This window comes from Hypomesus nipponensis, chromosome 9, assembly GCF_054491055.1.
Source record: "Hypomesus nipponensis isolate SF chromosome 9, ASM5449105v1, whole genome shotgun sequence".
Lineage (NCBI taxonomy): Eukaryota > Metazoa > Chordata > Actinopteri > Osmeriformes > Osmeridae > Hypomesus > Hypomesus nipponensis.
Window position 1 is genome coordinate 15,275,947 of NC_140369.1, and position 65,064 is coordinate 15,341,010.

Genomic DNA, 65,064 nt, shown 5'->3' on the forward strand with positions numbered 1-65,064 from the left:
ATGACGATGATGAAGTATGTTTGCCATCTTCTCCAGTTCCAGTATCCTTTGAAGGTCCTCATGTTAGTTTTAGTGTACTTTCAAACTGTTTTGATATTGAATATCTACCTTGCCACTTCAGAGGACAATGTCAGTGTGTTCTTGCGCCAAGTTTAAATTCAAGGTCAAAAAAGGTCCCAAAGTACAGCTGTGTCTTTTTTCTCTATTTATGACAATGGCTTCCATATGTTTCCACAACTGTCACTTTGCTGTTATCCTCTGGGAATGTGCACAGTGTTTTGTTTGACCTATTTGGAGACCAGCATTGTGTTATTATTCCATGTTTCATAAGTGATAAAATGAAGGGGGAAGAAGGATTGGCAATGATAGCACACCCTTGGTAAACTTTTGTACTGGGTTGGTGCTGTACTCCTGTTTACTGGAATTTCTAATCTCCTCACACCCTTCTCGTATTTTTCTTTACTGAAGATCAGAACAAACTGACGTCAGAGTCAAAGAGACCGATTTCTAAACCAGTTGGACAAATACAGTATATGTCATGTCTGTTACACATTTTACGTAATAATTTTCGGTCAATGAGTAAAGGAAAGATTTGTAAGTAATAAAAATAAAAATACATTTTTACTTTGAATATCCATTCAATTGAATGGGAAAATGGGTCCAAACTTTTGACTGGTACTGTACATTATGTGGAACTTGTAAATCTATCAATTTTATTTCTGATTTAGCTTAAGCATTCCCTCAGGGAAATTGTATTTATTAAAACAAAAATGAAATTTCTTATGAATCTTGGTTCACATATCCAATATTTAATACCCAATATCAAATATATTTAACTTAATGCCGATCTTGTATTGTTATACAATCAAGCATGGCACTTAATCTAATTATTTTAGAATTCACAGAAAACATTGAAAAATGTTTAAATAATAGGCTGTTGATTGTAACAAAAAACACCAAGTCTAAATATAAGTTGAATAGGCACACCAAAACAGTAACTCTGATAGTGTTCTGTTTTTGTGATGTTTTGTTAATGTAACATCATCACCTCTGCAGGTGAAAATGTTAGAAGTGGCATTTGTCAAGTTATGGATTGCCCTAACATGTTGACCATGTTCTACATCCAGATTTAATCAGTTTGCTTGGACAGCTATACATCTTATCTTATTTGATCAAGGATTAGCATATGCAATACAGCAACTGAGGCAAGTTCATGATCTGGCATTCAGTATACACTGTGATTCTTGTATTCAATATTTACTCAGTGTAATGACCAACTGACTTGAGTCAAATAGATTAAGGGACGTTAATTTATCAATGATATTGATGTGTTATAGAATCAAGACCAACACACAAACAGTATCTGCATACACCCTGGTGTTTAATTACAAGATATATACAGTGTAAATATAGGGAGGATTTATGTGTGTCAAGAATATTGACACAAATCGCTGCCTGATTTAATCCAGCTCACAATTTACGTCAAAAGCTTGTTGAACATGATTGTTACTTTGCTGTTACAATCATGTAGCATACAACTTATGGTACAGCATTAGCACAAAAACACAAACAATCTCTCAATAGTCAAATAACATTCTATTTTGGTAGTATCAAAATACTTACAGTACATACTAATAATTCAACATGAAGGTGCATAGTGAGTAACTAATTACGTTGAGTAAGAGTGCTATTGTGAGTGTACTCAAGGAGGAGAACACACCATAATTTTAAAGTAACTTACTCTGAACTGATAACCAATCAACAGTAGTTAAAGGAAGTAAGATGAGGAAAAATGAAATAAAAAACTGTGTTCATTACACAGAACTCCCCACCTATGTTTGCTTTAACAAAAGTTTGAAAAAGGGAAAATTAATTCTCTCTTAAACCTTTTTCTTCTCCTTGGTACTCTTTTTCGTGTTGGGCCGTGATTTATATTGTGATGAATTTAAGGATCAAACATGGATTGACTTTTTGTATTCACAAACTTTGGACTTGAACTTTGTTTGTACTTGTGCTTGTTTAAAAGCGAGACCACACATGTAAAAGCAGCAACCCATATGTTGAAGGTGAATATGTTAATCATATAAGCCTACATTGATTATGAACAACACAAATTTTAATTCCTGTCCATGGGACCCATAAAGATTTAAATATGACCTTTTTTCTGTGATTCCTTCAATATAATCCTCCCCTCCCCCCCAACACACACACACACATTCCTCTTGTTGGTCTCCTCCTAAGCAACTGTTATTAGGTGTATTGTTTCACCATACCTACTGATTTGAAACATAGGTCTCAACTTCTAACACATGTACATGCCACAATAAACACAACGCCCTCAGTAACTGTATATATTTTGGAACACAAGGCTTGTCTTTTAATGATGATATATGACAAAGGTCCAGAAGAGCTAATACATGATGAAAAAAGAAGCAAAGGACTGGTACAACAGTCAATGCTTGAGTGTTGTCAGAAAAGCATTATTTTCTGAAGAGCATTGCTCATGAACCAGTAGACCACTAATACCTTGTTTTATATATATACATATTGGTTGATTTGTTAACATTTTATTATGTTCACAATGTTCAAAGTCTAAGTTTATAAATAGGCATTTCAACATGTGGTGAAATGAAGGAAAATGACTCAACAAGGGAATATTCCTGTCAAACCACCCTCTTAAAATTCCTTTCTCCCTCATAATTCAACAGTGTTTGAGGAACATGGCTTACTCAAAAGGTTTAATAATTTCTCTGTGATTACCTTTTATGTTATGTCAATACAAACAAACCTTTCCAAATGTTCCGCCTTTGCATGTCAGGTGTAGCCAACAGATAGCCTAACAATATATTTTTTCTCAACTTTATATCCTGTTTTGAGCAGCTCGTACAAGATAATTTCCTTAATTTCTGCAGTAAAGCAAACTACTACTTCAGAAACCTGGCATTTAGGAGACTGAACTGCAAGTTATCAGATTTGAATTTGAAGTGTTCATTGTGACCAGGATTCTCTTCAGAAACTGATTGGGAGATTTGTTAAGCTTCATTTGTTGATCTAATAAGGAAATTACAATGTTAATAAATAAATCAACTTAAACATTTTTTTCCATTTTGCAGATGCCTTTATCCCAATGAAACATTGCTGAAATTAACATACTGTAAAATTACATGTTTTCACTTTGCTTGTTTAATAAAACCAAATAAGAGTACATTACACAAATATTTGCCAATGGTTATTCACACAACCAATTCTGATGCAATATAACATATCTTGTTTTCCGTGTTGCTGATATAAGAAGCCAGTCAGTCTAAGTTTGCAGGGGAGGCTAAATCATCAATATCTTAATGTTCCTGATCCCCTTCTGTTCTGATGACTGACTGTTGGTCAGTCAGTCACACATCCTCCACATGACTCTCAGAGCTCCAGCTGCTTCTCTGCTCCCTCAGCTGCATCTCTGGTCTCTGTGAGCTGGGCCTGGGCCAGGCGGCGCTCTGCCTCAGTCACAGTCATGGGGTGCAGAGGGAAAAACCCTGCCAGCCCTGTAGATAGAAAGGAAAAGGTAAAAGACCCCCAACATGATCCATCCACATACTGAGGTAATTACTTTATATATTTTTGGTATTAACCTAAGTAAAATTACAGGTTTTTACCCAGGTCAAATTAGAAGAGAATTAAAGGCCACTGAAATTACTGTATCCTTCAACCTTTTATGAGTCTTGTCAAATAGACCTTTAATCCTATAGAATTTACCAAAGCTTAGAATGCATATAGGAATTGAGTTTTATTATTATGTATACTGTTAATACACAGGCCTATCACATTTATGGGAAAGGCATGGGGACATTCTGAAAAAACTCACCTAGTAGTTTCGCCACAGGCTTTGATGGATGTGCACCACACCCAATCCAGTACTTGATTCTGTCAAAGTTGAAACTGACCAGTTTCTCGTTGTATATGTTCGGAAGGGGGTCGTAAGTGCCCAACTGTTCTATGTACTTGCTGTCACGTGCCCGCTTGTTGTAAGCAGCCACGATGCGGTAAAACGGTCGGTTGACTTGTTTGTGCCCAGCCAGTGCCAGCCTAATTGCGACATGTCCACCATGGTACTTTTTCAGTAAAAGAGATGCTGTTTAGAGAAAATACACATAATCAGGATACGGTCTATAAAAATAGATACGCATACTATGTATCTGACTGGTAGGATCAAACAAACACCCATTCGCCTAATTCTAGTCAAAATTGTGAAAATACTCACATAGATGAACCATGTTGAAATTTATTCCTGCAATAAAAAAGCAAGTTCGTAGAATATCACAATTACTGCGCACTTTAAATACACAAACACTCGAATTAGCTATCGTTAGAGTTAACCTTCTCTCAATAGCTGGCTAGCTTGTCATAGTACATAGCTTGCAATTGACATTCAACAAGATCTGTTAAGACACCGTTCATTGCCAAATCAGATCTCAATGCTACAATAATCTAAGATATCAAAATACCTGTACGCTCAAAAAATGACTTCAGTTAGAAAACGTTTACATTAATGCTTTGCACTTGCTTAGCCCAAGTCACATTTACCAGGGCGCAGCCATTTTTAAACAGGATGTGTCGTGAAGTGTTTAGCTGGAGTTTTTTTTCGCGTTATTCTGACGAATGGCACGGATGGCTCTGGTTGGACCGAGCTCTGGTAGCGTAAGCAGAGCCTGACTATATTAGACATTCTCTGGCTTGGTTGAAGGGATTTGTGTGGTATTACAATATCGCTGGAAAATATGTTTGCCTTTTACATTGTAAATTAAACCGTTGGGTTAAACCCCCCTGTTAATAGCCTATGAAAAATAGGTCATTTTATAAATCATCTATTGGAGAAAGATATGCATACTGCAATGAAAGTACATTAGGTGTACTTGACTTCATGCAGCAACGTCGGCGCCGACAGACGGATGCAGCCGTCTGCCTTGAAGCTGAGAATGCCATTGGCTACTTCAAGTCAGCCGGGCTGCAGGCGATGCTGGCGCTGCATGAAGTCGAACGCACCTAATGATTTTGGCGCGCAGCCTACGTTTCGCTAACCCAACGGAATAACATCCGAGTCACAATGTTAGCTACGCTGTTTATTTCAGTTTTTTTTTTATGGCACGCCACGAATTGTAACATGTTTAGTAATTTTTTAGTAGACTATTAATCCTATAAACAAAATAATTTTGAAGTAGAGTGTAGATGATCGCAAAGGGTGTTGCTCTGATGAGGTCGTTTCCACAAGGGAAGGTATCCGGGTCATATTTTCAACCTGCTCTGTATAGTCTCTCACGCTGCAGCTTCTGCGGAGTTGTAGGCTACAATAGCCCTTTAATTTGTGGGTTTTATCTCCGGAATCAATCGAAAATATGTCTGGTAGAGAAGGTGAGCAGTGGACAACTTGAGTTATTCTATTTGAATAGGTTAATAGTTATTGTATTCCCGCGTTGAGGTGGAAATATCTGCGAGGTAGCTAGCCTAGTGCTAAACCGAGACTTGTCAAGCCACACTGCTAACTCACTAGCTCAAGCTAGTTTTACTCAGTGACTAAGCTGACTAAACCAGCTGCCACTGACAACAGGCTCGCTCTACTTTTCTGTATAAAGCATGACAATCTATCTAGTTAGATAGCTATTATTAAGTGTCTGCTGACTTAAGAGACAAACAATAAATTATGAAGACATTATGGCTAGTTAATCGGGTTTCCCACTGCGAATTGGTATTTTATTGAATAGCGAGAACATTTGCCCTAGGTTAGCTAACTCGCTAGTTATCAAACAAAGTAGCCCAGCTGTCTTGCAGTGCAAGACTATAATTGTTCATAATTATTGTTTGGCAGGAGGTAAAAAGAAGCCCCTCAAGGCGCCCAAGAAACAGAACAAGGACTTGGATGACGTACGTATCCCCCATACCACACAGCACTGAAACCAGTGTTCATATCAGTACCCTGCACAGGGATGTCAGGAATGAGGTCCTGTCATTGTAAGATGGGTAACATGAAACACGTTTGATTTAAATTAATTGGCTATTAGCTCATTGGGTAAGCATAGCAGGCAAAGGATGTCATAAGAATGTCATATCATTGGTTTTTCCAGTAGCTTCACAGGTCATTTAAAATAAGGATTGTCATTTAGGGTAAATACTTGAAGAATATCCTGTTAATTTTTACACTGTTGAACATGTCAACAGTGACATGTCAGTATCATAGTGTTTAATAGCCAAGTAAGTGGTCACAAACAAGGAATTTACTATGGTGGGCAGGTGCATACAGTAAACATAATAAACAAGATAAAATGTACAACAAAATACTGGCAAAGCTATACAATATAATATAGAATACAAAAATAACACTGAATGTGGTAGAGTGACACGGTGTCAGTGTCATATTCGGGCCTTGTTAATAAGGCTAGTTGCCGAAGGAAATGAACTGTTCTTATGGCGTGAAGTTTTGGTCCTGATGGACCGTAGCCTTCTGCGGGGGGGAATGGCTGAATGGCAGTGTGTCACGGGTGGGAGTCGGCGGCCAGAATCTTCCTCGCCCGCTTCAGGGTCCTCGAGGTGTGCAGGTCCTCGAGGGTAGGCAGATTGCAGCAGATACCTTCTCAGCGGTGCGAATGATACGCTGCAGTCTGCTCTTGTCCTTGGCAGTGGTGAGCATGTCAATCTCCCAAGGCATACCAATGTAACCTTTCCTACCTGTTCCTCATGTCTGTAGGATGACGCAGCTTTCAAGCAGAAGCAGAAGGAGGATCAGAAAGCCATGGATGCCCTGAAGGCCAAAGCTGCAGGAAAAGGACCACTAAGTAAGAGACAGAGACAGTTCATTTTGTATTTCTTTTTTTTTTGTAATGAGGATTGTTTAATTCCTGGGGCCTGTACTACAGGCCGGTAACAAGCGAGGTAACTTCAAGTTCAACCCATGGTTTTCTGGACCACAAGGTGGGTCACTTGTTACCGGGGTAGATCGCCATGGTAACACAATCTGAACGCCTAACCTGGTTGGGTGCAGGTTAAGTTGGAGATCAACTGGTATAAAAGCCCCGCCCACTAACTCAGTGTTGAGGATAATGGCGTCGCCGTTCATAGAAGATCCTGTGCAGCTTGGTGCATGGATAGTGAGAAGTGCGTCCAGAAGAGCCAGAACATTTAGAGACAGACAAAACCCTTTCGCATTCCCTCATGAGTATCTTTATAAAAGATATATATTCTCAGCAGAGGGAAATACGTATCTTTGCCAGCTTCTTGGGCCGTATGTTGCCAATGCGACACATCGAAGTCCCACAGACTGTATGCATAACGTTTAGTGTGGGTGATGCGGAGAACCTGAGCAAGAACACGGTCTGCTGCGCAGTATTCATACAGATTTTCTTTAATGGCTGTTGCCACCATATTCTGATAAAGGAGTGATGAAAGAGAGATATCCAAAGTGCCCTTTGTAAAAACTTCGGACTCTAATATGTTGATATTGAACAAGGACTCTAAGATGTCTAAGATTGATCAAGGATTTTCATTCTGTCTTCATTCAATGTTCTGATTTCCGTTCAGTAAATGTATGCAAATGATATCATATTTTACAACTTAATGCATCATTTGCTCATTTAAACATACATTTACAGGAAACTAGTAATGAAACCAATATTTGACCTAATATTAGTTATCAACTGGGGAGGTTTCATGTTATCCCTATTCACTGGGGTGTCTCCCCTTAACCCATTCTGTTGTCCTTTGGTTGCTTTGAGCCATTTTCTATTCATTTCCATATCTGAAATTTGGGTTTCTTTCAACCAAAACATTTAAAACCAAAAAGGACAACGTGCATGGTACCGTACAATGCTCTTCACAAGTTAAATAAATGATCATTTCACTACTTTCATTGATTTGTTTTATTCACTTATATAGCATTTTTCCAAATCAATAAATATGACATAAAAAAAAAATGAAAACCCCCACAAAAGACTCAAAGGCACAACAAAAAAATCTTTGGGACAAAAAGCCACAAAAAAGTATAAAAATACCAAAATGTAGAAAAACGTTTAACAAATACATCCTCATGTGTTCTCCCTTTCCTAGGAACACAGAAAAAGAATGTCAGTGTAAATAAGTTTAGCGTCATTTATTCATACATTCAGTCATGTACTACCTTCTTCTCATATTCCAGTTTTTCTATCTCCAGCCTTGTTTTTTCAATTAAAAGCCTCTTGTACTCTATATCGAGCTCCAGGGTTTTTTTATACAGGGCCGTAACATTGTCTGCTCCAACCTGAAACAAATAAAGAACATTGTCCCTTAGCAAGGCACACAAAGGAGAAAGTTGAAGGTGTCCATTTGACTACTGTGTTTCAAGGTTCATTGATTATATCTTGTGTCTTTTTCCTGGCCTTGAAGTGGAGGCCCTAGGCTCAGGGGGAGGAAGAAGTTCCTCTTCCTGCTGAGTTTAACTAGCATACATACTGGTGTATGACTATTAGTTTCACTGTTACCTCTGTATGGCACAGTGGGACGACAGTGGGGGGTGGCAGCAACACCACTGTATTTCCTGTCACTGCAGAGAACAGTAACACATTTCACTCCTACAATATTCGTAGATAATTGTTGAATGAACATGGTCACATAGATGACTGGAAACACACCCTGTTCACATGCCTGGGTGTCCAAGCTGCTGCCACCAGGGTCTGAAGAAATGCCCTCTTTCACTCCTTCCATCAGGCGACGACCCTGATTGCTGGAGAGTGCCAGTACAGCAACAAAAGTTTAACATTATAGAATGCACAAGTGTAATTATGGTCACATCTCTTGCTTGGGGCAGTGATATCAATATGATATCCTGGGGCAGTGATATCAGTATTTTATGCATTTACAGTGTCTACTATTTTCTGCCAGCTTTCTGTCCTTGATTTGGCAGCATCGACTGTGTTGCTTATGGCCTGTATTACATGTCTGTAGTCCTGATATGTTTGTATTACAATACGCAGGATGAGCAGACAGTTTGTCAGATGATAGTCTGCTCTTCCTGCGTGAAATATGCGGCTGTTGTTTTGTCCATGTTTGCGATTGGACATAGTGGTGCAAGCACCGCCCCTTTGTGAACGCGCACGTCTCTAGATTGGAAAGATCTGTGTTGAGTCAATGAGTTGATAACTGCCGTGATTTGTGATTGCGATTGTTAGGCTTCGTGTAGCTGGGTAACTGAAAGTAATCCAGAGCATGTTGATCTTGATTCGTAGTACAGGCCCCTGCCATACCAAAAATAAAGGTGGCCAGCCTTTTTATGCGTCCTTTTTATATGATGCCGATGAAAGCCACTGTTGTGTTTGTGCCAAGTCATGTGATCCATGTAATCAAATATTTGATTACATCACTACTTTCTCTACTTTTACGTCACTACTTTCTCAACCGTTTTGAAAGACAGTACTGCTGGTTACAGATGCCTCCTATGTAGTGTTTACAGCCTAAGTGTCTGGTTCATCTTACTAATGTGTATGGCTTTTGTTTTACAGCTGGTGGAGGAATCAAGAAGTCTGGGAAGAAGTGAGGTGAACGACTCCCTTGGCTGGCTACGTAGTGCCAGAGCAGTCTCTACCCAGATGATCACAGCCCCACTCCTGTCAGCTGCCCCTGGGTCCAGGCACACTTATCAAATGAAATAACCCTTAATCTTTCCCCTTGAAAAGCAAGTGTTCTGAAATAAAGTTTTGTAACCGCATTTTCATTATCAGTTTTTAATCTTACTTGTTTTTCATAAGTCTTCTAATCTACAAGGGTATATGAGCTAATTAATTCCTATACTGTTCAAACATGCATTGCAGGGTTTGTTTGTTTGTTTTTTTCAGCCCATCTAGGCTGTCTTCATCCTCTTGTCTGCCCCATGATCTCTAGTGTCTCTCATTTCCGGTCTTCAGGTTTCTGACACCCTCCCTTAGTACCTCTAGGTTGGGCCACATGTTAATAGTGGTTAGGCATTCATTTAGGTTAGGCATTCATTAAAAGGTTAATTTCAGGCTAAATTATTTTGCCTAACAGTGAGAGTGTGTGTGAATGGAGAATTCAGTGTAATTTTTTCCTTTTTGTACAGTTTTATCTTTTCTTTTCCTGATCAAAGTGTGGGAGATTGACAAATAAAAATAGAATTGCTGCTTCTCACCACTTTGACTTTTTGCTTTTCTTCAGCTCAACCTCTACAGGGTAGTGGTCACTCACATCTAGGGTCTGAAAAAAACAGGTTAGTGAGTCTATAGACCCTATTGATGAATCAAACAGTGTGCTCTTATGACATGACATTGTTATGGAGGCTTTCAGGAACACTTCAACTATTGAGCGTCACCTCTTAAGCATAGGATTTTTTTATTTAAAACACTAAGATTGAGAACATTGTCAAGCATTTGTTGATTGTACAGGTTTGTGGTATTTCCGTACCTGCTCATAAGTCAGTCCATATTCCTGCTGGAAGTTGAAAGGTTTGGCTGAGTTTGGAACAACGGCAGCCAGCATGTCTTCTCCATAGACCACTATCCTGCAAGATGTCAAAAGAGGATGGCCTTTAGAGCAGCTTAGGAGTGAAATACACATCTTCACATGTTGCAGAGAACAGCTGTTGATCTATCTATAGTTAACAAATCTTAGAGGTATGGTTTTATTTACAGCAGAGTTGGTACCTTCTGTATTCAGTTTTGTTGTACCTTGGTATATTAATCCCCAGGTGAGGCTGTTAAGGACTTTCCTAGTACACTTCAAGTATCTGGCAGTATTTGAAAATATCATTTGGGATGGGTGTGTCTCACCTGTCGTAAGTGTGGTCGTTTTTATGACTCGCTGTGGTGTCAACATCATCACTGATTAGCCAATGAAAGTTCTTGTCGCTGCGGATACGGATCACCTTCATTTCGTTCTTGGAGACATAGGAGCCATCTGCATTGAAGTCCCCGAGGATCATAATGTTCTGGAACACACACACCCCATACAATACCTTGAAACATTTTTCACTGTGGACAGAGAGAAAACATGACAAGCAAGGTGTCCTTCTCCAAAAGAAAGGACTTTACACCAGTTCCATGTATAGTACTGTATTTTAATGAGGCTCCGGTGACACCTACGTCAGTCCTCCACTTTTGCTTCACGTCTAGGAAGACGTCGTACAGCTCGTCCAGCTCCTTTTCTGCTTCAACAGGCTTTGTGTGCACTGGCATCAGCACAAGGTCATCCATCACTGAGAAACACATGCACACATTTGTTTGTATAAAATACATCCCATATACTTTTCTATTTATTTATTCACAATACCACTAAAAAATTGCAATAATACAGTTGGGATACAAGACCAATTGGGTAGAGTGAATGGGTCCCCCAAAGAAGCTAGGAAAGCTTATAGGTGGGGTGAGTGAGACTACTGTGTAGTGAGTGATGCCTGTGTTGTTGCTGCTTACCAGTGTTGTGGCATTTGAAGCGGAGGACGTATGGTTCCCTGGCAAACGTGTCTTCCTGACCTGCTTGTTTGTCTGCAAACTGGTAGGTGTCCATCAGATCCACCACATCATCCCTTCAAATGGAGAGGCACGTTGGCAAGGAAGGCATGAAACTGGTTTCATATACAGGTCATAGAATAACTGTTATTTTGTGCTTGAAACTAATGCCTGACTTCCATAGAAGTGGCTCCCATGTACTGTCAACAATCCATTATGTTACACATTTGATCTGACTTAAATGTCATTTCTTAATTGTTTGGGGTAAACAAAAAATAATTGTTCAAATGTTAAACAAAGGAAAGTATCCTTCCATCTACTGGTAGGCCAACTAGTGTGAATCTCAACTGGCTGTCCTGGATTCCTTGTGTTTTTTGACATCCATCCCAAAATACACTGACAAAAAAGAAAGGGGTTGGATCTGGTGCTCCATTAGGGCCGATAGATCCAGAGTTCAGCGTTCACCTGTAGAGAAACAGGTACTGTTCCTTGTATCTAGTCCTGCCCAGACGAGTGCTGATCTCCATGGTGTAGTGATGCTTCTTGTTGACTCTGCAGGAACAGGTTGACCATGACAAATAAACACATGGAATACAGTATGTCTGCATTTACTGATGTTAAAGAATGCCCACACAATCTGGAGGTCCTAAACAATAACAACCACAACAACTCACTTGTTAAGTTCCTGCAAGAAGGTTTTGACTGATTTCCCCTTGGCATCCACAACCTCCAAGATGACTATGATGTCATAGCGAGACACTATCTGTAGGGGGCAGCAGAGTCTCCATGTCACTGGTCTGTTCTCTCTGTGAAACCATGATGCTTGTGTACTAAATGATGCAGGCAGCCATGCTATATTACATTTAACACTAACAATCATGCTATTTAAAATGACCAAACACAACCCAACTGTAAACTGTAAACACAACTGAAAGACAACATATCACAAGACAATGACCAAGAATGTGTACCTTGATAAGTATGGAAAGGATTTTGGGGTCTGAGACCTTATTGGTCCCAAACCTCTGGATGTTGAAAGCTGCCACCTTCATGATTGCTGCAAGATGATAGAGATAGAGAGATAGAGAGAGAGAGAGAGAGAGAGGCAGAGAGAGAGAGAGAGAGAAATGGAGAGAAAGAGACTGTGTGTGAGACAAGAGACATTCATTCATTTAGCAGACGCTTTTATCCAAAGCGACTTCCAAGAGAGAGCTTTACAAAGTGCATAGGTCACTGATAATAACAACAAGACAGCCCCAAAGCATTGCGGGTAGCCAAAAACGAAGTTTTACACATTGTGAACAACCAAAAAAGAGACAGAGTTACTGTAACGGTGAGGACAGAGTTAATGGTGAGGACAAAGAGAGTGTAACTATCATGTTGCAGCCATGTGGAGACAGCATGTTATCCTGTCATCAGGAAAATGTTTACGAGACCCTCTACATTTACAGGAAACTTGTTAAAAATCCTTTCCTGACCACACAGAAAAACTCTACAAATAGTCTCCTCAAGCTGTGAGGATCTTGTTAATGGGTCTCCAGAGGAGGTTTAACTTGGTACCCCTCCACAATTACTCAAATATGTCTGATGCACGCCTGTACATGTATCTGTCCCCTTCACACACAAACTCTCACACACAAACAACACACACATGTACATACAAGCAGGATCCTCAACCTGTTGCTCAGGATGGCATCTCAATAGTGATGGGTGATTGTATGAAGACTAACCCCCTCCCCTCCGCCCACACACACTCACGCACTCTAAAAACACCTTCAACTCTACCCCTGTCTCTGTCTCTGTACATCTATCATGATCTATCATTTACCAAACCAGAAGGTTTTACCATCAGTCAAACTCAGATCATGCTGAGACATGTTCACTGTCCACTTTGTTTCCTCCACACCACACACACATTCTTACATCATGGAACATTCTTTCCTTTTCCAAGTTACAAATGTAAGAGACCACTCCCTCTCTACCTGTCTAACTGCCCCTTAAATTGTGTCACTACCTAATCCAACCACTCTCCTTTCAGTTCACAAACAGGTTCTTCTTTCAGTATCTATTACCAGAAAATATCTCCAACACAAACTTCTAACAGCCTGGGCATAGTTCAAACAAAACATTGTCTCCATGTGTTTTCATTGGATAACCATGTCATCTGAGTAATGTTACAAATGTTACATCAACTGTCTGCTGTAAAATAAGCACACAGAAAAATCACAGAGTTCACTTACCTTGAGGAATAGAACAAAGGGATGAACACAAAGTAAAAGGTTAACCCAGGTGTTCAACTGAAGTTACGTGTGTGTGTGCGTGCGGTGTGTGTGTCTGTGGTGTTTTTGTGACTTGACAGGAGTCTGGCTTTCTTGTATGGCGTACCTGCAATCTGATTGGCTGAAACGTGAGTGAAGCCCAGCCCAACATACAGGACATCATAACATCAACAACCCCATGAAGATCAAATGCACGCTGTAAGACACCCAGTCCCCCACACTGAAACTCATACACACACACACACTCACACGCACACACACACACACACACACACGCACACACACACACACACTGACAGACAGGCTTAAACTTTTTCAGGTATTGTGTGGGCTGTGAATCCATGGTTGTGTGTTAGAGTGTCTGTATGTGTTCCCACCCATCCGTCTATTTGCTAGTTGACTGCCGCCGCAGTCGCAACGCTAACCCAAAACAAACAAACACAACCATTTGCCCCCATTATTTCAGCATTATTCCCTCCCCAAAACTGACTGTTAGTTTTATAGTCATATGTTCCTCCCAACTCCCGAGCAACAATACTAACATCCCCCAAAGGCTTGTTTTATAGTTGTACAGCCTGAGATATCTTGTGCATTACAGTATTTCTTATCTATGTGAGACCTGGATGAGTGAAAAGGATAAAACCATCGGGAACGGTGATAATTGTTATTAATTGAGTTCAGTTACAGTGAATCTTGGATGTGAACACATGAGTTCTGTGTTTTTGTTGTATGTTGTCTATTTTTAGGAACAGAGGGGTGGAGTTAAGCCTTATGTTTGCACAGAAGCCACAGGTAACTCCCCCCATGCTGCTACTGGGATCATTATCACATGGTGCTTCAGGTTCAACTTGGGCATGACTTACCAAGTTTCTATGTTGGCCTTCACTAGTACAATTAAATGTTAACTACTTTGAACCATTGATTCTATCAGAGTACAGTGAAGGTGAATGCTGCATGGCTGCTCAATGACTTGTGAATCAACCCTGGCTCTTTGACAGATTCTGTAACAACACAGTTCTATGTATTATCAAACTGAAGCTGCTCTGTCAGAGCATCTGCCAACAGTGTCACACATGCAGTGTTTGAGGGTTTTTATATAAAACCTTTACATTCGCAAAGTACATACCCTACCGTTACTAGTTATTAGAAAGTCATGTTCACTGTGGAGCGAGGTAGGGATGTCAATCCATCCCTACCTCTCAGAGCAGGCTGCCCTGCTGCTTCAGTAAGTCAGGACCGACACGGTCACAGTGAGCCTTTGTACCATCAACCCTGTGATATAACTGTCACAACCACCAGCTGTTCATCCAAAAGAGGAAGTCTGTACGTTCCCACCCCTCAGCTCCATCTGAGCTGAGTGCCTGTAGGGTAGATGGAGATAGTTATTCCTGTTGGCTGGAGGTTGGCAGGAGTTGTTGAGGTCTGTCAGGTGTCGAACACCAACCCTCAGATGATCGCTTGGTGTAGGTAAGGTCCCGCAATCAATAAATACATACTGTATGTTAATGAACCATCTTGTGTGTTTGTGTGCATTTGGAGATAAAGGAAGTGACATGACCACAGCACAACAGACGAGAGTGTGTGTTATGTATATTTATGTACGTGCTTGTGTGTATGTGTGCGACAAACCTTTTTATGCTTTCATTTCCTTTGAGGTCAGACAGAAACAACAGTTTTCTCAACTCTTGAGAACACGGTTCCTCTTGTCAACTCCGCTTCTGAAATAGAAAACATAACCGTGGCTCCCTGGACACAGTGCAGGCATCATGAAGATAGCTTCCTTCAACATCCAGAAGTTGGGCTTGAATAAAGTGGCCAATAAGGATGTCCTGTCCTACATCGTCAAGGTAAATTGCTTTCTCATCCCCAGAGTTTTCACATCTTCCTGTTCCTGTATTTGTCAGAGGTACAGTGAGTGAGAAAAGCGTGTCAGACATGGAAAGGGCGTGTGAGGTGTAAAGAGTGGGAAGTGTAGGAGCAGTGGGTCATCTGTGTCCTGGTGTCCCTGCAGATTGTGTCTCGTTACAGTGTCATCCTAATCTTGGAGGTTGTGGACAGGTCTGGCAAGGCCATGAGGACCTTCCTGCAGGAACTCAACAACACACAGTGAGCTAGCACAGTAACCACACGCCCAAATAGAAAACCAAAATAAATGTGTGTTTTTACCATGTTGTGCTATTTTAGGCTAGGCTGTGCTGAATCATGTGTTGACACCCCGTGTCACGTCATGTGTCAGGGATAACAGGAAGCACCCCTACACCATGGCACAGAGCAGCAGGTTAGGCAGAGACTCCTACAAAGAGCAGTTTGTGTTCCTCTACAGGTAGAGCAACAAAGAAACCTTCTGTCTCACAACACAGCAGCTATCTGCACACGCAACCTCTCCGTTTAAACACCTGATGGTCATGAATCCAAACATGAACCCCAGTAGTGACGTTATCATGTTTGTGCCAGAGAGGACCAGGTGAGGCTGACTGACACCTATCAGTATGAAGACGACCAGGCTGGGGACGAGGATGCGTTTGCGAGGGAACCCTACATCTTGCGCTTCACCTGTCTCAGCACAGGTAGCTCTCATTCTGGAAGAAAAGCTCTAACTCACATTTCACATATCGTATGGCTTGATGCTCGAGTGTATTTGTGTATGGCTGTGGGTGCGTGCATACATGTGTTTGTGTACATGCGTCTCCACATATGAGTGTGTGTGTGTGTGTGTGTTTCTCAGTTCTCAGCGACCTGGTGCTTATCCCAGTGCATACCCAGCCTACCGACTCTCGGAAGGAGTTGGATGAGCTGTACGATGTGGTCGAGGTGGTCAGGGAGAAGTGGGAGACTGATGTAAGCGCAACACCCTGTGTAAACATTCTCAGTTGTGGTTCAGACATTTTTTATTTCATTGCACCATTTCATACTGTCCCCTTGTCTTTGTGGGGATTCATTTGTTGTTGATTTTGTGACGTGTCAGTGTGTGTTTGTTTGTGTGTTTGTGTGTCTAGAACATCTTGATACTGGGAGATTTCAACGCAGACGGTCGCTATGTCTCCAGGTCGGGCATGAGGGACATCAGGATCCGCTCTGACGCCAATTATCATTGGCTGATAGCAGATGATGTGGACACAACAGCCAGCACAGCCAATGATCACACCTACGACAGGTAAACTGGTTAGACAACAAGCAGGAAACAGACATCACCCCCACATCATTTCATTTCAACAGTCAACTGACCAGTTTCAGAAATCCACAGTAATCTGATACTGGCTGTAACAGAGAGGTGTATAGAGTAAACTAATAGAGTAAACTAAGCTAGTTGTTGTTGAAACTGACTGTATTGTATCTACAGGATTGTGGTGTATGGAGACAATATGATGGCGGCCATTGTTCCTAACTCGGCTAAGCCCTTCAACTACCAGCAAGAATTCCATCTTTCTACAGATATTGTGGGTCTCCTCCACCACTTAACCACCACTCTCTGCCTCACTCTCTCTCCATCCATGTCTTGTCTCTAATGCAATCATTCTCTCTCTTTCCTTCCCCTTTGTTCTGAACATTCTAATGGCATATTAACACCTCTCTTCTCTAACGCGGCATTTGTGTGTGTGTGTGGGCCTCTGTTTTTGTATGTGTGTGTAGGCTCTCAGTATCAGTGACCACTACCCTGTTGAGGTTGAGCTGAAGAAGAAACAAATGAGTGGCCAAGAAGCTAAGAAGAAGAGAGCCCGGACACCTCAGAGAAAGAAGACAGTTCCAAAAGCACGGAAGAAGAATATTGTTACAGGACCAGAGAAGAAGGAGGAAGTCCAGAAACCACAGAAGAAGACAGTTCCAAAAGCACGGAAGAAGAAGATTGTTGCAGGACCAGAGAAGAAGGAGTAAGTCCAGGAACCACAAAAGAAGAGAGTGGGTGCCTGTAGTCTGAACCAGAGAGCAGCAAAAAAGAAAAAGTAACAGTTGAAAATGTTCCAGAACATAATACTCACCTAAAATGAACATAGCCAAAATCTTAACCAATCAGCTGTTAAAAGGTATCATGGTTGTTTCTCTGATTAAAGCTGACAAACCCTCTCTGCCTGACTTGGTGTCATCTTGGTGTCAGTTTGCTGTCTGTCCACAAGAGAGAGCTCTCCCTCTTGTTCCAGTTCTTGGAGCAGAGGGGATGTGCGGACATATGAGGAGACTAAGGATGGGAAGGAGGGGAAAGTTAGTGGGAGGAGATTAAGAGGATCTATTGCCCCTCCCCTGTTTGGCGGGGTATAAGTGTTCATGTATGTCCTAGGTTCCAGCTGTATCCCACCTGACACCCACAGCCGTCACTCTCTCTCACACTCCAGTCTTGCAGACTCTGACCCTCCGCCCTCTCCTCCGCTCCATCCGTCTTGTCGTCTTGCCCATTGCTCCATCAGTCCTCTGCGAGCGGCAGCACCATGAGCCTGAGGACCAAGCGGATCAGCTCCAGCAGTTCAGTGCGGAGCAGCAACGGGAGGCTGGGGAGCCCCGGGGCTCTAGGGGGCTTCAGCGGGATGTCACTGAGCAGCAGCCCTCTGTACGGGGGCTCCAGCAGTCACCTGGGCCCTGCCCTTATAAGGAGCTGTCGGGACGTGTATGTATGCAAATTCAGAAGCACGAGGACGCGCTTTCAACTTAAGAAAACTCTTCCCGGGGAGCACAACTCAGAAAACCTCTGCTAGGAACACATTTTCAAGCGTTCATGAATTTGGCGGATGTCTTTTTCTTACATTGTTTTTCCGAATCCCGTAAGAAACAATTCAGAAGAAACTTTTAAGAAAATGTTTGAGAATGAGGCCCAATGTCTGCTCCTCCTGCGTGAAATATGCGGCTGTTGTTTTGTCCATGTTTGCAATTGGACATAGTGGTGCAAACACCGCCCCTTTATGTGAACGCGCACGTGTCTAGATTGGAAAGATCTGTGTTGAGTTAGAGAGTTGATAACCGCTGTCGTGATACAACTTATCGTGATTGCGATTGTTAGGCTTTGTTTAGCCGGTTAACTGAAAGTAATCCAGAGCATGTTGATCTTGATTCATGGTACAGGCCCCTGCCATACCAAAAATAAAGTTGGCCAGCCTTTTTATACCTTCCTATATCCTTTTAATAAGATGCCGATGAAAGCCTCTGTTGTGTTTGTGCCAAGTCATGTGATCCATCTAATCAAATATTTGTCACTCAACTGTTTTGAGAGGCATCTGTAACCGGTAGCGCTGTCTTTCAAAACGGTTGAGAAAGTAGTGACAAATATTTGATTACATACTATCTAGTGTTTACAGGCTAAGTGTCTGTTTCACTTTACTAATTGTGTATGGGTTTTGTTTTACAGGGTGTGGCGGTTCTAGACTAATTTTACTGGGGGGCCCAAGGGGGGGCCAGTGTTTAATCAGAGGGGCACATTAAAAACGGAAACAAATTATATTTAAACATTAAATACTTTAATTTTGCTTTACATTAAAATCATACAAAATGCTCTGGCTCTCCCTCTTCCAGCTCCTCAACTCTCTCAATACCTTTACATGTTTCTCTAACTTTTTATGATATGTTACTCTAACTTTTTTTATTAAAAAGGCTGCATTGTCCCTTCCGCGGTTCATGATGACTACTAGAAGAAGAAGAACGTGTAAAAAAAAAAAGTAAAAAAAAAAAAATATATATTTTTTTTTTGTCAGCTCAGGGGGGCCACAGGGGGGGTCAGGGACATTTTTACAGGGGCACTGGCCCCTGTAGGCCCACGTGTAGAAACGCCCCTGTTTACAGCTGGTGGAGGAATCAAGAAGTCTGGGAAGAAGTGAGGTGAACGACTCCCTTGGCTGGCTACGTAGTGCCAGAGCAGTCTCTACCCAGATGATCACAGCCCCACTCCTGTCAGCTGCCCCTGGGTCCAGGCACACTTATCAAATGAAATAACCCTTAATCTTTCCCTATGAAAAGCAGGTCTTCTGAAATAAAGTTTTCTAACCACATTTTCATTATCAGTTTTTAATCTTACTTGTTTTTCATAAGTCTTCTAATCTACAAGGGTATATGAGCTAATTAATTCCTATACTGTTCAAACATGCATCGCAGGGTTTCTTTGTTCGTTTTTTTCAGCCCATCTAGGCTGTCTTCATCCTCTTGTCTGCCCCATGATCTTTAGTGTCTCTCCATTTCCGGTCTTCAGGTTTCTGACACCCTCCCTTAGTACCTCTAGGTTGGGCCACATGTTAATAGTGGTTAGGCATTCATTTAGGTTAGGCATTCATTAAAAGGTTAATTTCAGGCTTAATTATTTTGCCTAACAGTGAGAGTGTGTGTGAATGGAGAATTCAGTGTTATTTTTTCCTTTTTGTACAGTTTTATTTTTTCTTGTGTGGGAGATAAAAATAGAATTGCTGCTTCTCACCACTTTGACTTTTTGCTTTTCTTCAGCTCAACCTCTACAGGGTAGTGGTCACTCACATCTAGGGTCTGAAAAAAAACAGGTTAGTGAGTTTATAGACCGTATTGATGAATCAAACAGTGCTCTTATGACATCATATTATTAGGGAGGCTTTCAGGGACACTTCAACCTTAGCATAGGAATACAAACAACATTGAGAACATTGTCAAGCATTTGTTGATTGTACAGGTGTGTGGTATTTCCCTACCTGTTTATCAGTCAGAACATATTCCCGCTGGAAGTTGAAAGGTTTGGCTGAGTTTGGAACAATGGCATCCAGCATGTCATCTCCATAGACCACTATCCTGCAAGATGTCAAAAGAGGATGGGAGAGTCTGGGAGTGAAATACACATTTTCACATGTTGCAGAGAAGAGTTGTTGATCTATCTATAGTTAACAAATCTTAGAGGTATGGTTTTATTTACATTAGAGTTTGTACCTTCTGTATTCATTTTTGTTGTACATAGGTATATTTATCCCCAGACGAGGCTGTTACGCTTCAAGTATCTGGCAGTATTTGAAAATAATATTTGGGATAGGTGTGTCTCACCTGTCATAAGTGTGGTCATTTTTGTTATTCGCAGTGGTGTCAACATCATCACTGATCAGCCAATGAAAGTTCTTGTCGCTGCGGATACGGATCACCTTCATTTCTTTCTTGGAGACATAGGAACCACCTGCATTGAAGTCCCCGAGGATCATAATGTTCTGGAACACACACACCCCATACAATACCTTGAAACATTTTTCACTGTGGACAGAGAGAAAACATGACAAGCAAGGTGTTCTTCTCCAAAAGAAAGGACTTTACACCAGTTCCATGTATAGTACTGTATTTTAATGAGGCTCCGGTGACACCTACGTCAGTCCTCCACTTTTGCTTCACGTCTAGGAAGACGTCGTACAGCTCGTCCAGCTCCTTTTCTGCTCCAACAGGCTTTGTGTGCACTGGCATCAGCACAAGGTCATCCATCACTGAGAAACACATGCACACATTTGTTTGTATAAAATACATCCCATATACTTTTTCTATTTATTTATTTATGTATTCACAATACCATTTCAAATACTACAATAATACAGTTGGGGTACAAGACCATTTGGGTAGAGTGAATGGGTCCCCCAAAGAAGCTAGGAAAGCTTATAGGAGGGGTGAGAGAGACTACTGTGTAGTGAGTGATGCCTGTGTTGTTGCTGCTTACCAGTGTTGTGGCATTTGAAGCGGAGGATGTATGGTTCCCTGGCAAACACGTCTTCCTGACCTGCTTGTTTGTCTTCAAACTGGTAGGTGTCTATCAGATCCACCACATCATCCCTTAAAATGGAGAGGCACGTTGGCAAGGAAGGCACGAAACAACGGTTTCAGATACAGGTCATAGAATAACTGCCATTTTGTGCTTGAAACTAATGCCTGACTTCCATAGAAGTGGCTCCCATGTACTGTCAACAGTCCATTATGTTACACATTTGATCTGACTTCAATGTCATTTCTTAATTGTTTGGGGTAAACAAAAAATAATTGTTCAAATGTTAAACAAAGGAAAGTATCCTTCCATCTACTGGTAGGCCAACTAGTGTGAATCTCAACTGGCTGTCCTGGATTCCTTGTGTTTTTTGACATCCATCCCAAAATACACTGACAAAAAAGAAAGGGGTTGGATCTGGTGCTCCATTAGGGCCGATAGATCCAGAGTTCAGCGTTCACCTGTAGAGAAACAGGTACTGTTCCTTGTATCTAGCTCTGCCCAGACGAGTGCTGATCTCCATGGTGTAGTGATGCTTCTTGTTGACTCTGCAGGAACAGGTTGACCATGACAAATAAACACATGGAATACAGTATGTCTGCATTTACTGATGTTAAAGAATCTCACACAATCTGGAGGTCCTAAACGTTAACAACCACAATATCTCACTTGTTAAGTTCCTGCAAGAAGGTTTGGATTGCTTCCCCCTTGGCATCCACAACCTCCAAGATGACTATGATGTCATAGCGAGACACTATCTGTAGGGGACAGCAGAGTCTCCATGTCACTGGTCTGTTCTCTCTGTGAAACCATGATGCTTGTGTACTAAATGATGCGAGCAGCCATGCTATATTACATTTAACACTAACAATCATGCTATTTAAAATGACCAAACACAACCCAACTGTAAACTGTAAACACAACTGAAAGACAACATATCACAAGACAATGACCAATAATGTGTACCTTGATAAGTATGGAAAGGATTTTGGGGTCTGAGACCTTATTGGTCCCAAACCTCTGGATGTTGAAAGCTGCCACCTTCATGATTGCTGCAAGATGATAGAGATAGAGAGATAGAGAGAGAGAGAGAGAGAGGCAGAGAGAGAGAGAGAGAGAGGCAGAGAGGAATGGAGAGAAAGAGAATGTGTGTGAGACAAGAGACAGAGTTCATGGTGAGGACAAAGAGAGTGAAACTATCATGTTGCAGCCATGTGGAGACAGCATGTTATCCTGTCATCAGGAAAATGTTCATGAGACCCTTTACATTTACAGGAAACTTGTTAAAAATCCTTTCCTGACCACACAGAAAAACTCTACAAATAGTCTCCTCAAGCTGAGAGGATCTTGTTAATGGGTCTCCAGAGGAGGTTTAACTTGGTACCCCTCGACGATTACTCAAATATGTCTGGTACACGCCTGTACTTGTACCTGCCCCCTTCACACACAAACTCTCACACACACTCATGTGCATACATGCAGGATCCACAACTGCTTGCTCAGGATGGCATCTCAATAGTGATGGGTGATTGTATGAAGAATAACCCCATCCCATCCCCTCCGCCCACACACACACACAGGCACTCTAAAAACATCCTAAACTCTACCACTGTCTCTGTACGGCTATCATGAATTACAATGCAAAAAGGTTTTACCATCAGTCAAACTCAGATCATGCTGAGACATGTTCACTGTCCACTTTGTTTCCTCCACACCACACACACATTCTTATATCATGGAACAATCTTTCCTTTTCCAAGTTACAAATGTAAGAGACCACTCCCTCTCTACCTGTCTAACTGCCCCTTAAATTGTCTCACTACCTAATCCAACCACTCTCCTTTCAGTTCACAAACAGGTTCTTCTTTCAGTATCTATTACCTGAAAATATCTCCAACACAAACTTCTAACAGCCTGGGCATAGTTCAAACAAAACATTGTCTCCATGTGTTTTCATTGGATAACCATGTCATCTGAGTAATGTTACAAATGTTACATCAACTGTCTGCTGTAAAATAAGCACACAGAAAAATCACAGAGTTCACTTACCTTGAGGAATAGAACAAAGGGACGAACACAAAGTAAAAGGTTAACCCAGGTGTTCAACTGAAGTTACGTGTGTGTGTGTGCGCGGTCTGTGTGTCTGTGGTGTTTTTGTGACTTGACAGGAGTCTGGCTTTCTTATATGGTGCACTTGCAATCTGATTGGCTGAAACGTGAGTGAAGCATAGCCCAACATACAGGACATAATAACATCAACAACCCCATGATAAGATCAAATGCACGCTGTAACACACCCAGTTCCCCACACCGAAACTCACACACACACACACACACACACACACTGACAGACAGACAGACTTAAACATTTTCAGGTATTGTGTGGGCTGTGAATCCATGGTTGTGTGTTAGAGTGTCTGTGTGTGTTCCCACCCATCAGTCTATTAGCTACAGTTGACTGCCGCCGCAGTCGCATCGTTAACCCAAAACAAACAAACAAACATTTGCCCCCATTATTTCAGCATTATTCTCTCCTCAAAACTGACTGTCAGCTTAATACTCATATGTTCCTCCCAGCTCCTGAGCAACAATACTAACATCCCCCAAAGGCTTGTTTTATAGTCTAGTTTACAGCCTGAGATATCTTGTGCATTACAGTATTTCTTATCTATGTGAGACCTGGATGAGTGAAAAGGATAAAACCATCGGGAACGGTGATAATTGTTATTAATTGAGTTCAGTTACAGTGAATCTTGGATGTGAACACATGAGTTCTGTGTTTTTGTTGCCTGTTGTCTCTTTCTAGGAATAGAGGGGTGGAGTTAAGCCTGATGTTCCAGGTCGGGCATGAGGGACATCAGGATCCGCTCTGACGCCAATTATCATTGGCTGATAGCAGATGATGTGGACACAACAGCCAGCACAGCCAATGATCACACCTACGACAGGTAAACTGGTTAGACAACAAGCAGGAAATATGTTATGTATATTTATGTACGTGCTTGTGTGTATGTGTGCGACAAACCTTTTTATGCTTTCATTTCCTTTGAGGTCAGACAGAAACAACAGTTTTCTCAACTCTTGAGAACACGGTTCCTCTTGTCAACTCCGCTTCTGAAATAGAAAACATAACCGTGGCTCCCTGGACACAGTGCAGGCATCATGAAGATAGCCTCCTTCAACATCCAGAAGTTGGGCTTGAATAAAGTGGCCAATAAGGATGTCCTGTCCTACATCGTCAAGGTAAATTGCTTTCTCATCCCCAGAGTTTTCACATCTTCCTGTTCCTGTATTTGTCAGAGGTACAGTGAGTGAGAAAAGCGTGTCAGACATGGAAAGGGCGTGTGAGGTGTAAAGAGTGGGAAGTGTGGGAGCAGTGGGTCATCTGTGTCCTGGTGTCCCTGCAGATTGTGTCTCGTTACAGTGTCATCCTAATCTTGGAGGTTGTGGACAGGTCTGGCAAGGCCATGAGGACCTTCCTGCAAGAACTCAACAACACACAGTGAGCTAGCACAGTAACCACACGCCCAAATTGAAAACCAAAATAAATGTGTGTTTTTACCATGTTGTGCTATTTTAGGCTAGGCTGTGCTGAATCATGTGTTGACACCCCGTGTCACGTCATGTGTCAGGGATAACAGGAAGCACCCCTACACCATGGCACAGAGCAGCAGGTTAGGCCGAGACTCCTACAAAGAGCAGTTTGTGTTCCTCTACAGGTAGAGCAACAAAGAAACCTTCTGTCTCACAACACAGCAGCTATCTGCACACGCAACCTCTCCGTTTAAACACCTGATGGTCATGAATCTAAACATGAACCCCAGTAGTGACGTTATCATGTTTGTGCCAGAGAGGACCAGGTGAGGCTGACTGACACCTATCAGTATGAAGACGACCAGGCTGGGGACGAGGATGCGTTTGCGAGGGAACCCTACATCTTGCGCTTCACCTGTCTCAGCACAGGTAGCTCTCATTCTGGAAGAAAAGCTCTAACTCACATTTCACATATCGTATGGCTTGATGCTCGAGTGTATTTGTGTATGGCTGTGGGTGCGTGCATACATGTGTTTGTGTACATGCGTCTCCACATATGAGTGTGTGTGTGTGTGTGTGTTTCTCAGTTCTCAGCGACCTGGTGCTTATCCCAGTGCATACCCAGCCTACCGACTCTCGGAAGGAGTTGGATGAGCTGTACGATGTGGTCGAGGTGGTCAGGGAGAAGTGGGAGACTGATGTAAGCGCAACACCCTGTGTAAACATTCTCAGTTGTGGTTCAGACATTTTTTATTTCATTGCACCATTTCATACTGTCCCCTTGTCTTTGTGGGGATTCATTTGTTGTTGATTTTGTGACGTGTCAGTGTGTGTTTGTTTGTGTGTTTGTGTGTCTAGAACATCTTGATACTGGGAGATTTCAACGCAGACGGTCGCTATGTCTCCAGGTCGGGCATGAGGGACATCAGGATCTGCTCTGACGCCAATTATCATTGGCTGATAGCAGATGATGTGGACACAACAGCCAGCACAGCCAATGATCACACCTACGACAGGTAAACTGGTTAGACAACAAGCAGGAAACAGACATCACCCCCACATCATTTCATTTCAACAGTCAACTGACCAGTTTCAGAAATCCACAGTAATCTGATACTGGCTGTAACAGAGAGGTGTATAGAGTAAACTAATAGAGTAAACTAAGCTAGTTGTTGTTGAAACTGACTGTATTGTATCTACAGGATTGTGGTGTATGGAGACAATATGATGGCGGCCATTGTTCCTAACTCGGCTAAGCCCTTCAACTACCAGCAAGAATTCCATCTTTCTACAGATATTGTGGGTCTCCTCCACCACTTAACCACCACTCTCTGCCTCACTCTCTCTCCATCCATGTCTTGTCTCTAATGCAATCATTCTCTCTCTTTCCTTCCCCTTTGTTCTGAACATTCTAATGGCATATTAACACCTCTCTTCTCTAACGCGGCATTTGTGTGTGTGTGTGGGCCTCTGTTTTTGTATGTGTGTGTAGGCTCTCAGTATCAGTGACCACTACCCTGTTGAGGTTGAGCTGAAGAAGAAACAAATGAGTGGCCAAGAAGCTAAGAAGAAGAGAGCCCGGACACCTCAGAGAAAGAAGACAGTTCCAAAAGCACGGAAGAAGAAAATTGTTGCAGGACGAGAGAAGAAGGAGGAAGTCCAGAAACCACAGAAGAAGACAGTTCCAAAAGCACGGAAGAAGAAGATTGTTGCAGGACCAGAGAAGAAGGAGTAAGTCCAGGAACCACAAAAGAAGAGAGTGGGTGCCTGTAGTCTGAACCAGAGAGCAGCAAAAAAGAAAAAGTAACAGTTGAAAATTTTCCAGAACATAATACTCACCTAAAATGAACATAGCCAAAATCTTAACCAATCAGCTGTTAAAAGGTATCATGGTTGTTTCTCTGATTAAAGCTGACAAACCCTCTCTGCCTGACTTGGTGTCATCTTGGTGTCAGTTTGCTGTCTGTCCACAAGAGAGAGCTCTCCCTCTTGTTCCAGTTCTTGGAGCAGAGGGGATGTGCGGACATATGAGGAGACTAAGGATGGGAAGGAGGGGAAAGTTAGTGGGAGGAGATTAAGAGGATCTATTGCCCCTCCCCTGTTTGGCGGGGTATAAGTGTTCATGTATGTCCTAGGTTCCAGCTGTATCCCACCTGACACCCACAGCCGTCACTCTCTCTCACACTCCAGTCTTGCAGACTCTGACCCTCCGCCCTCTCCTCCGCTCCATCCGTCTGGTCGTCTTGCCCATTGCTCCATTAGTCCTCTGCGAGCGGCAGCACCATGAGCCTGAGGACCAAGCGGATCAGCTCCAGCAGTTCAGTGCGGAGCAGCAACGGGAGGCTGGGGAGCCCCGGGGCTCTAGGGGGCTTCAGCGGGATGTCACTGAGCAGCAGCCCTCTGTACGGGGGCTCCAGCAGTCACCTGGGCCCTGCCCTTATAAGGAGCTGTCGGGACGTGTATGTATGCAAATTCAGAAGCACGAGGACGCGCTTTCAACTTAAGAAAACTCTTCCCGGGGAGCACAACTCAGAAAACTTCTGCTAGGAACACATTTTCAAGCGTTCATGAATTTGGCGGATGTCTTTTTCTTACATTAATTTTCCGAATCGCGTAAGAAACAATTCAGAAGAAACTTTTAAGAAAATGTTTGAGAATGAGGCCCAATGTCTGCTCCTCCTGCGTGAAATATGCGGCTGTTGTTTTGTCCATGTTTGCAATTGGACATAGTGGTGCAAACACCGCCCCTTTATGTGAACGTGCACGTGTCTAGATTGGAAAGATCTGTGTTGAGTTAGAGAGTTGATAACCGCCGTCGTGATACAACTTATCGTGATTGCGATTGTTAGGCTTTGTTTAGCCGGTTAACTGAAAGTAATCCAGAGCATGTTGATCTTGATTCATGGTACAGGCCCCTGCCATACCAAAAATAAAGTTGGCCAGCCTTTTTATACCTTCCTATATCCTTTTAATAAGATGCCGATGAAAGCCTCTGTTGTGTTTGTGCCAAGTCATGTGATCCATCTAATCAAATATTTGTCACTCAACTGTTTTGAGAGGCATCTGTAACCGGCAGCGCTGTCTTTCAAAACGGTTAAGAAAGTAGTGACAAATATTTGATTACATACTATCTAGTGTTTACAGGCTAAGTGTCTGTTTCACTTTACTAATTGTGTATGGGTTTTGTTTTACAGGGTGTGGCGGTTCTAGACTAATTTTACTGGGGGGCCCAAGGGGGGGCCAGTGTTTAATCAGAGGGGCACATTAAAAACGGAAACAAATTATATTTAAACATTAAATACTTTAATTTTGCTTTACATTAAAATCATACAAAATGCTCTGGCTCTCCCTCTTCCAGCTCCTCAACTCTCTCAATACCTTTACATGTTTCTCTAACTTTTTATGATATGTTACTCTAACTTTTTTTATTAAAAAGGCTGCATTGTCCCTTCCGCGGTTCATGATGACTACTAGAAGAAGAAGAACGTGTAAAAAAAAAAAAGTAAAAAAAAAAAATATATATATTTTTTTTTTGTCAGCTCAGGGGGGCCACAGGGGGGGTCAGGGACATTTTTACAGGGGCACTGGCCCCTGTAGGCCCACGTGTAGAAACGCCCCTGTTTACAGCTGGTGGAGGAATCAAGAAGTCTGGGAAGAAGTGAGGTGAACGACTCCCTTGGCTGGCTACGTAGTGCCAGAGCAGTCTCTACCCAGATGATCACAGCCCCACTCCTGTCAGCTGCCCCTGGGTCCAGGCACACTTATCAAATGAAATAACCCTTAATCTTTCCCTATGAAAAGCAGGTCTTCTGAAATAAAGTTTTCTAACCACATTTTCATTATCAGTTTTTAATCTTACTTGTTTTTCATAAGTCTTCTAATCTACAAGGGTATATGAGCTAATTAATTCCTATACTGTTCAAACATGCATCGCAGGGTTTCTTTGTTCGTTTTTTTCAGCCCATCTAGGCTGTCTTCATCCTCTTGTCTGCCCCATGATCTTTAGTGTCTCTCCATTTCCGGTCTTCAGGTTTCTGACACCCTCCCTTAGTACCTCTAGGTTGGGCCACATGTTAATAGTGGTTAGGCATTCATTTAGGTTAGGCATTCATTAAAAGGTTAATTTCAGGCTTAATTATTTTGCCTAACAGTGAGAGTGTGTGTGAATGGAGAATTCAGTGTTAATTTTTCCTTTTTGTACAGTTTTATTTTTTCTTGTGTGGGAGATAAAAATAGAATTGCTGCTTCTCACCACTTTGACTTTTTGCTTTTCTTCAGCTCAACCTCTACAGGGTAGTGGTCACTCACATCTAGGGTCTGAAAAAAAACAGGTTAGTGAGTTTATAGACCGTATTGATGAATCAAACAGTGCTCTTATGACATCATATTATTAGGGAGGCTTTCAGGGACACTTCAACCTTGAGAACATTGTCAAGCATTTGTTGATTGTACAGGTGTGTGGTATTTCCCTACCTGTTTATCAGTCAGAACATATTCCCGCTGGAAGTTGAAAGGTTTGGCTGAGTTTGGAACAATGGCATCCAGCATGTCATCTCCATAGACCACTATCCTGCAAGATGTCAAAAGAGGATGGGAGAGTCTGGGAGTGAAATACACATTTTCACATGTTGCAGAGAAGAGTTGTTGATCTATCTATAGATAACAAATCTTAGAGGTATGGTTTTATTTACAGCAGAGTTTGTACCTTCTGTATTCATTTTTGTTGTACATAGGTATATTTATCCCCAGACGAGGCTGTTACGCTTCAAGTATCTGGCAGTATTTGAAAATAATATTTGGGATAGGTGTGTCTCACCTGTCATAAGTGTGGTCATTTTTGTTATTCGCAGTGGTGTCAACATCATCACTGATCAGCCAATGAAAGTTCTTGTCGCTGCGGATACGGATCACCTTCATTTCTTTCTTGGAGACATAGGAACCACCTGCATTGAAGTCCCCGAGGATCATAATGTTCTGGAACACACACACCCAATACAATACCTTGAAACATTTTTCACTGTGGACAGAGAGAAAACATGACAAGCAAGGTGTTCTTCTCCAAAAGAAAGGACTTTACACCAGTTCCATGTATAGTACTGTATTTTAATGAGGCTCCGGTGACACCTACGTCAGTCCTCCACTTTTGCTTCACGTCTAGGAAGACGTCGTACAGCTCGTCCAGCTCCTTTTCTGCTCCAACAGGCTTTGTGTGCACTGGCATCAGCACAAGGTCATCCATCACTGAGAAACACATGCACACATTTGTTTGTATAAAATACATCCCATATACTTTTTCTATTTATTTATTTATGTATTCACAATACCATTTCAAATATTACAATAATACAGTTGGGGTACAAGACCATTTGGGTAGAGTGAATGGGTCCCCCAAAGAAGCTAGGAAAGCTTATAGGAGGGGTGAGTGAGACTACTGTGTAGTGAGTGATGCCTGTGTTGTTGCTGCTTACCAGTGTTGTGGCATTTGAAGCGGAGGACGTATGGTTCCCTGGCAAACATGTCTTCCTGACCTGCTTGTTTGTCTTCAAACTGGTAGGTGTCTATCAGATCCACCACATCATCCCTTCAAATGGAGAGGCACGTTGGCAAGGAAGGCACGAAACAACGGTTTCAGATACAGGTCATAGAATAACTGCCATTTTGTGCTTGAAACTAATGCCTGACTTCCATAGAAGTGGCTCCCATGTACTGTCAACAGTCCATTATGTTACACATTTGATCTGACTTCAATGTCATTTCTTAATTGTTTGGGGTAAACAAAAAATAATTGTTCAAATGTTAAACAAAGGAAAGTATCCTTCCATCTACTGGTAGGCCAACTAGTGTGAATCTCAACTGGCTGTCCTGGATTCCTTGTGTTTTTTGACATCCATCCCAAAATACACTGACAAAAAAGAAAGGGGTTGGATCTGGTGCTCCATTAGGGCCGATAGATCCAGAGTTCAGGGTTCACCTGTAGAGAAACAGGTACTGTTCCTTGTATCTAGCTCTGCCCAGACGAGTGCTGATCTCCATGGTGTAGTGATGCTTCTTGTTGACTCTGCAGGAACAGGTTGACCATGACAAATAAACACATGGAATACAGTATGTCTGCATTTACTGATGTTAAAGAATCTCACACAATCTGGAGGTCCTAAACGTTAACAACCACAATATCTCACTTGTTAAGTTCCTGCAAGAAGGTTTGGATTGCTTCCCCCTTGGCATCCACAACCTCCAAGATGACTATGATGTCATAGCGAGACACTATCTGTAGGGGACAGCAGAGTCTCCATGTCACTGGTCTGTTCTCTCTGTGAAACCATGATGCTTGTGTACTAAATGATGCGAGCAGCCATGCTATATTACATTTAACACTAACAATCATGCTATTTAAAATGACCAAACACAACCCAACTGTAAACTGTAAACACAACTGAAAGACAACATATCACAAGACAATGACCAATAATGTGTACCTTGATAAGTATGGAAAGGATTTTGGGGTCTGAGACCTTATTGGTCCCAAACCTCTGGATGTTGAAAGCTGCCACCTTCATGATTGCTGCAAGATGATAGAGATAGAGAGATAGAGAGAGAGAGAGAGAGAGGCAGAGAGAGAGAGAGAGAGAGGCAGAGAGGAATGGAGAGAAAGAGAATGTGTGTGAGACAAGAGACAGAGTTCATGGTGAGGACAAAGAGAGTGTAACTATCATGTTGCAGCCATGTGGAGACAGCATGTTATCCTGTCATCAGGAAAATGTTCATGAGACCCTTTACATTTACAGGAAACTTGTTAAAAATCCTTTCCTGACCACACAGAAAAACTCTACAAATAGTCTCCTCAAGCTGAGAGGATCTTGTTAATGGGTCTCCAGAGGAGGTTTAACTTGGTACCCCTCGACGATTACTCAAATATGTCTGGTACACGCCTGTACTTGTACCTGCCCCCTTCACACACAAACTCTCACACACACTCATGTGCATACATGCAGGATCCACAACTGCTTGCTCAGGATGGCATCTCAATAGTGATGGGTGATTGTATGAAGAATAACCCCATCCCCTCCCCTCCGCCCACACACACACACAGGCACTCTAAAAACATCCTAAACTCTACCACTGTCTCTGTACGGCTATCATGAATTACAATGCAAAAAGGTTTTACCATCAGTCAAACTCAGATCATGCTGAGACATGTTCACTGTCCACTTTGTTTCCTCCACACCACACACACATTCTTATATCATGGAACAATCTTTCCTTTTCCAAGTTACAAATGTAAGAGACCACTCCCTCTCTACCTGTCTAACTGCCCCTTAAATTGTCTCACTACCTAATCCAACCACTCTCCTTTCAGTTCACAAACAGGTTCTTCTTTCAGTATCTATTACCTGAAAATATCTCCAACACAAACTTCTAACAGCCTGGGCATAGTTCAAACAAAACATTGTCTCCATGTGTTTTCATTGGATAACCATGTAATCTGAGTAATGTTACAAATGTTACATCAACTGTCTGCTGTAAAATAAGCACACAGAAAAATCACAGAGTTCACTTACCTTGAGGAATAGAACAAAGGGACGAACACAAAGTAAAAGGTTAACCCAGGTGTTCAACTGAAGTTACGTGTGTGTGTGTGCGCGGTCTGTGTGTCTGTGGTGTTTTTGTGACTTGACAGGAGTCTGGCTTTCTTATATGGTGCACTTGCAATCTGATTGGCTGAAACGTGAGTGAAGCATAGCCCAACATACAGGACATAATAACATCAACAACCCCATGATAAGATCAAATGCATGCTGTAACACACCCAGTTCCCCACACCGAAACTCACACACACACACACACACACACACACTGACAGACAGACTTAAACATTTTCAGGTATTGTGTGGGCTGTGAATCCATGGTTGTGTGTTAGAGTGTCTGTGTGTGTTCCCACCCATCAGTCTATTAGCTACAGTTGACTGCCGCCGCAGTCGCATCGTTAACCCAAAACAAACAAACAAACATTTGCCCCCATTATTTCAGCATTATTCTCTCCTCAAAACTGACTGTCAGCTTAATACTCATATGTTCCTCCCAGCTCCTGAGCAACAATACTAACATCCCCCAAAGGCTTGTTTTATAGTCTAGTTTACAGCCTGAGATATCTTGTGCATTAGAGTATTTCTTATTTATTTGAGACTAACCTGGATGAGTGAAAAGGATAAAACCATCGGGAACGGTGATAATTGTTATTAATTGAGTTCAGTTACAGTGAATCTTGGATGTGAACACATGAGTTCTGTGTTTTTTGTTGCCTGTTGTCTCTTTCTAGGAATAGAGGGGTGGAGTTAAGCCTGATGTTCCAGGTCGGGCATGAGGGACATCAGGATCCGCTCTGACGCCAATTATCATTGGCTGATAGCAGATGATGTGGACACAACAGCCAGCACAGCCAATGATCACACCTACGACAGGTAAACTGGTTAGACAACAAGCAGGAAATATGTTATGTATATTTATGTACGTGCTTGTGTGTATGTGTGCGACAAACCTTTTTATGCTTTCATTTCCTTTGAGGTCAGACAGAAACAACAGTTTTCTCAACTCTTGAGAACACGGTTCCTCTTGTCAACTCCGCTTCTGAAATAGAAAACATAACCGTGGCTCCCTGGACACAGTGCAGGCATCATGAAGATAGCCTCCTTCAACATCCAGAAGTTGGGCTTGAATAAAGTGGCCAATAAGGATGTCCTGTCCTACATCGTCAAGGTAAATTGCTTTCTCATCCCCAGAGTTTTCACATCTTCCTGTTCCTGTATTTGTCAGAGGTACAGTGAGTGAGAAAAGCGTGTCAGACATGGAAAGGGCGTGTGAGGTGTAAAGAGTGGGAAGTGTAGGAGCAGTGGGTCATCTGTGTCCTGGTGTCCCTGCAGATTGTGTCTCGTTACAGTGTCATCCTAATCTTGGAGGTTGTGGACAGGTCTGGCAAGGCCATGAGGACCTTCCTGCAAGAACTCAACAACACACAGTGAGCTAGCACAGTAACCACACGCCCAAATAGAAAACCAAAATAAATGTGTGTTTTTACCATGTTGTGCTATTTTAGGCTAGGCTGTGCTGAATCATGTGTTGACACCCCGTGTCACGTCATGTGTCAGGGATAACAGGTAGCACCCCTACACCATGGCACAGAGCAGCAGGTTAGGCCGAGACTCCTACAAAGAGCAGTTTGTGTTCCTCTACAGGTAGAGCAACAAAGAAACCTTCTGTCTCACAACACAGCAGCTATCTGCACACGCAACCTCTCCGTTTAAACACCTGATGGTCATGAATCTAAACATGAACCCCAGTAGTGACGTTATCATGTTTGTGCCAGAGAGGACCAGGTGAGGCTGACTGACACCTATCAGTATGAAGACGACCAGGCTGGGGACGAGGATGCGTTTGCGAGGGAACCCTACATCTTGCGCTTCACCTGTCTCAGCACAGGTAGCTCTCATTCTGGAAGAAAAGCTCTAACTCACATTTCACATATCGTATGGCTTGATGCTCGAGTGTATTTGTGTATGGCTGTGGGTGCGTGCATACATGTGTTTGTGTACATGCGTCTCCACATATGAGTGTGTGTGTGTGTGTGTGTTTCTCAGTTCTCAGCGACCTGGTGCTTATCCCAGTGCATACCCAGCCTACCGACTCTCGGAAGGAGTTGGATGAGCTGTACGATGTGGTCGAGGTGGTCAGGGAGAAGTGGGAGACTGATGTAAGCGCAACACCCTGTGTAAACATTCTCAGTTGTGGTTCAGACATTTTTTATTTCATTGCACCATTTCATACTGTCCCCTTGTCTTTGTGGGGATTCATTTGTTGTTGATTTTGTGACGTGTCAGTGTGTGTTTGTTTGTGTGTTTGTGTGTCTAGAACATCTTGATACTGGGAGATTTCAACGCAGACGGTCGCTATGTCTCCAGGTCGGGCATGAGGGACATCAGGATCTGCTCTGACGCCAATTATCATTGGCTGATAGCAGATGATGTGGACACAACAGCCAGCACAGCCAATGATCACACCTACGACAGGTAAACTGGTTAGACAACAAGCAGGAAACAGACATCACCCCCACATCATTTCATTTCAACAGTCAACTGACCAGTTTCAGAAATCCACAGTAATCTGATACTGGCTGTAACAGAGAGGTGTATAGAGTAAACTAATAGAGTAAACTAAGCTAGTTGTTGTTGAAACTGACTGTATTGTATCTACAGGATTGTGGTGTATGGAGACAATATGATGGCGGCCATTGTTCCTAACTCGGCTAAGCCCTTCAACTACCAGCAAGAATTCCATCTTTCTACAGATATTGTGGGTCTCCTCCACCACTTAACCACCACTCTCTGCCTCACTCTCTCTCCATCCATGTCTTGTCTCTAATGCAATCATTCTCTCTCTTTCCTTCCCCTTTGTTCTGAACATTCTAATGGCATATTAACACCTCTCTTCTCTAACGCGGCATTTGTGTGTGTGTGTGGGCCTCTGTTTTTGTATGTGTGTGTAGGCTCTCAGTATCAGTGACCACTACCCTGTTGAGGTTGAGCTGAAGAAGAAACAAATGAGTGGCCAAGAAGCTAAGAAGAAGAGAGCCCGGACACCTCAGAGAAAGAAGACAGTTCCAAAAGCACGGAAGAAGAAAATTGTTGCAGGACGAGAGAAGAAGGAGGAAGTCCAGAAACCACAGAAGAAGACAGTTCCAAAAGCACGGAAGAAGAAGATTGTTGCAGGACCAGAGAAGAAGGAGTAAGTCCAGGAACCACAAAAGAAGAGAGTGGGTGCCTGTAGTCTGAACCAGAGAGCAGCAAAAAAGAAAAAGTAACAGTTGAAAATTTTCCAGAACATAATACTCACCTAAAATGAACATAGCCAAAATCTTAACCAATCAGCTGTTAAAAGGTATCATGGTTGTTTCTCTGATTAAAGCTGACAAACCCTCTCTGCCTGACTTGGTGTCATCTTGGTGTCAGTTTGCTGTCTGTCCACAAGAGAGAGCTCTCCCTCTTGTTCCAGTTCTTGGAGCAGAGGGGATGTGCGGACATATGAGGAGACTAAGGATGGGAAGGAGGGGAAAGTTAGTGGGAGGAGATTAAGAGGATCTATTGCCCCTCCCCTGTTTGGCGGGGTATAAGTGTTCATGTATGTCCTAGGTTCCAGCTGTATCCCACCTGACACCCACAGCCGTCACTCTCTCTCACACTCCAGTCTTGCAGACTCTGACCCTCCGCCCTCTCCTCCGCTCCATCCGTCTGGTCGTCTTGCCCATTGCTCCATTAGTCCTCTGCGAGCGGCAGCACCATGAGCCTGAGGACCAAGCGGATCAGCTCCAGCAGTTCAGTGCGGAGCAGCAACGGGAGGCTGGGGAGCCCCGGGGCTCTAGGGGGCTTCAGCGGGATGTCACTGAGCAGCAGCCCTCTGTACGGGGGCTCCAGCAGTCACCTGGGCCCCTCCCTGTCCTCCCTCTCCGTCAACAGGAGCCTGCTGGTGCCACTCAACCTGGAGATTGACCCCAGCCTGCAGCTGTCCAGGACCCAGGAGAAGGATCAAATGAAAGGCCTCAACAATCGCTTTGCCTCCTTCATTGACAAGGTCTGTCTGTCTGTCCGTCTACCTGCCTGCCTGTCTGCTGCCTGTCTGTTTTGTCTGTCTGTCTGTCTGTCTGTCAGTCTATCATCAGTCTATCATCAGTTGATTTTTACAATTACATAATTGAAATAATAATAATTGGAAAGAAGCGGATGATGCAAAAAGTATCCCTACCTTCTTATCAAACTGGCTCTGAGTGCTGTGCTTTCTAAAGGCCTTCCCTGTGAAGAGGCAGTAAGTAGCCCTCTGATAGCAGTGAAACTAATACCCTGCTCACAGCGACACAACCCAGAGCTTCTTTCTCACGGAGTAGGTAACACTGTTACAATGGAGCTATTGTCGGCCTCTCCACACATCAACAGCAGAACCCCCTCTGCTCCTGCTTGGCTACCTTGCCCTCATCCAGCCCTCTCTTAAAACTCTGGAGACTCTGCTCAGCCGTGCATTAATGCTGGGGCAGTGCATGCAAAACCTTTCTCCAGACAAACAGTGAACAAGGCCATTAAAGGACATTTAAAGCCCCACATTCAGTCTCCTTAGCTGGTTTGTTGGCTTGTAACCTGAGAGAAATAGGTCAGCTTGTGTGATCGAATGAATCCCCCGTGTTTCTCTCACTGTGCTTTTCTGTCGTAGGCTGGCAGACCATAGGGCAGCACACTTTTTACCCTCCAGATAGAAATGCAAACGACAGCTCTTACTGCTGGGTCGCCCAGATCTGTCCCTTTCCATCCATCCGTCCATCCGTCCATCCGTCCATCCCTGTATCCATTCAACAACACATTTCTCCATCAATCAATCCATCCATCCCTCCATCTGTTTCTCCATCTATCTATCTATCTATCTATCCATCCATCCTCTCCATCCCAGGTGCGTTTCCTGGAGCAGCAGAACAAGATGCTGGAGACCAAGTTTGACCTGCTGCATGGCCAGGGGTTGGCTCACTCTAATGTGGAGCCCATGTTTGAGGCTTACATGGCCAACCTGCGGCGCCAGATGGACGTGGTCAACAATGACAAAACCAAGCTGGACGGAGAGCTGAGAAACATGCAGGGGCTGGTGGAGGACTTCAAGCACAAGTAGGACATCATCATCATGGAGTATAGGTTATTGTGACAAAATCTTTATTATGCGGCAATACAAGCGGTCAACATCGGTCAGCATCCCATGACAGCAACAGTCACACCTGGCTGAATCCTCACCTGTCCTCCACCAAACCTTACATCTCTGACCTCTCTTCTTTCTTCCCTCCCTCCCTCTCTCCCTCCCTCTATATTCCAGATACGAGGACGAGATCAACAAGAGAAATAACCTGGAGAACGACTTTGTGATCCTGAAGAAGGTAGAACACCAGGTCACTTCCTATGAGACCTAAACATCTTTAGGTCACATCCTATTATGTGTAGTATAGTAGTGCTTGTCTCCTGGCTTCCACACCTGTTATTGTCTAGATACAACACTACAACACTGCCATAGGCAGAGATAGGTTAGTAGATCCGACTTTAAATGAAAGAGAGACTGAAATAGAGAGAGTCAACAAGATTCAACAATAGACAGTGTATGAGCTAATATGCCCCACCTAACAGCTAGCCAGGTATCATATCACCCTGGAGACAGAATAGGGGTGAGAGCAGCCAGGGGACAGCATTAGTCTTTCCACTTGAAACATGATCTCATTATCTGGAATACTGACAGACCTGTAAAAAAATGTTACTAAATGTCACCTTTAATCTCTAACCCTTAAGCTGTAGAGGTGACCTCCGACACCTAGCCTCATACAGGTGACCTTTGACACCTAACCTTTACATGTGACCTCTGACAGCTGGTCTCTTCAAGTGACGGTAGTGGTAAATGGTGAAGCCATTGTTTGTTTCAGGATGTGGACTCTGCATACCTGGTCAAGGCTGACCTGGAAGACAAAGTGGGTGCGCTCACAGACGAGATCAATTTCCTGAGGAGCATCTACGAAGAGGTTCGTGACAGGGAGGAGACATCAAATGCAAGAGACATTCTTCTGAATGCATCCTTCCTTACTCCTTGCCTTGACAGGATCTGTTACAGTAAAAGGACTGCACAGAAGATATGAGCTTCATCAAACAGCTGTTACCTATCCAGTCATGTCATATCAGATTTGAATACAGGAATTTTGTATTTTTGTTTCTCCTGTTGCCCTCTGGCTTAAATGGTCCTTACTCCCAGTGCCCTATAGGTAATATAGTCCTTACTGCCAGTGCCCTGTAGGTAATGTAGTCCTTACTCTTCAATCCAGGAGTTGAGGGAGCTGCAGGCCAGCATGCGGGACACGTCAGTCATCGTCCAGATGGACAACTCCCGGCACCTCAACATGGACCAGATTGTGGCTGAGGTCAAGGCTCAGTATGAGGATATTGCTGCCCACAGCCGTGAGGAGGCGGAGTCATGGTACAAGAACAAGGTACGGGAGAAGATGACTAATGGAGAAAATACGTTTATGCACTTGCAAGCATACCAAAGACAAATGTCAATTTTATGTACATTTTACATGTACATTCTTATCTTATCTTCCAATGTAAAAAGGACATTAGCCCTATGAATTTGTTTATTGGTTTGTTTATTCAGTTGTTTGTATCTGTCTTCCTGCAGTTTGACCAGATGTCCATGCAGGCCAGTCAGTATGGTGACGAGCTGAAGAACATCAAAGGAGAGATCGCTGATCTCAATCGCATGATCAGCCGACTGCAGTCTGAGATCGAGGCCGTCAAGGCCCAGGTGGGCAACAGAGGCTAAATTAGAGTATAAAGACTGAGGTAGAGGCTGGGTTAGAGGAGATTAGATTAGATTATATTTAGGTAGGTTAGAGGTCAGATAGGTTAGATTAGTTAGATTCGAATTTTTGAAGTTAGATTGTAATTATGGCTGCTTATATTTTATATTTTATTTTTTATTATAAATCCCCTTAGTATTAGCTAGACTTTGCTCCTTTTGTATAGTTAGACCACATCTTTAAGTTTCAAGATTCCTATATGTTTAATGTATGCACCATCCTGCCAAAGTAAATTTCTTGTTTGTGCAAACATTCATGGCGAATAAAATCCCTTCTGACTCAAGAGGATGAGATTGAAACTGGGATAGTAAATGAAGTGATAGAGACATTCCTCCCAGGAAGTGAGCGTTAACCTGCTGTCTCCGCCCCCAGCGAGGGAACCTGGAGAACCAGCTGGCTGAGGCTGAGGAGCGGGGGGAGCTGGCTGTGAAGGAGGCCAGGGTGCGAACCCGGGACCTGGAGGATGCCCTGCAGAGGGCCAAGCAGGACATGGCTCGTCAGCTTCGGGAGTACCAGGAGCTGATGAACGTGAAGCTGGCCCTGGACATTGAGATTGCCACCTACAGGAAGCTGCTGGAAGGAGAGGAGGACAGGTGAGGCTGAGAGGCAAGGCTCAGAGAAGAGGCTCATCAAAGGGCTAAACTAGGATAAACTTGTTCCCTGATTCCATTGTTCCTCCTTTTCCTTATTCCCTTGGACTATTTCTCTCCATCCCGGATATAACACTGCGTATCTCTCTCCAGGCTGGGCCAGCAGTCCATCCTGAGCATTCAGGCTGTGGCCAGTCACAGTAAGTAGCCGCTCTAAGTTTATTACATCAAACTTATTTTTTATCGTTTCACCTCCTTCACAATAGTTCAGACGTGTCTGTCTGTCTGTCTGTCTTTCTGTCTGTCACTCTATCTCACAATTTCTATTTAAACCCTGTTGTTTTCGGCAGGTTCCAAGGCAACCAATGGTTACCATAGCAGCTCCCCAACTCCCAAACTACTGATCAAGACCACAGAGACAAGAGACAACTCCAGATTCAGCTCTCACTGATCATTTGTCCGGAGACAATAAGCAGTTACACAAAATAAATCCGACTAAAAGATCATGATTCTTAAGTAACATACAACTGTTGTTTTCTGTAGTTACAAAACCTCATCTCTAGTATATTGAGGAATATTGAGTAGGCCTATGTAAGAAATAAGAATTGTGTTTAACGAAAAAGTTGCCTTGCCTCATGTAAGGGCATTTAGTACAACAGTATCAATAAACTTTAGATGAGCAATAAACCATCTTGGCGGTGTTGAATTCCACTATTGTGACTTCTTGTTGGCTTAGCCTACAAAATGCCAAATCACAGAGAAAACAGCGCGTCTCTAACGCGCATTTTACGGGACTTGAATTGATGCGCCCATCGCCTAGTAACACTGGGAAATAGACACACAACATTCCGTCGGAGAGAAGGCTACTTTACTGGTTTTCTTGTTGACTAATGTTGTAGCCTTCAAATGATTCAGAGCTTATCAATGAGCAAGTCAAAGACATGTTTTAGTAGGCCTCCGTCCGCTTCGAATAGAACATCACCGAATTTGACTAATTCTGTTCACCGCGTCTTCAAGACAGCTCGGTTCAAACTCAATGCGCGGGTACGTGACACAGGGGAGGTGTTCATGGTGCCAAACTGCCACCATAGCATGACCATCAGAGAACTAAAGAGCGCACTGGAGCTGGCCGTTGGAATTCCTGCGGACTTCCAGAGACTATGCTACCTGGACCAAGGTAATTATAAGCTTTTATGCTAGTCGTTTCTCTGCCATCTCTGTTCGACTGATAGGCCTACGGAAGTGGACAATGCTCCATTCAGAGCATGACAACGAGCCTCAATTTTTTTTTTTACTGTTTACAAGTGTTTGAAAGCTATAACAGTAAACGCAGGTGTGTCCATGTAACCTAATAATCAGAAAAATGGAGGGCTCCTCCCACAGGAATGATTAAACCATTACACTAAAGAAAAAAAGAACAAAAACGAAGGAAAGCAAGGAATATATCCCCGATCTAGTTCAACCATGCAGTGTGAGCCTACAGCCCTACTCTGGTGCTCCACCCTACAGGTGACCTGATGGAGGAAAGCACCTTGCACTACAACGACATCGTCCCAGGAACAGTGCTGACGGTGGGGGTGTGGCCCTACAACGGCTGGCCTGAGCTGGTGACTGCTGCTGTTTCCGGCAACACCTACATGGTCAGAGTTAACACTGAGGCACCACAGGCATGTCAGGTGCAGTTTAGGACAGACTCGAACAACATCACAACCGCTGGTCTGTTAACTGGGCCAGTCGAAGAGATGGCTAATGAACAAAGAGCGGTGGTGGACGACTCCTCCTTGAGCTACACAGCTGTTATTAAATTTAATTGGACTCAATTTAATTTGTTTCAATTCCAATCATTGATCCTGAAGGAAATTTAGAGACCCCTGGTGGTTGTAACAGAGTCTAACTTTGCCAACATTGTATTCCCTCTTCTCTCTCTGTGATGTTCAGTTGAAGCAGGTCATGTCCAAACCAGCTCCCCAGGGCTCCTCTGCATCTTCCTGGCTGCCTCACCGCCTCTTCTCTGCCCTGTTCATCACTGTTCACCGAGGACACGCCTCCGCCACCCGCTTCCTCCTGCAGCAGGGTAAACCAGACACCATCTGCTCCATAACACAGTTACTACTGCAGCACAGTATACCAGACACCATCTGCTCCATAACACTACTGCAGCAGGGTGTACCAGTTTCTATCTACTCCATAACACTGTAACTATTCCGTAACACAACTGTTACGACAAAAAAATCCCCTTGCATGTCTTCCACTTGAACTGCAAATTACCTCCCCCCTCTTCCTCCTCCCTCCCTCCTCCAGGTGCTGACGTCGGGGCTCAGACCCCCCGCGGTCGAGGGGCACTGCATGCCGCCGCCGCTCAGGGGCATGTCCAGTTGATCCAGGACCTTCTGCTGGGCGGGGCACCTCCTAACATGGAGGACTGCGAGGGCATGACCGCCCTGAGCCTGGCAGAGGGCTGGGGCCAGAAGAAGAGCGCCCGCCAGATCTTCCTGTTCAACTGGCAGCAGCGCGCCGCTGCCGTACGGATCAAATCCCACCTGGGCGAGGAGGAGCTGTTCGACCACCAACGCTACAACTCACACCTGAAGACCTGGCGATGCGGCAGCTACGCCCAGAGATACATGGCACACCTTGGGGGTAAGGGGAGGGGGGAGGGGCTTAGCGGGATGGGGGAGGGCAAGGTGGAGGGGCTGGATGGGAAGGGAGAGGGCCGGTTGGGCAGGCAGGGGGGGAGATTGGAGGGGAGGAGTGAATGGAGGGTGAGCTGGATGGATGGGAAGGGGGATGGTCGGGGTGAGAAAAGGGGTGGAAAGGGCTGGGGAGAGGGGGGAGCCAATGAGGGTAGAGAGGTCAGCGGTACGGCGAAGCGTAAGGGCAGGGGTCTTAGAGGCGAAGAAAGGGGTGAGAGCAGGAAGGTCTGTGGTCAAGGGAGGGGTGAGAGCTGGGAGGTTAGGGGTGAGGGGAGGGGTGCGGGTAGGAGTGAGTATAAGGGTCATATTAGAAGTGAGGAGAGGTGGGACACTGTAGAGGTGAAGTCATTAGAATCATCCCGGAGCCCCACCATCAGGCTGGCCAGAGGAGCCTGGATGTAAACATTAACACACAACACTGCTTCAGCCAGTGTATCACCTCAATATAATATATATATTATGTTTTATAACAAAGATACAAAGTACAATGTAAAGAAATATGAGAAAAAACATGAAGGTGAATGTTAATAAAAGTTAAATCGTAACAACACTTCATGATGTTCCTTCTTTAGCCAGTGGATGGCAACATAACACTTCTCTCAACGGAACTCACTGTACTGTTACTGCAAAATCTCTGTACTGTCCTCCCCAAGTATAGAAATATAATGTGTGGGCATGTGGTTCAATAAATCACCTACGATCATGGCATGGTTTGGTTTAAAAACCTGACCATAAAGAACAGGACGAGATACCAAAATGTGGTCGGAGTTCATGGTCGGTTATTTAAATTGATAATGAGCTAGACACTGAACTGTAAAGGAGCACCACATACGAATGTAGTCCCTGTCTTCCAGAAGGTTCTCTGATGTCATCTGGCCTGATTTGGTCATCTTGTGACAGACCTGACAGGTTCCCTGATGTCACCTGGCCCATAACTGCATTTTATATTCATATTTTATTGTTGAGGGGCGGTGCAGCGTGGTGGATTTTCAAGTGATATTATTTTACATTTCCGTGCTGTCAGCAGGGGGTGCTGCAGCACCCTCAGCAGCACCAGTTCCGGAGGCCATGATCTGGTCTGACTGTCATCTTGTGACAGACCTGATAGGTTCCATGACAGAGGGACTGTGAACATTTGACTGACGATCAGGGGCGTCGTTAGACCCTTTTTACTGGGGCACGTGCCCCAGTTTAAATCTGCTGTGCCCCAGTAGAATCTAAAGTTTGAGTTTTAACAATTTACTTTATTAGTCAGTGCATACTTTATTAGTCAGTGCAAAAAATTAATGCAGTATCCCAATCAACACTTGTAAAATCAAAGCAGTTTAACCGAAAACACAGGCCGATACCCGCAGAATTCCATGTCAGCGCGCCAAATAGCCACACAAAGTCCTGGTATCGGAGCCAGAGCGGCATCGAGGTCATCCATCATCATTCTGCTGGCCATTTCTGCAGCGTTTGATACGGTTAACCACCAGATCCTGCTCTACAGACTTTCTGAGATGGGCATCAGTGGCGCTGCGCTCCAGTGGATCTCATCTTACCTGTCGGGAAGATCCTACCAGGTCTCCTGGGGAGGCAAACTGTAAGACCCTCGCGAGCTCTCCACTGGTGTCCCACAGGTCTCCGTCCTTGGACCCCTCCTCTTCTCTCTGTACACCAACTCACTTGGACCAATCATCACGCAGCTGTACCTGTCGTTCTCCCCGACCGATCCGGGGATCTCAGCTAGGATTGAGGCCTGCCTCGCAGACATCTCCGCATGGATGACCAAGCGCCACCTCCAGCTGAACCTCGCCAAAACAGAACTTCTCATCATCCCGGCCAAACCCTCCATCTCCCACAACCTCTCAATCACCCTGGGATCTGCGACGGTGACCCCCTCATCCTCTGCCAGGAACCTTGGGGTTACCATGGATGATGAGCTCTCCCTCACGGCCCACACTGCTGCGATCTCTAGGTTGTGTAGATTCACCCTCTACAACATCCGGAAGATCAGGAGATACCTGTCTGAGCACTCCACCCAGCTGCTAGCCCAAACACTTGTCCTCTCCAAGTTGGACTACTGCAACTCGCTGCTCGCCGGTCTCCCAGCATGCGCAACCCGCCCTCTTCAGAGGATTCAAAACGCAGCAGCCCATCTGGTCTACAATCTACCCAGACACTCCCATGTTACCCCGCTCCTCATCTCCCTCCACTGGCAACCCATCACGGCCCGCATCAGATTCAAGACCCTGGTACTGACCTTCCGAGCAGTGAACGGGACTGCACCCGACTACATCAAGTCTCTCCTGCAGCCTTACACCCCCACCCGCCACCTACGGTCTTCTTCAGACAACTGCCTGGTGGTCCTACCGCTCAAGACCGCCCGGTCCCAACACAAGCTCTTCTCCTGCCTGGCCCCCCAGTGGTGGAATCAACTCCCCACCTCCATCAGAGACACAGACTGTCTCTCCACCTTCAAGAGAAGGCTCAAGACGCACTTGTTCCGGGAGTACAATGGTACTTAGGAATGGTCTGCTGAACCCAATGCTAATTTCCTCAAGGATCACAATGACTCTTGCTGTTGCTCTTGTTGGTTAGTGGTAGCTGATTTAAACTGTTGTATTCTATTTTAGTTAATCTCATTTTTATCTTACTGTTGCTTGCACTTAGACACTTCATGTTGTTTAATTGTAACTTGCTTAACTACATGCTCTTATGGTTTTCCCTTTGGCACTTTTTGGTTGTTCACAATGTGTGCTTCTTGTTTTGGCTACCCACAATGCTTTGGGACTATCTTGTTGTTATATTCAGTGACCTATGCACTTTGTCATGCTCTCTCTTGGAAGTCGCTTTGGATAAAAGCATCTGCTAAATGAATAAATGTAAATGTTGGACTCTGCACACAAGTCAGAATTGAGGTAGGCTAGGAAAACATTACAAAACTAAAGAAAGTTTCTAAATGATAGGCCTACCGCTCATCTTATTTTGACTAAAACATAAAAACAATAATATAACTGCAAGCAGTAATGGCGGATTCCTCCAAACACTGCGAACCATTGAAAAATGTTTATTTTTGACAAATTGTAACTGTATAGAAAAATGTATGCTGCAGAATTACCAATGGCATACCAAATCTGAAATGCAATACCATCAAGATCCACAAGGGCCTTTATTTCAAGCCAGTAAGTGAAGGAAGGGGGCTTGGTGAGCTTATCCATTCCAGAAAGCCTTGTATCTTTATGCATTAAGGCGTGGCCTGTAGCGCCACCTATGGGTAATGGTGGGCCATTTGTGGTGTGGTAGTTACTCTTGGCCTATACTATTAATGTTTCAGGATTTTAAAAACTTTTTACCATTGCATATAAAATCGGAAATGCAATACCAACAGGATCCACATGGGCTTTGGGTAAAGTGTGGTAGTTACTCTTGGCCTGTACTGTCAATGTGTCAGGATTTGGAGACCTTTTTACTATTGCATACAAAGTAGGAAATGCAATGACACCAAGGTCCTCAAGGGCCTATGCTGATATTCAAGGAATGAGTGGGGGCTTGGTCAGCCCACACAGTCCTGATATGTTGCGTGTGTGTCTTGCCAAGCCCGCGCGTGTCAAGGGAAGAATGAGTGTCTGAGAATTTGGAGCATGCGCGGGGAGGAGCAGGGGACACATTTCATTGTAAATTTCCCTAGAAATTAGCCAAGCATGCATGTTTCAAAGATTCACCAAAAATCGACCTTTCATCTTAGAGTCAACTTTTTCTCAGATTTGTGTACTAAACATTCTCAAGAGTCTTCATATGAACTTGTTTGACTGGCTTACGTGTAAAGCATTGCGAACCATTGAAAAATGTATATTCTTGACAAATTGTAACTGTATAGAAAAATCAATGCTGCAGAATTTCCAATGGGATACCAAATCTGAAATGCAATAACATCAAGATCCACAAGGGCCTTTATTTCAAGCCAAGAAGTGAAGCGCTTTAATCTTCACAAGAAGTGAAGTGCTTTGTGCTTTAGGGCGTGGCCTGTAGCGACACCTATTGGTAATGGTGGGCCATTTGTGGTGTGGTAGTTACTCTTGGCCTATACTATCAATGTTTCAGGATGTTTTTAACTTTTTACCATTGCATACAAAATCGGAAATGCAATACCAACAAGATCCACATGGGCTTTTGTTAAAGTGTTGTTGTTACTCTTGGCCTTTACTATCAATGTTTCAGGATTTGGATAACATTTTACCATGGCAAACAAAATCTGAAATGCAATACCATCAAGATCCACATGGCCTTTGCAAAAGACCAAACAAAGACACTCTCCTGAAATGTTGCGTGTGCGTCTTGCCAAGCCCGCGCGTGTGTCAAGGGAAGACCTATGGGTAATAGTGGGCCATTTGTGGTGTGGTAGTTACTCTTGGTCTATACTATCAATGTTTCAGGATTTTTATAACTTTTTACCATTGTATACAAAATCGGAAAAGCAATACCAACAAGATCCACATGGGCTTTTTGTTAAAGTGTTTCTTTGCCTATACTATCTATGTTTCAGGATTTTGAGACCTTTTTACCATTGCATACAAAATCGGAAATGCAATACCATCAAGAGCCACAAGGGCCTTTTTTTCAAGCCAATAAGTGAAGGGAGGGGGCTTGGTGAGCCTATCCATTCCAGAAAGCCTTGTATATTTGTGCTTTTTGGCGTGGCCTGTAGCGCCACCTATGGGTAATGGTGGGCCATTTGTGGTGTGGTAGTTACTCTTGGTCTATACTATCAATGTTTCAGGATTTTTATAACTTTTTACCATTGCATACAAAATCGGAAATGCAATACCAACAAGATCCACATGGGCTTTTGTTAAAGTGTTTCTCGGCCTACACTATCAATGTTTCAGGATTTGAGACCTTTTTACCATTGCATACAAAATCGGAAATGCAATACCATCAAGAGCCACATGGGCCTTTGCTAAAGACCAAGGAATGAGTGGGGGCTTGGTCAGCCCACACTCTCCTGAAATGTTGCGTGTGCGTCTTGGCCGCGCGTGTGTCAAGGGAAGGCTGAGTGTGTGTGAGATTTTGGAGCACGCGCGGGGAGGAGCAAGGGAGACATTCATTGGAAATTTGCCTAGAAATTAGCCAAGCAAGCATGTTTCAAATATTCACCAAAAATCGACCTTTCATCTTACAGTCAACTTTTTCACAGATTTGTGTTATGAACATTCTCAAGAGTTTTCATATGAACTTGTGATTGAATCAGAGTATCAGTTTTTGAATGGCTGATGTGTAAAGCATAATTTTAGCGTTAGCGATAAGTTCAATTTGCTTTATATCAATCATTTTTTGAGATATGAATTTGCCTTTGCACATGGTAACATGTTGTAGTGTTTTCCTCCGATCTACCAAGTTTAGTGTTGATATCTCAAAGATTTGCTGAGACATGACTTCACATCCTGTTTTGCGGCTTTTCTGATGAATTTGATTGGCTGTACCGGACAGACGGTTATGAGGATCAAAATTCCTTTGATAACTTTTGTGAGGCTTGGTCTGAAGATCATCTCTGGTGATTTTGAAGAAGATATGACAAAAATTGTAGGAGGAGTAGGCTTTCAAAGGTTTTTGATAAAACCGGAAATGGCGGGAAATCTATATAACCGGAAATTAACGCCATGGTGTGCGTTGAACTCGGCTTGATCCAGGGAATCCAATGGTACCTCATTTTTGAAAATGAGTCATACGGTTCAAAAGTTGCGTGTGTAAACACAAGTCCAACTTTGACCCATTGGTGGCGCTAGAGTGGTCTAATGGGAGACATGAAACTTGGTGTAGGTATAGAAGAAACTGTCCTTAATGAGTGTGCCAAATTTCACAAAAAGTTGTCGATGGGGTCTAGGGGCTGCCATTGACTCCCATGGTACAAGAATTACAAATAATAAAACCACCAATAACAATAGGTTTCCTCCTTACGGAGGAATCCTAATAACATGAAGCTCAAAGAACAGTATGCGCTCAAATGCGAGCAAAGAAAATGTGCGCGCACCCATTAACTATTGATGTCCCTGCCAAAGCTGATATCAAACCTGCGTCCCTGAACTGTTGTATAGTGGGTTGAGCAAGGGGAGTTTCTATAGCCTAGTAGTGCATTGTGCATATGAACATGGGCCTGCGCCCCAGTAGAGCTTTATGTCTAACAATGCCTCTGCTGACATTCCTTTTCGCCTCTCTGCCTCCCTTTCTAATGAGATCACTGATAAATCTAAGCTCCCATGGCTGTCAGTCATTCTTTAGCTTGTTATATCCAGAAAACAGGTCGAATCATCTACTGTACTGTAGTCTAAAAAACGGTTTCCAAGCCTAAGACATCATACATGCTTGTTGACTAAAGTATGTTTCTATTTTAGTTCCTTCGCTTGGAACACTTCTGCCTTCCTCTCCTGATGTTGCCTGCTTGCACCTTTCTCTTCTGTCTGCCCTGCAGATTAGAGCAGTCAGTTATGAGACTTCTCCGTCTCACGACTGGAACTGGCCACTATGATCACCATAACTTAGCACAGCACATTACCTGGGTAATGGAGGGAACGGTTCTAGAACTAAGATATCAAGTATGTTTTCACTTGCTGCCTGTCTTAAGACTGGACCAAGCAGGAGAGTTTGAATAAAAGTACTAAATAATAATTTCCAAACATCTTGCTTGTATTTTTGTTGGCAATTTCTTGTCTTTACTGACCTTTATCTGTTCTACATCTGGATTGACACAGTCACGGTTATTGCTATTTGTACTGGGCGTGTTTGTCAGCTCTTTGTAACCCAGCAACGGTGGTGTTGAAACATAGGCTTTCTTGATTAGGTGTGTCCAAAATGCTCCATGAATTTCATTCATACTTAGGTTTCAGGGTTGGTTGTGCACTGGTATAACAGCATGCTTTGCTACTACAACATTGATAAGCCTTGACTAGCGTAAAAAATAAAAAAATAATCTGTTCAAACTTGAAAATAAGGGTCTTTAATAATCATAATATATGATTGATATATGATGTATGATCTTTAAATGCTGACATTGTTATGCACCTGTCCCAAGGTAGCAGTCCAACCATGTGATCAGTCAAGATCTATCACTATACAGTTCCCAAGTAAGCAGCTAAGGAACGTGTTTCTACAAAAGTAGAAAACTGTACAAAACTGAGTACAAAACTGGTTCAACAGGGCAATCTAAATCCTACTGCTGAAGTGACCTGTAACAGGATGTGAGGCAATCAATATATTTTTTGTGTGGATAAAGCACACATTCATTACTGAAATACTTCATTCTGAGTATACATGGCACAGCCTTTCTTTGTAAATACCCACAGCTACAGAGAAAGGACTTTGGTCACCTACACGCCTTGATGCCCATTCAAAGTTTTACATCCATTGTTAATTAAGGTTTAAAAATGTGAAACAAAGACATAATTATTGAAACTACCAGCTTCATTGTTGTTTGAATAAACAGATTGATTTCAATGACCTACTGGACCTTGACATCTGAAAGTTGTAGGCTATGGCTGGTATGCAGAGAGAGAGAGAGAGAGAGAGAGAGAGAGAGAGAGAGAGAGAGAGAGAGAGAGAGAGAAAGAGAGAGAGAGAGAGAAAGAGAGAGAAAGAGAGAGAGAGAGCAAGAGAGAGAGCACAAGAGAGAGTGCAAGAGAGAGAGAGAACGCAAGAGAGAGAGAGAGAGAACGCAAGAGAGAGAGAGAGAGAGAGAGAGAGAGAGAGAGCGCAAGAGAGCAAACGTAAGAGAGCGAGAGAAGGAGGGAAAGCGAGAGTATGTGGGGTGGGGTTAAATCCCGAGTAATACCTGTTTGTTGACTCTTTCCAGAACATCAGATATTGTTCATGATAGGTTTAATATTTAGCCTAAGATGTGAGCTTGGTAAGGGAAAACGAGTCATTGCGCTCAATTATTGTCATGCTCATTTATTTACTTTGTTAAAAGCTAGCTTTTGGATCCAATTCAAAAATGTAAGTACCTGCAACTACAATTTCAATTGAATTAATTTGTTATGTTAGAAACAAGTGAAATTGACATCTCTTAAGCTTTTCAACACGGATACATTACTGTAAGTTAACATTTTTATCTAATTAGTTAAATTACATGTCCCCTCTTTTTCCCGGTCACCATTGTTCCAATCCTCAATCACTTCCACAACAGAGTGGTCGCATTCTGGCGCGACACGGAGAACACAGTTAAAAGTAAAGCTTCCGTCAAGAAATGGTGGGGGGACTTTTGAAATGAAATCTACTGTGTCTTGGTTGTCATACGCAGTCATACTGTCAGGGTTTTCAACTTTCGCGTTGGACATGATAATGGTCCCTCAATGTGGACGAGTGACATGTTCACAGGTAAACGCTGCCTCTTTTGTCGAAATTGGGCAACAACCTTTTCCAATTCATTGTCCTTATAAATCAAAGTTTTCTAGTGTGTATTTACGTTTTTGTTATATGCCTATTTGCTTGTTTTACAACTTAGGCTAGCCAACATTATTATGCACCGCGCTATGAATCATACGTGAATAGTGTAGGCTGTGACTTGAGTAGAAAACTCTAACCTCTATTTTGTTATAATCAGGGTAATTCTACCTGCACTGTTGAAGGTGAGCACTTTTGTTTCGCGAAATCCCTCTCCATGTCACTTCAAGTACAATTTCAGTCTGAGTCACACATTCCAGAGTACATTGCTGAGACACACTCCATACACTTACTTGAACCAATTATCTTTCAGTCCCTTATCTTTCTCATGCACAGGCACACACAAAGAACATCCCCCCTCTCTTTCATTTTTTCCAATCTTATGTCTTTGTGTCAGATATCCTTCTCCCAATGGACACTGTGTCTGGTTCTGAAGCTATCTGGAACTTAGAGGTACAGGCTAAGCTATGCTGCACATCAGATGCATGCTCACCCTGCATCCTCATCAGCATCCAGCTGAACAGCAGCCTCGTTGAAGATGAGGAGAGTGACTACGAAGAAAACATAGGAGTTTGGGATCAAGATGTTAATGGTAGCGAATCCAGGAAACTTTTTGGGGAAAAACAATTGCAAACAAATTGCAAGAAATGTTGCTCATGCTCACCTGTGCGTGTTTTGCAGCGAACGTGATGGTGTGCTACAGTCCAGTAGCCTACATGCCAGCATGTAAAAACATCCATTTCAACACAACGGCTGCAACTGCACCTGAGGCGATTGTACGTAAATTTACCATCAATAATTGCATACTTGCGTATCATACAGGCATAGAATCTGATGTGCTTTAGCCAATGTTTTTATCCAACTTCATCATTTAGCAGGCGAAGCTGTCACTGGTGGTGTGTGAACCAAAGAGTGTGCTTTTCAGCAGTGAAGTGAGTGTGAATGTGGGCTCACTGCAGCACATGGTAAAAGTGCCATCAATAGATGAAGGTACTGAGACAAGTGGTGTTTTCAAGACATTTTTGGGAGGGCTCTACCCTTTCCTCCTCCTGTGTAATGATTATGACTGATTCTCATCCCACGCCCAGTGTGTTCCACAGAACATCAGGGACTTGTAGAGGCTTGTGATGGTGAGTGAAGTTAGTTTGATCTACTCTCAGAACTACATTCTGTTATTTACATTTGCAAAGCTTTCTATTTGAGCAACTGATGTTAACTGTCCTGAAAATATCCACCTGAAACAATGTCTGCTTATTTGTGTTGCTTTGGTGCTGCCCATTGGAGACGATTTGTCTGACAGTTGAGTCTAGCTACATTTATTCAACTTGACTTTTCTCTTATGTATTTGGCTTGTGTGTTTGTCAGCCCCTAGAATAGGTGCAGATATTGACCAGATAAGGGGCGTGGTGAATCTGAGTGCTGAACACAAGAATGACAACTTCTTCCCGCTAAAGATGTGCCTTAAGCAGGAAAGAAATGGAATTTGCAAGGTTAATGTGGTGCAAAGGTGTCAAGATAATTTACAGCTGAATTTATAGACATTTATACCTGAAAGTTGTTATTGCATAGTGCTTCTCATTGCTTGTCTTTGAAATAAACATGTATTTTGTGTCTGTATAAGTGGACAGAAAAAGCCATTCCACTGCACTCTGTCAGTCCTTGTATGTGCATTCAGGTAGGTCTACTGATATTCATTTTAATTTACCATATTTTAAGCGTTATTAACACATTGTGGAACATTACAGCATCATAGAAATGATCGGAATCTTTTTTTGATTTTGTGCGTGTGTGTGCGTGTCTGTGGATGTATATGCAGATGTGGTGGGATAAAGTAGATGAAAGGTCACACCGATCTGAAAGTTGTCCATTCAAGAACTCTGGTAAGAGGCAGTGTTTCTTCAAATCAAACTTTAAACTTGATTTGTGTAGCCCTTTTCATAAGAACACAAGTCTTCTGTGTGTCTACATATCAAAAGTACTCTGGTCTGCTGTCTTACAAGGAGATGTGAGGAAAAAAAACAAGATCAATTCCAACATCATTTTTGTTGTCGTTCAAGAAGGTTTTCAACGTAACGTGTGGGCGAACGTGTCAGTGTCCGTGGTCCGAGGCCAGATGAACAGTGGGGGCAGCATGCTGTCCTGGAACGTGTCAGCCCCCTGCAGGCTGGAAGCTGAGGTGTGGCTGTGTCAGAGGGACGCAGCTGTGGGTGGGTGCAGGGAGCAGGGCAGCTCCAGGCAGCCTCTGTCCAACGGCCCATGGATGGAAAACCGCAAAGGACTCTGGGTAACCAGTGACAACAGTACTTACCTGTTTTTTTTTTTTTGAACAGTGGCCATTTGTATTGTTGACAATTTGTTTCTCGATGGGATACTGTTCAGGCTAGTATGTGTTCTGTGTTTTGACGGTGTAGCGTGTCTCTTATCACAGCAGGTGCAGGGAGCGTTTGAAGACATAGAGTCTCGTGTGGACCTGTGCATGATGGTACAATACTACTATTTGTTTTGCCTGTAACACTAGCTGACAGAGTTATTACATAATCAAATAGGTACAAAATAGTATTTAATTGTGTCATGGGTCTTACATATTTGCCTTACATATTTGCGAAGCAAAACCAATCAGCGAAAGGAAGCTAAATGTATTAAAACATTTGTGTTTGTGTTTGTCTCTACAGGTAAAGATACAAGGAATGGACAAAAATATTGGCCCCTTTTGTCCTAATGTATATAGTAAGTTTTTGAATTGTAACCTCATTGTATTAATCAAAAAACATCTATAGTTGCATAAGCTCCAATAAAGGCCTAATTGATGTGCTGGGATTCAACTGTATTCTGACACAAAAGTACCGTCTGTTGTAGCAGATTTAAAATATAGTTTTTCCTTACATTTACTAAATTTACAAACACAGATTTATGTAATCAACTCTGAGCATGTTATCTCAATAACGACTGATAGGCTGATCCCAATAAAGAACAATAGATTGTCATTAGGTCATACATGGTGGTTAAGGCAGTCACAACAATGAATGTAAATAAGCTAGCTGACTCGGTTATTAACTGAGGGAAACCAACTCAATACTAATGTGCTTTCATCAAACATGCAGTCAGACAAAGGACTCAAACTATCAGTCATATGCCGTACACAGTGTCTCTCCCTTTCAGCCAGTAGGTGGCGAATGAGTCTACTGGTTCTTGTTATTGTGCTGCTAATCGGCATAGCTGTTCTCGGAGTCTGTTTCCTGCATAGCACAGTGAAACGTGAGTATGATCAGAAATATCTGACCCCCCCAGTCCCTTACTTTTCATGAGACAGCTTGACACAGCTGTCCAGCTGTGTGCATTTCCTCATTTTTATCCTAATCAATGACTATCATTGACAGGCTTTTGTATAGGGACTATAGAAATAAATAATTGTACCAAAATGCCATTTCCCTTAAATGTGACATACTGTATATCTAAAGAATCAGCTGCAGTGTCTGTAACCCCCTTCTCTCCCCTCTAACTAGAAGCTGGTGGGGAGGGTCACATTATGCTGCTGAGCCCCCCAGATGCAGAGGGGCCCGTGTCCAAGCAGGTGTGTGAGCTGGGCTCCCTCCTTGTTGCCCAGGGCTTCAGGGTATGTGTGGATCTGTGGAGCCGGGCCCAGCTGGGCTCTCTTGGGCCCCTGCCCTGGCTGCACTCCCAGCTACACCTCCTGGACACCCAGGGGGGCCGGGTCCTAGTGGTCCTGACCCGCTCTGCCTGGGAGAGGGCCCAGCAGTGGGGTCAGGACCCTCAACAAGAGGGCCACTTTGCCCGGGCCGTGGACACTCACGCAGAGGAAAGTGGAGACAAGGACAGGGACTCATCCCCATACACAGACGTCTTCTCAGCTTGCCTGAGTTGCATCCATGCGGACCGCCTGCAGGGTTGCGTAGGAGAGCGCTTTACCCTGGTCACCTTTGAATCGCACCCTGCCCGGTCTGCCACAGGGAGCAAGCGAAGTCTCCCAGAGCTGCTCCAGGGGCTGCCCTGGTTCCACCTGCCCTCCCAGAGACAGGGGCTTCTGTCAGCACTGTCTGGGGGTAGGCGAGGGGTGAGATGGAGGGGACTGGGCGGACTGTCTTCAAGCCTACAAGGCTATAGGAGAGACTCACAGAGTGGGCATCCATATCAGTGGGTTTATTCTGATGGGATTAAAACCCAAGAGGCTGGGCCTCTACAGCAGGTTCTATCAACCAAGTCAACCTGAAATGTACCCTTTTTTTCCTGCACTGATTATACCACGCAATGAATTAGTCTTCATATTTTGCAGATTACTAAAAAAAGTATTTTTTGCAGCAGCTATAAAGTGAAACGATACTATACACTCAAAACAAAGGCTTTAGAAGCCTTTACCGTTACTGCACTAGTATTACAATAGTGGCAGGGCGTGAGATGTTGGCTCGCTAGCACCTCCTGCTGGCAGTAGGGCTGTACTCAGCTGTGTCAGGTGCAGGATTGTCCTGACACCTGAAAGACAGGCTGAGGACCAGTACATCATGTGTGGAGTGTACAGCAGGCTGGACCCTTCAAGACAACACTCAGGCCGCTGAGCAAGGTCTGTGTGTGGACATGTTAAAATGTCATTTGAAAAAGTAAAATATCTTTTCCATGCATTTTTATAATATTGCTGTGTCAACTTCTGTGTGTGATTGCTACCTATCGTTTTAGACATTGATGAGTATGGTATAGAGCTGGAGCAGTGTCGTCCCCCAACACCTCAATGCCCAAGACTTATCAAGTGCCTCACAAAATCTTACCAATAACCTGTGACATAACCCTCTTTGCATATAGGGAGGGAATTAAACCTTTAAGGATTCATGATTTAATGAGAATAAACAAGCATGTGTCCACATTTACACTCCATCCAATAACCATTTTAGCATGAGTCTCAGCCTAAACAAACAAAACCCTTCAGGGAAAAAAAAATAAATGCACTCCAACCCAATTTATTTTCTCCAATAATACCTCAACTGTGGGCTCTACAGCTGTTTCCTTTCCGAGGTTGGCAGACCAAAAAAGAAGCAACTACTTATGGACTAATTTATAGTGAGAAGTCACATCAGAGTCCTGACTAAGTTCAGCTGGCTAAAACGCATTTCAAACACTCACCATGCAAGTTGAACAATGCTCAGACAAAACCAATGTGAGTTGCAATCACCAACAAGCCATAGAAAATGACACGACACAAATGTAAAGAGAAATTATTTTTAAAGTACACATCTCACTAAAAGAAGTTAGACATCAAGAGGAATCGTTTGACAAGTCACTGAACAGGGTGAGGGCGTTAAGGGACAAGTCCTAAGGAGCAGGTGGAGGAGGGAGTGCACCACCGCGGTGAGGCAAAGCGCTCGTAGTTGTAATCCATGGGAACTGTCCAATAAACCCAGGGTATTGAGGTAACCCAGGGTAAAAAGGCAACGGCCAACTGAGTCTGAGGACCCCCCAGTATCAGATGAGTCTGCACTAGTTGGTGCAGCAATCATGGATGGCATTTCGGGATTAGAGGGTACAGCTCTGGTAGTGGCAGTCGTTGAGAATGGTGTGGGGAACCTAGGGTATAGAGGTAACCCAGGCATCTGAGGATCTGTGGGTATAGTTCTTGTTGAGAATGGTTTGGGGAACCTAGAGTATAGAGGTTACCCAGAGTAAAAAGGCAACTGCCAACTGAGTCTGAGGAGCCCCCAGTATCAGATGAGTCTGCACTAGTTGGTGCAGCTGTCATCATGGATGGCATTTCGGGATTAGAGGGTGCAGCTCTCGTAGTGGCAGTCGTTGTTAATAGTGTAGAGAACCTAGGGTATTGAGGGAACCCGGGGGTATTGAGGGCATATTGAAGATCAGCAGGTGCAGCTCTCGTTGAAACAGTTGTCGGGGGACCCGGGGGAATTGAAGAAGTTCTGTGCAGCCCTAGTAGGGTCAGTTGTTGGGAAAGATCCAGGGATCGGACCCTGGAAACAGTTGGTATCCACGGTAAGAAGGCAGCTCTGCGGACTGAGAGTCGGAGGAGCCCCCAGTAGTTGGTGTAGCCGTGGTGGTGGATGGCATCAGAGGATCCACAGGGCTAGTTTGAGATGGGCAGGATACCGAAACCTCTTGACCATTAGCATGCAGGACAATAACATGCTTATTATCCTATAAAACAAAAGATGTTGCAAGTGGATGACCCAAAGACGATTTATAAATTTGTAAGCAGAAGTTAGTAAAGAACTATACCTTTATCTTGATGCAGGGTTCTTTGTAAGGAGCAGTAATCAACGTGTCTCTGGAGAGTGACACCATAGAAAATCCACAAAGTTCTCCAGAAGACAGCACGGGTTTCCATACATCATAGACTAAAAGTACATTCTCATTTTAACATATTGAATTCTTCAACGACCCTAACAAGAATGGGTTTGCAAACTAAATGCAGTAGATTAGATGGACTTTTCAAATGAAGTCCAATTTACCCTTCACTTTGAGTGCATCTGCTTCAATATTTCCCATATTTAACAGCATTCCGTAAGTGAAGCAGGTTACAGAAAGTGGAGAGGGGAAAACGGGACAAGCCATTGTCATGGATTCCCCCCATAAGCTTAGATGCAGTAAATGATCACCCTGTTGAAAGAGTACTTGAGTTCACTTCTCATTCAATGGTTGGAGTATCTGTTTGAATAGCAGTCATGACAGCGGCATCCCTTATAAAATCATTAATGTACCTGTTCAGTTACATGGCAGCCTTTGTATGGAGCTACAAAAAGCACGTCTCTGACGGACCGCCTCACAGAGAAACCACAATGAGAAGGCATCCGATTCAAAGGAATGAGAGACCCTTCACCTGCAGAAAGCAGAAGCTCAGATCATGCTACCAGTCAATTTCACTGGAAAGCCACAGTAATGCATCAGACCTAACCATTGTCAACCAGAAAACGGGGAATCCTCTCTCGTTTCACTCGCAAGGTCATTGCATCATCAGAGCACTGCACCGAAGGCCCGATGCGTTTTAGTTTGCCATTCATCAACAGGTGCCGAGCTGAAAATAAAAGGTCAAGTCCAAATAAATAATTGAGCGACCACGAAGCAAATGTTAAATTGAGACATTTGTCTACTCACAATCCACATCCGCTGAGTTAGTCTCATAATCGGAATCAAAGGCAAGAGATCCGTTTCGAGTTATTACGCCAGTTGAGGTTCCAGGCTCTGCGTAATTGCGACCGTCTCTTTTAAACTTTGTCCTAATTTTGGTCGAATCGGTCTCTTCATTGTTAGGCCTTAATGGGCTCATATCACTTATACTCCCATAAGAAACTGATACAAAAGACGTTAAAGTCACCAGTACCAAGGAGCACAAAAAGGGATTGATCCATGACACCATGTTGGAAGTGTCTTTCGATTCGCAAACAGACCACACATTATATTTTTAACTGCTCACTTAAATCGGACAACCAATCAAATTTGAGTTAGTGAGAGTAATCGTTCAAACACACCTGAAGTGCAATTGAATCACAGTAAGACGTGACGTGAATGTAGGCTAATGCATTCACGTGTATGGGCTGTAGTGCAACGGACCACGTATTGAAGGAGGATGTTGTTAGACCTATAGGCTATCATGGCGAGTGGATAGTTCAATAGACTTTGGTATATAGTAGCCTACATGTGCTTTTACGTCGGCATGTGAAAATGACATTTAATTTACCAAGTACATGAGTGTTTTTTCAAGTTTCGAAGTTTTATTCAAAATATAGAATCTGCAGTGCTTAGCAAAAAGTTAAACAATAACACAAACAGTAGCATAAAGAAAAAGGTTTAAGCATGCATATTTTAACGAAACAGTCCGTAGTACTTGAGGAGTTATCTGTAAGATTTAATTGTCCTACATCATACATCTTGTGTTTCTTGCTTGTTACTTTCTGTTCTTTGTAAAGGATGATCATACATTAAAAGTAAACAGATATGTGCACACTTGAAGGAAAGCTGACAAAACAAAGCAACATATATTTCTCAAATTGATATAGGCCTAGCACCAAATGGATTAAAAAATTACATGCATGACTTTATTCAAATACAACATATATATTGGTTAGTGGTGCTGTGCCTTAGTCAACCCTGTAATGGAGTGGTAGAAGTTTAAGCCATGACTGCAGACAAATAAATGGTCAAAAGACGAATAAACAGAGAAAAGAGATGGTTTTGTGTAAAGCCTCTACAGCTTACAGGCCTGCGATGTCATCAGCACCCTTCATAATAGACCAATCTTTTTCCAGAGCGACAGCTGAGACCCTTGACATACTAGACATGTGTGGGACCTCAGTCTGTGTGGGACCACAGTCTGTGTGTGGGACCCCTTCTTGTTGCTATAAGTAAGGGGATAGAGATGGGTTCTGGACACCACCTGTACCCCCAGAGGTTTGTGGTGTCTACTCCCTAGCGTTGAAATGGTAAAGAAGTCTCTTCAACACCCACCTGCAAACCACACAGGCAATTAAATCTTTTACCTCCACACAAATACTATTCCATTAGGTGACATGGCTTGTTTATCATAGCTCTGTACAGTTTGCAGAAAGGCAAGGCTAACAGCCTACTCTGCAATCGAACAAAGGCTTGGTGAGATCATTCTCAAATTGGAAACCGAGTTGGAAATGAGTTTCTAATGACGTGACAGGTCCTTCTATACCCTGTGGTTTCAATGTGGCTGCAGAAAACTGTAGACCATGTCTGCCTTGGCTGCTGTGGTGGGGCTGTCAGGGATGGAGCAGTACACATGGTACGTGTCAGACTAGAGGAAACAACAGATGTATAATATTAGACACGAGATGACAGAGCTGTACATATAAACTGATTGATTAAAAGGCACATGAAGAATCGAGACATCATTATACATATACTTCATCATTGCATGAGGTCCTCCCATCCCTGGACAGACTGTCGGGCACAGTATTCCCTGCATCCACCTGGGGAAAGATTTCATCTGTATTTGACACTACCATAATGAGAGATTTGCAATAAATAACCTACATTTTATATAAGCAATTTAAACAATAATTTGGAGGTAAATTATTTGAGTATTCAGTTTAACAACTTTGCACGTTTAAAAAACTGACAACACAAATGTACAGTATATTAAAGTAGCCATAGTAGCACACTCACATGGTCTTGACTGCTCACAGGGCCCATATCCATTTGATCTACAACAGAGACAACATCTTCACACTTTTTACACTCAAACAATGAACAGTGTTTAAGGCCATAAACCACAGAAACCAATAGCATTCATGAGTTTCCCTTGAGCAAAAGTAGGTCTGAGGTGCTTGAAGAGGAAGTAGAACTGCACTTTTAGCAGCATGAATAGTTTCTTTCTTTTTACCATACCTTGACTGCTGTAGACAGGGGTGGCAGCACATATAGAGAAAGTAAAAAATACAAAATCTGTACTGTTAACATTTGATCATAAACAGAAAAAAAAATCTCTCAAGACATACCAAAGACCTTTCATACCTTTTGATGTGATATCCCCCTGTAAAAAAAAACAACCAAATGAATGAATCCCTGAACATACAGAAAACACTGCAAAGAGTTGTGCAAAAGGCTTCTTTTCATTAGATGTCAGGATTGTGAATTTCATTGTCTTTTAGAGAGGGCAGCAGCAGCTGGATAATCTTCCTCCAACAGAAAGTAGACAGTCAGATGTACTCACTGCTCCTCCAGCCGACGCAGACAGCCGTCATTCCCCCCAGTGTCAAACCAACAGCAGCCCCAGCCACACACACCAGCACCACCACCAACCACATCTGTGATCCTGTATGTTGACAGGAGGAAAAGCCATTGGTCATAAAGTGTTTGTTTTTTTTGCGCTTATAGACTGCTGTGATTCTGGACGTGAGATTAGACCAAAAACTGTTGGGAGCCAAGTTGATGAACAACATGGAAGAATGACTATGCTTAAAACTGCTTTTCACAAAGTCTTTTAAAAGGCTTTTGTATAATAGTATTCAGAGCAGTAAAACACCCAATAAATCATAGGCATATTTATATTCATTTGACCAACTCACTTGCAGTTGAACTAGTAACTGAAAAGTAACCATGCTATAAATCTCTTTAAAGTCATAACTTTAAAGGGTTATGTGTGTTATGACAATACTTTTCTTTATTGTACAGAGGATCAGAGGTAGAATAATCCAAACTGAAAACTCAGAGGCGACAGGTGAACAAGCTGTGTGTGTTCAGGAACATGATTTGTGTTGGTTGTTCTCATTCTTACTGAAAGTGTGATGCTCTGAGGGCTGAGTAAAGGTAGTAGTTGAGCCTTAGAAGAATTGAGCATAATCATAAAATTAATTATATTGTACATAAGCAAGTGCTTCATCTAATATTGACATTCAAAGTTGTGCTAAAAAATGAGTCAGACTCCTACCTGAGTTTGCTGTGGGGGTCTGATCTTTTGCTGCATCACCAGAGTCAGCAACCATCATACCTAAAACCAGAATGGATTAGGAGTTGAACTAGTAACTCACTTGCAGTTGAACTAGTAACTGAAAAGTAACCATGCTATAAATCTCTTTAAAGTCATAACTTTAAAGGGTTATGTGTGTTATGACAATACTTTTCTTTGTTGTACAGAGGATCAGAGGTAGAATAATCCAAACTGAAAACTCAGAGGCGACAGGTGAACAAGCTGTGTGTGTTCAGGAACATGATTTGTGTTGGTTGTTCTTATTCTTACTTGTGTGATGCTCTGAGGGCTGAGTAAAGGTAGTACTTGAGCCTTAAAAGAGTTGAGTATAATCATAAAATGAATTATATTGTATATAAGCAAGTGCTTCATCTAATATTGACATTCAAAGTTGTGCAAAAAATTAGTCCTACCTGAGGTTGCTGTGGGTGTCTGAACTGTTGCTGCATCACCAGAGTCAGCAACTATCATACCTAAAACCAGAATGGATTAGGAGTTGAACTAGTAACTGAAAAGTAACCATGCTATAAATCTTTTTAAAGTCAACATTTTAATGGGTTATGTGTGTAATGAGAATACTTCTCTTTCTTGTACAGATGACTTGAATATGTGACTTTGATATACTTCAATGTATCAGTCCAAAACTATTTTAAAACCAAGTTCAATTTGTAAAACCTCCACCGCAGATTGTGTTCCTGGCGGTCCATAGGGTGGAGAACCTACTCACCAACAGCAGAACTCTTAGTGGTATCAGAGGGTGTAGTAGTACCATCAGTCAAACCTGAACACCAGAGGTAGAATAATAATAACTGAAAACTCATATGCGACAGGTGAACAGGCCCTGTGTGTTCATGAACATGGTTAGTGTTCAACCACGCTGAAACCATGTGGTTGTTCTTATTCTTACTTGTGTGATGCTCTGAGGGCTGAGTAAAGGTAGTAGTTGAGCCTTAAAAGAGTTGAGTATAATCATAAAATGAATTATATTGTATATAAGCAAGTGCTTCATCTAATATTGACATTCAAAGTTGTGCTAAAAATTAGTCCTACCTGAGGTTGCTGTGGGCGTCTGAACTGTTGCTGCATCACCAGAGTCAGCAACCATCATACCTAAAACCAGAATGGATTAGGAGTGTTACATTGAGAGTATTACAGCCCATCAATGTGACACAATGGGAATATGGAGCATGAGTCAGAAGATTATATCCATAATGTCTTACCTCTTAAGCTGTATCCATCACTGCGTGGAGACAGTAAGTTTTTATTTGGACCTACCCTGTAGTCACAGCTCACCTCCTTAAGCAACACATGCTGAAGACGTCTGAGCAGATCATTTTCAGAGACAAAGAACTGGCAGGACCATAACCACTGATGATTTGATGTTTTTCTTTGTGAGGCGTATGTTGTTATGAAAGTCTTTTTCTCCTCTCCAATGTAGAGGTCACACCTGGTGTCAGTAGTGGCAGTTCCAGGAAATGTACAGGTGATGATGATGTTCTCACCACAATGGACAGTCAGCACTGGCACATTCACTGACTCATCATTAACACCAGTCTCAGGTCTCTTCAAATGATCTGAGGAGAAAACATACACGCATTTCCAAACTGCGTAATTATGTTATTTGCATATCACTATGGCCTCATTAGGTCAACTTCAGCCACCCATCTACAACAGAGGGTCTGTCCCTGTGAGTCACTGTTGGTGAAGAGAGATTGTTGTGTATTATTGTGATCGTTGTTGTAAATACAGGAACACTTATGGTAAATAACCTCTTCCTTACCCTAGATAGCGACTGTAACAGGATCACTGTGAGGGGATTGGGTAGAGCTCAGTGTAGCATAGTAGTAACATGTCACTGTGACCTCAGCGGGTGACTTTTGATGTGTCATCGCGAGGAGGGTAGTCCCTCTCAGTGTTTCATGACAGGAGTGGAGAGGATTATGTTGCCCTATGTCAATGTAACACTGAGACACAGGGACATATGGAGGCGACTCACAGCTCAGCAGAACAGAGTCTGTCACTCTGATAACTGCAGGACTCATTGTCAGTCTAGGCTTAGGAGGTCCTGTGGGATCAGGAGAGGAATATTTTTTTGTATCACTAATGCATTGCCTCTTGAGGTCAACTACTGGTTAAAACAAATTTTAAATATATATATTCTACTTGATGTACAGCACCAGGACTGTTATAAATTTCATAACTTATTGTTCTATTGTTATTGTTGTTAAGTATTGTTACATCTCATATTGTTCTAAGTTGGAAACCATTTTCTTTTGTATCTTGTATTCTTTAACGTAAGTAACATTTCCTTCCCAATAACTCTGTTAATATGCACATGACAATAAACCTTTTTAGAAGTATAAACATTTACTAATATTTTGGCAGGCTATTAAAACGACTACAACGTCTGAAAACTTTGGGCAACATTTTAAGGTTACATTAACTACAATGTAGCTATATTGAAATTCCTATAGTAACAACATTGTAGTGACAAAGGAACTGCCAGGTAGTTCATTTGCTGTACAGGAATTACACAAGTGAAACTTGGGGTAGGGGTTTTCATGGGTCCATGGATATTAACATTGTACTGGTAACTCACCCGTCAACTGCCACGGAACAGTATCCACTTACCTCTTAAACCCCTACCCATAATCTTCCTTCTTAAACTCTTGTAATAACCCACTCTAACATTTAATACAATTTAATTGCACAGCATTTCAAAATGTACCTGCAATGTTTTTATTTTATGCATTGCTATGTAGTAATATGGCCAAAGCTAGTATGTCATTGTAAAGTAGTGTGAGTCTATAGTTGTATGTAAACTAAGATTTTAATTGATACTAACCGTGGGCTCTTTGACAGCAAACAGCACCTAGATAATACAACAGTTAGATGAACAATCACCTACACATTTGTAGTACTGTCCACATTGTACATAAACATACATATTGTACATCTGGTAATGATGAATTATTACTCACAGAGGAAGAGGAAGACTGAGCCCAATGGACCTGTGTAGGAGGGGAGCAGTTCCATCTTCCAGAGACAGACACCAGCAGTGTGTGAACAGACCTGGTGTGACTGGCGGAAGTAGCGTTGAAGCATTGGTAACCACAAAACAAACTGTGTTCACACTTTGTCACACTGAGCAAAAACAGCAGTGGAAACCTCAGTGTTAGTGGTGCCTATTTATATTTCCTAGTCTGTCAGGCAGGCTACACAACTGGGTTATAAGTGGGCATCTCTTCAATGTCTTTATTAACAGATGACCAACATGGCAGAGGCAGTGGCAGAAACACTATTCCCTGAACGTCACCTTTTCCTTCGCTCTTCAGCTTGTTCACTCCATACACTCCCTACAGTGACACAGCAGGAGCAACCAAAATACAAGCATTGCATACAATGTAAATGCACAGCTTATTCAAAACCCTGGCTACAGAAGTAAACAGCTTTTATTTCACAGGGGGGTGAAGCAACCCCAACCCAGGTCTTTATGGATTCATGATGCTTTTAACTTCATGAGACAATCCAGAAAAGATCTCAGACG

General features: G+C 43.0%; 9 protein-coding genes, 2 long non-coding RNA genes and 1 pseudogene across 16 annotated transcripts; 6 read left to right on the plus strand and 6 right to left on the minus strand.

Annotated features, from left to right (window-relative positions):
• Window positions 1-3,165: 3,165 nt before the first annotated feature.
• mrps16 (mitochondrial ribosomal protein S16) lies at window positions 3,166-4,662 on the minus strand. 4 transcript variants are annotated; one of them, XM_084706441.1, is made up of 4 exons: window positions 4,537-4,662; window positions 4,253-4,279; window positions 3,857-4,123; window positions 3,166-3,536 (listed from the first exon to the last, which is right to left on the minus strand). In XM_084706441.1, exons 2-4 carry the CDS (start codon window positions 4,263-4,265, stop codon window positions 3,412-3,414), a joined length of 405 nt encoding a protein of 134 aa, XP_084562567.1. In that variant the 5' UTR covers window positions 4,266-4,279; window positions 4,537-4,662; the 3' UTR covers window positions 3,166-3,411. The 4 variants fall into 4 exon arrangements, with proteins under 4 accessions (XP_084562567.1, XP_084562570.1, XP_084562568.1 ...); XM_084706444.1 differs by having other exon boundaries at window positions 4,576-4,652; XM_084706442.1 differs by having other exon boundaries at window positions 4,497-4,575.
• A 581-nt stretch (window positions 4,663-5,243) lies between these two features.
• Window positions 5,244-10,155, plus strand: tma7 (translation machinery associated 7 homolog). Its single transcript, XM_084705722.1, has 4 exons — window positions 5,244-5,400; window positions 5,855-5,910; window positions 6,731-6,818; window positions 9,513-10,155. The coding sequence occupies exons 1-4, from the start codon at window positions 5,385-5,387 to the stop codon at window positions 9,545-9,547; spliced, it is 195 nt and encodes a 64-aa protein (XP_084561848.1). The 5' UTR covers window positions 5,244-5,384; the 3' UTR covers window positions 9,548-10,155.
• LOC146273137 (deoxyribonuclease-1-like) lies at window positions 7,881-13,785 on the minus strand. The gene is made up of 13 exons (XM_084705721.1): window positions 13,712-13,785; window positions 12,443-12,528; window positions 12,146-12,234; window positions 11,937-12,023; window positions 11,436-11,548; window positions 11,106-11,218; window positions 10,794-10,951; window positions 10,429-10,525; window positions 10,157-10,221; window positions 8,646-8,737; window positions 8,496-8,557; window positions 8,156-8,275; window positions 7,881-8,081 (listed from the first exon to the last, which is right to left on the minus strand). Exons 2-13 carry the CDS (start codon window positions 12,521-12,523, stop codon window positions 8,064-8,066), a joined length of 1,095 nt encoding a protein of 364 aa, XP_084561847.1. The 5' UTR covers window positions 12,524-12,528; window positions 13,712-13,785; the 3' UTR covers window positions 7,881-8,063.
• A 1,360-nt stretch (window positions 13,786-15,145) lies between these two features.
• LOC146273138 (deoxyribonuclease-1-like) lies at window positions 15,146-17,838 on the plus strand. Its single transcript, XM_084705065.1, has 9 exons — window positions 15,146-15,217; window positions 15,411-15,597; window positions 15,762-15,856; window positions 15,987-16,073; window positions 16,205-16,317; window positions 16,476-16,588; window positions 16,747-16,904; window positions 17,091-17,187; window positions 17,381-17,838. Exons 2-9 carry the CDS (start codon window positions 15,517-15,519, stop codon window positions 17,621-17,623), a joined length of 987 nt encoding a protein of 328 aa, XP_084561191.1. The 5' UTR covers window positions 15,146-15,217; window positions 15,411-15,516; the 3' UTR covers window positions 17,624-17,838.
• A 1,331-nt stretch (window positions 17,839-19,169) lies between these two features.
• On the minus strand, window positions 19,170-23,559 carry LOC146273139 (deoxyribonuclease gamma-like). The gene is made up of 10 exons (XM_084705038.1): window positions 23,469-23,559; window positions 22,386-22,471; window positions 22,089-22,177; window positions 21,881-21,967; window positions 21,378-21,490; window positions 21,038-21,150; window positions 20,726-20,883; window positions 20,383-20,479; window positions 20,139-20,203; window positions 19,170-19,942 (listed from the first exon to the last, which is right to left on the minus strand). Coding segments are annotated over exons 2-10 (804 nt in total). The 5' UTR covers window positions 22,467-22,471; window positions 23,469-23,559; the 3' UTR covers window positions 19,170-19,941.
• Window positions 23,560-24,448: 889 nt separating this feature from the next.
• Window positions 24,449-26,903, plus strand: LOC146273140 (deoxyribonuclease-1-like). The gene is made up of 8 exons (XM_084705084.1): window positions 24,449-24,662; window positions 24,827-24,921; window positions 25,052-25,138; window positions 25,270-25,382; window positions 25,541-25,653; window positions 25,812-25,969; window positions 26,156-26,252; window positions 26,446-26,903. The coding sequence occupies exons 1-8, from the start codon at window positions 24,582-24,584 to the stop codon at window positions 26,686-26,688; spliced, it is 987 nt and encodes a 328-aa protein (XP_084561210.1). The 5' UTR covers window positions 24,449-24,581; the 3' UTR covers window positions 26,689-26,903.
• Window positions 26,904-28,234: 1,331 nt separating this feature from the next.
• LOC146273141 (deoxyribonuclease gamma-like) lies at window positions 28,235-32,603 on the minus strand. The gene is made up of 10 exons (XM_084705292.1): window positions 32,513-32,603; window positions 31,430-31,515; window positions 31,133-31,221; window positions 30,925-31,011; window positions 30,422-30,534; window positions 30,082-30,194; window positions 29,770-29,927; window positions 29,427-29,523; window positions 29,206-29,270; window positions 28,235-29,009 (listed from the first exon to the last, which is right to left on the minus strand). Coding segments are annotated over exons 2-10 (804 nt in total). The 5' UTR covers window positions 31,511-31,515; window positions 32,513-32,603; the 3' UTR covers window positions 28,235-29,008.
• An 890-nt stretch (window positions 32,604-33,493) lies between these two features.
• On the plus strand, window positions 33,494-35,948 carry LOC146273142 (deoxyribonuclease-1-like; annotated as a pseudogene).
• A 333-nt stretch (window positions 35,949-36,281) lies between these two features.
• LOC146273143 (intermediate filament protein ON3) lies at window positions 36,282-41,563 on the plus strand. Its single transcript, XM_084705291.1, has 10 exons — window positions 36,282-36,572; window positions 37,437-37,645; window positions 37,848-37,908; window positions 38,443-38,538; window positions 38,836-39,000; window positions 39,189-39,314; window positions 39,742-39,962; window positions 40,113-40,159; window positions 40,310-41,136; window positions 41,469-41,563. Exons 1-9 carry the CDS (start codon window positions 36,282-36,284, stop codon window positions 40,408-40,410), a joined length of 1,317 nt encoding a protein of 438 aa, XP_084561417.1. The 3' UTR covers window positions 40,411-41,136; window positions 41,469-41,563.
• An 8,863-nt stretch (window positions 41,564-50,426) lies between these two features.
• Window positions 50,427-55,917, plus strand: LOC146273144 (uncharacterized). 3 transcript variants are annotated; one of them, XM_084705285.1, is made up of 15 exons: window positions 50,427-50,623; window positions 50,814-51,004; window positions 51,231-51,255; window positions 51,468-51,662; window positions 51,752-51,846; window positions 51,946-52,060; window positions 52,159-52,200; window positions 52,436-52,560; window positions 52,692-52,745; window positions 52,887-52,950; window positions 53,128-53,354; window positions 53,499-53,552; window positions 53,743-53,797; window positions 54,230-54,325; window positions 54,574-55,917. In XM_084705285.1, exons 2-15 carry the CDS (start codon window positions 50,894-50,896, stop codon window positions 55,296-55,298), a joined length of 1,983 nt encoding a protein of 660 aa, XP_084561411.1. In that variant the 5' UTR covers window positions 50,427-50,623; window positions 50,814-50,893; the 3' UTR covers window positions 55,299-55,917. The 3 variants fall into 3 exon arrangements, with proteins under 3 accessions (XP_084561411.1, XP_084561413.1, XP_084561412.1); XM_084705287.1 differs by having other exon boundaries at window positions 53,131-53,354; XM_084705286.1 differs by having other exon boundaries at window positions 51,949-52,060.
• LOC146273145 (uncharacterized) lies at window positions 55,898-58,677 on the minus strand. Its single transcript, XR_014766600.1, has 6 exons — window positions 58,181-58,677; window positions 57,981-58,100; window positions 57,787-57,905; window positions 57,538-57,685; window positions 57,305-57,423; window positions 55,898-57,223 (listed from the first exon to the last, which is right to left on the minus strand). It is a non-coding gene; the product is annotated as an uncharacterized LOC146273145 (long non-coding RNA).
• Window positions 58,678-59,179: 502 nt separating this feature from the next.
• On the minus strand, window positions 59,180-60,257 carry LOC146273146 (uncharacterized). The gene is made up of 3 exons (XR_014766602.1): window positions 60,215-60,257; window positions 59,953-60,018; window positions 59,180-59,843 (listed from the first exon to the last, which is right to left on the minus strand). It is a non-coding gene; the product is annotated as an uncharacterized LOC146273146 (long non-coding RNA).
• Window positions 60,258-65,064: the final 4,807 nt, after the last annotated feature.

Bases quoted from the DNA above. Each gene is read 5' to 3' on its own strand.
- mrps16 (XM_084706441.1), bottom strand. The intron at 3,537-3,856 runs GTGAGTTTTTTC...TTCTATCTACAG, and splicing joins GCCTGTGGCGAAACTACTAG to GGCTGGCAGGGTTTTTCCCT.
- LOC146273140 (XM_084705084.1), top strand. From the start codon at position 24,582: ATGAAGATAGCCTCCTTCAACATCCAGAAGTTGGGCTTGAATAAAGTG. The intron at 24,922-25,051 runs GTGAGCTAGCAC...GTCATGTGTCAG, and splicing joins CAAGAACTCAACAACACACA to GGATAACAGGAAGCACCCCT. The intron at 25,383-25,540 runs GTAGCTCTCATT...TGTGTTTCTCAG, and splicing joins CTTCACCTGTCTCAGCACAG to TTCTCAGCGACCTGGTGCTT.
- LOC146273144 (XM_084705285.1), top strand. From the start codon at position 50,894: ATGAAATCTACTGTGTCTTGGTTGTCATACGCAGTCATACTGTCAGGG. The intron at 51,005-51,230 runs GTAAACGCTGCC...TGTTATAATCAG, and splicing joins GACGAGTGACATGTTCACAG to GGTAATTCTACCTGCACTGT. The intron at 52,951-53,127 runs GTAAGAGGCAGT...TTGTCGTTCAAG, and splicing joins TTGTCCATTCAAGAACTCTG to AAGGTTTTCAACGTAACGTG.
- LOC146273143 (XM_084705291.1), top strand. From the start codon at position 36,282: ATGAGCCTGAGGACCAAGCGGATCAGCTCCAGCAGTTCAGTGCGGAGC. The intron at 38,539-38,835 runs GTTCGTGACAGG...TCTTCAATCCAG, and splicing joins TGAGGAGCATCTACGAAGAG to GAGTTGAGGGAGCTGCAGGC. The intron at 39,963-40,112 runs GTGAGGCTGAGA...ATCTCTCTCCAG, and splicing joins CTGGAAGGAGAGGAGGACAG to GCTGGGCCAGCAGTCCATCC.
- tma7 (XM_084705722.1), top strand. The intron at 5,911-6,730 runs GTACGTATCCCC...TCATGTCTGTAG, and splicing joins AGAACAAGGACTTGGATGAC to GATGACGCAGCTTTCAAGCA. The intron at 6,819-9,512 runs GTAAGAGACAGA...TTTGTTTTACAG, and splicing joins TGCAGGAAAAGGACCACTAA to CTGGTGGAGGAATCAAGAAG.
- LOC146273138 (XM_084705065.1), top strand. From the start codon at position 15,517: ATGAAGATAGCTTCCTTCAACATCCAGAAGTTGGGCTTGAATAAAGTG. The intron at 16,905-17,090 runs GTAAACTGGTTA...TTGTATCTACAG, and splicing joins AATGATCACACCTACGACAG to GATTGTGGTGTATGGAGACA. The intron at 17,188-17,380 runs GTGGGTCTCCTC...ATGTGTGTGTAG, and splicing joins TCCATCTTTCTACAGATATT to GCTCTCAGTATCAGTGACCA.
- LOC146273139 (XM_084705038.1), bottom strand. From the start codon at position 22,466: ATGAAGGTGGCAGCTTTCAACATCCAGAGGTTTGGGACCAATAAGGTC. The intron at 21,968-22,088 runs GTGAGATATTGT...CTGTTCCTGCAG, and splicing joins TTCTTGCAGGAACTTAACAA to AGTCAACAAGAAGCATCACT. The intron at 20,884-21,037 runs GTAGGTGTCACC...TGTGTGTTCCAG, and splicing joins AGCAAAAGTGGAGGACTGAC to AACATTATGATCCTCGGGGA.
- LOC146273141 (XM_084705292.1), bottom strand. From the start codon at position 31,510: ATGAAGGTGGCAGCTTTCAACATCCAGAGGTTTGGGACCAATAAGGTC. The intron at 30,535-30,924 runs GTGAACCCTGAA...CTCCATTTGAAG, and splicing joins CAGTACCTGTTTCTCTACAG to GGATGATGTGGTGGATCTGA. The intron at 29,271-29,426 runs GTAGGGAAATAC...GTTTTTTTTCAG, and splicing joins ATGTTCTGACTGATAAACAG to ACCCTAGATGTGAGTGACCA.
- LOC146273137 (XM_084705721.1), bottom strand. From the start codon at position 12,523: ATGAAGGTGGCAGCTTTCAACATCCAGAGGTTTGGGACCAATAAGGTC. The intron at 12,024-12,145 runs GTGAGTTGTTGT...CTGTTCCTGCAG, and splicing joins TTCTTGCAGGAACTTAACAA to AGTCAACAAGAAGCATCACT. The intron at 8,558-8,645 runs GTGTGTTTCCAG...TGTTCTCTGCAG, and splicing joins CACCCAGGCATGTGAACAGG to TGACAGGAAATACAGTGGTG.